Raw genomic sequence first — 71,619 nt, forward strand, 5'->3', positions numbered from 1 at the left:
CGCCTCTAATCGGTTTATGTAAAATTTTATTTTACGTGGCTTCTAAGGTTTTGACTTAAACCGCAACTACAAAGGTTTTATCATCAAGTATGATTATTCAAGTTGCTATATTAACATCTCGGGGTGTATGAAACACGAGATAATTAAATCTCGAGCCCCATACTAAACTTCGTCATACGCATGACCCCCATGCAGATCATATCTGCAATGCCCTTTCATCTGCGAATTTCATCTTTCTTTTGACTATGGCAGAACCCAAAGAACTGATAGCACTTCCATGATCAATCAGGATCATGGATTGCCAGAACTTTGTCAAATTCCACCATGCTATCTCGAGATTGAGCAAACGCAAATTCTATGGGTATTGCATAAAGTTTTCCGCAATAGATCTCATCTACTACCAATTATATTATGCAATACCCATACATCTCCATGTATTCTAGATCGAAACCTGCATCTACGCATAGCATGGCTCTTGATGCCACTGTAGGGTAACGCAGCAGAAAACAAAAAATTTCCGACCTACACACCAGCCCAGGACCACTATGGAGACTGCATACATGGTTTGATCTTTTTCGTTACCGACTCGTAGCATAGCGGGAAGTAGAGTCGATGACGATCGGCGGTGTAGATCCCCGCAGCTAGGATTTACAACCTCCCAACTGTGAGGATGTATACCCTCATCTGCTCCTCAGACAGCCCTCCGGGAGGCGGTCGAATAGCCCCCCGGACGGTGTCGTGGACAGCCCTTTGGGAGGACCTTCAAAACTCGAACGGTCACTTGGACAGCCCTTCGGGAGGACCTTCGAAACTCGGACGGTCACACGGACAACCCTCCAGGAGGCACTCACGAACTAAGACCGAAATTACGATCTCTCTACAGAGTTGCACACATACGGTGTCATCTATCCGATAGGGCTTCGCCGTCCAGAACTAGTTCCTGCCGGAACCCAAACAGCCTTTTGGCTGTATGAAACTATTTCGTGGGGAGGGAGAGAGAAGCCAGATCATTGCATGGCACTTGTATGTGAGAAGGGATGAGGAGAATGGCAGCCCCTTCTCCTCCTTTTATAGGCCAAGGCAAGGGGTGGGTGGTGGGGGGAATACCAAAACACCCATGCTACATGTCCCACATGAAGGGTGAAATGGTAACTCAAGTGGGGCACCAAGGGGACACCATGGAGGCACCCCTTGGCCAGCGACAACCTTACCCCCTCCCATGGGGGGGGGGGCAACAAGCCACCAATATGTCTCCTAGAAACATGGGTGCTCCCTAGACAAAAAGCCACCAAACATGTAACCCCCGATTTGTGGGATCTTGTCCCCTCGTGCTGAGACAAGATGTTTTTCGCGAAACATTTTTTCTGAAAAATTCCGGAAGGTCCCAGAACATTTCCGGCACCCTCTAAAATTCTTCTGGGCATGATCCGAAACATTTCTGGTGTGGTGATTTTTATCAGCGAAAAGCAACAACGTCGGTTACGGCAGCTCCGGAACATTTTCGGTTTTTCTCTCCGAAAATTCCCAAAAGTTCCCAGACCAATTTTGGGGCCCTCTAAGAATTTCCAGGCGAGTGCCGAAACCATTTTGACCTAATAATATATTCCGAAACAACTTTTTGGTTTTACCGAAACTCTTTCGGTGTTCTCTCTCCGGAACTCTTTCGTTGTCTCCGAAACTTTTCTGGTGACTTTCTCTCAGACTCCCTGTCTAGTATTCAGTAGATAGATGACCCTTAAGCGTGTGACCCTATAGGTTCGGTGAAGTATAGACATGACCTGGAACCCCTTCCGATGAATGATCAACATCGGAGCCGTGGACACCCATATTGACCCCTATACCCACACGAATGAATATTCGAGTGAACCTCCAGTTGCCGTGTGCTATTCCTGTTGCTTCGTGATATGTTACAAATACCTGAGGTGAGATTTACTTGCATCCCCGTGGATCAACGACTTGTCCACTATGCTAGTTACCTCGTTACCGGTTTTGTTCTCTTTTCTCGTTTCCGTGTTGCGGCATCCCTGTGATCAAATCACACTGTGTCTGGCCAGACGATGATGGATACCGTAACACCGAGAGGGCCCGAGAATATCTCTCCATCGTCGGAGGAGCAAATCCCAATATTGAGCTATCAAGTTACTTGACACACTTTTCCATGAACCCGTAAGCCGCCGTAATAGCCACCCATTTACGGATGACGTTTAACAAACCCCAAAGTTCATGAAGCAAGTATGAAGAAACTCAATACTCTCATGGTCTAAGGAATTATGCAAACATTAACCATCTCTGTGTTATGTACCATTAACTTGTGACAAACGAATCTCATAGCATAACATCAATCCGGGTCGATTCAACACAAATGTTCTCTTAATATTGTGCCCTCAAAGTTGCTGGCATAGACATGCCCATAACCAGGAAAACAGAATCATCATGCAACACTTGAGCTAGTCTTAGAGGCAAGACTAGGAATACTTCTTACCGTTTATTATTCCACACGTGCATATGAGTCTTCCTCCGAGCCTCGTGTTATTGCAGACTTGAGAACCATGGCAGTTATAGCATGGAACATAAACATAATTATGAACATGGAGATAAGTAATAGCATTTATTATTGCCTCTAAGGCATATCTCCTACATTATACAGACTCCACATGTTTCTTTATATTTTGCCTTTTTATTTTTCGTTTGTGTTTGAGGACTTTGTTTGGCTGTGTGCATCTTAGTTACATAGAGGTCAGGTGTAATGCTTAAATATTTTAAGTTATAAAGCGCCCCCTTTCAAAAAATATAGGTTGCATGTGAATGTATTTAGAGTTTATTTGGCTCTCTGAAGAATCGCTTTAATATAAATTGTGAGCTTATTCATAAAAAAATGTCAAGGTATTTAGAAAGCATCCGCCATCCTTGTATATGTTCTCTACCTTCAGTGCGGAGACCTTCAGAGTTAGGACTTCTTGCACACAAAGCATCAAACTCCACATAAAGATTCCAAACCAATCTATATGGATGGGAAAATACTATCTCCAATAGCTTTTGCTTGAACCGGTCGACTACTAGGAGTGTTGACGATTGTATGATTCCATGACACAAGAAAGTTGCCTTGCTCATGCCATATAACACATATAACCAACTACAAATGGTCTATCACAACCAAATAGTTGCAATGAATACCAAAATATTGCAATATCTAAATAGTGACAAAATTATAAATATTGTGCAATATAATTTAGTTATTGACACAATTACTTATTTCATGGTAGTAATACACTTTTATTGCCACAATGTTTAGCCATGGCGGATTCTGAATTGTTTTCGGCATAAATAGCTCACTATTGCGACATTTCTTACTTTGTGGAAATAATTAGTATATTTCGTGATGATTTGTGCCTATTGCCAAGACTTAAATTTCATTGTACGGTAGTCACCACTCACCATGTTGCAACAGATAAAAGAAGTTGGTAATAGTTATGTCCTTTGCAATGACTTATGATGATTGCAAGGATTTAGTTTCTGTTGTAATAAATTGTACAAATCACAATGAAAACAAAGTAACATTGTGGTAATAGTTGCACCATGTTGCAAAGATAATAGTTGGACTTTTTTTTGCTGGCAAGTAATTGGTGCGGTAACAAAACAGTCACTAGTGTTTCAAGGAAAAATTGCGCTATTGAAATCTGTAAAGCATGATGCAAAAATATTTGAATATCTAAAGATATGTTTTTGTGGGTGTCTATTTTATTAAACCAATCTTCATTATTTTGGATGTTGTGCTCATGGCATAAAGTAATAGGAAAGGGTTTAAAATATCCTTATAGACTTCAAATTTCTACGAGAATAATTCACCAACCATGTATTGCAGTGTATTCTCAATGGATTTTTCTTCGAAAACCTTGTATTGCAGTGTGTTCTCAATCGATTTTTAGGTGATGCATTCTCAAATAAATAAGTCGTGCACTTCTGAAGAAAAAAGTACTTAGAAAGAAAACTGAGTAGTGGGAAAGTGGGTTAGCCTAACTGGCCCATCCAACTACCCACGGAGGGCAGCAGTTTTACCCCTCGAGAAAAAAAAAGGGGGGGGCAGCAGTTTTTTTAAAAAAAATCTTTTAAAAAGCAGTTTTTTTATATGATGGCAGCAGGTTGTTAGGAGAAGGTGTCTAGTGCAAATCTTGGGGTGCATCTGATGTTTCGTGCATGTGACCCGCGTTGAACAATTAGTCCCACATCGCTAGTTTACCAACACAAGCACCTGTTTAAAACTCAGCCCTCTCGGACGCTACATCAGCTTGGCGTGGTCGCGCGCCCCTGTAACTCCAGCGAGACGCCCCCCCCCCCCCCGAGGGACCAATATTACAAATTCTCTTTTTAGTTTGGAAAATTATTCTATTTTTATATGCCAAAATATAGGAATTAACCATTTGGAACGAACGGAACGCCCGGGTCTTTCAACAAAAGAGTATGCCTCCAATAATTTTGCTCAACAACATCAAGAGTGAAGCCATCCTTTGGGTAACCGCCGGGGCGAAGAAATTGGGCAACATCATATCGGGAAAGTAACACTCTTTTGTTTGTTTTCAGTTACGACGTGTATTTCAAACTCTTTTCTTCCTTAATTAATATATGAGGCAAATCTTTTGCCTCGGTTTTGAAAAAAAAAACTTTAGTACCTCGTCACACCAGATCTGCATGCATACGCCGCCACTGTGCTCCCGAATGTCGCCGTGCAGCCAGCGGGGATGAGGTCAAGGGTTGGAGGTGCACTAGGGTTCTCCCGGTCTTTTGCGGACGAAGAGAGGAAAGTTTTCCTCTGGTTAGTTGCATACAAAGTCATAGTCCGGCCATCTGCTGCAGCGTGCGGTTTTGGCTGTAACATTTGCACATGACCTCCTCGGATGAAGATGATCCAAATATCAAAATCGTTCGTTTTGATTATATGAAGACTTTTCATCTTGAAACCTTTTACATTTGATGCTATCTTAATTGCATTTTCTGTCATGTTAAAATATGGTGTCAACAATGTGCTCACCGTTGCCGGGCAGTTCCGGCTGCACCTACAGGCTGCCGATCCTGGGGGAGAACGTGGCCGTCCTGTCGTCTGGCATGGAAGAGGTGAGGACAAACCTCTGGACATTCAGTTTTAAGCTACATGCATTATTCTGGCTAACCCATAAAACCTTGACGCGTGCTAGGAATCATCCGACTTATATGTGTGTAAGATTAGCCGCCTGGACCACCGTTAGATTGATCCGTTGGATCTGTCCGTGGGAATTTACATGCACGTGTCGCTTTCCACCGAGCGTACTGGCCAGTCCTTATTTTCTTTCTTCTGGTCGTGACTGGTCGCAGCAACACTTTACATGCACCTTGCTCTAGTTAATGCTGCCAAGTCTGTAGCCATGTATGTCTCACATCTTGATTGCATTTCACTTTGCAGGGTTTCACTTGATTGCATTTCACGGATTGATGGAAAAAGTAGAAGAAAACAAAAACTTGGTCCTATTTTTGCAATTAAACATAGCAGCTATTGTAACAACAACAAAATACGGGAAAAACAATGAAAAATAATTCAATATTTACTATTAATCACATAGACTGTTGCAAAAGTATCGTTAAACTAAAATACCTTTTTTAACAGTCGCAACAACAAATAGACTAGAAAAGCCATGTTTTCAGATTTCTTCTGTACTAGATGGAACCAGCTTTGCAGCGTCGCACGGCCGACTTTGCAACAAACAGAAACAACGGTGGTTGACCTTGCAACATAGCGTATCTGGTCTGCAGTATCGACTCGTGTGGTCCCATGCTACGAGGGGGCCGCCACGTGATGCGAGGCGTGCCGAAAGCCGGTGTTATAGGAGTGTCTTTGTGTTGCCTCAAGGTTGCCGAAACGTGACGATGTTGCGTCGACATGCTTCGAGGGCCGCGGGGATGGCACGACGGCTCTGTGCTTCGGAAACCGGGACTATGCTGTGACGACAACCCGACTACTTCGATGATGTTACGCCAACAACCCAACTGCTTCAACGATGTTGTGACGACTTGCTTTGACGACCGCGGTGTGCTTTGACGGTTGCGGTGATGCTATGACGACAACCTGGCTACTTTAATGATGTCGCGATGGCGTGCTTCGATGGATGTGGCAGGTGCTTCGATAGCCACGACGATGCTACGATGGCAACCTGGCTGGTTCAATGATGTTGCGACGTCGTGCTTCGACGGCCGCGGGAATGGCACGACGGCTCTGTGCTTCGCCGGCCGCCACAATGCCACAACGACAACCCGACTACTTCGACGATGTTGCCCTAGCAGCCCGACTATTTCGATGATGTTGCGATGGCATGATTTGACGACCGCGGTGTGCTTTGACGGTTGAGGCAAGCTACAACGACAAAAACCTGACTACTTCAATGATGTTGCGATGGCATGATTTGACGACCGTGGTGTGCTTTGACGGTTGCGGCAAGCTACAACGACAACCTGACTACTTCAATGATGTTGTGGTGGCATGATTTGACGACCGCGGTGTGCTTTGACGGTTGCGGCAAGCTACAACGACAACCTGACTACTTCAATGATGTTGCGGTGGCGTGCTTCGACAGCCGTGGCGATGCTACATGGCAACCCGACCGCTTCGACGATGTTGCGACGTCATGCTTCAACGGCCGCAACGGGTCCTTCGACAGCCACGACGATGCAGTAACCAACTGTGACGGTGGCATGCTTCAAATGGTTACGACGATGCTGCGATGGCGTGCTTCAACGACCACGGTGATGCTGCGATGACGTACTTTGATGATGTTGCGATGGCATGCCTACCCGCCATAGCGGTGGTCCGACGATAATGGTCCGACTACTTCGACGATACTACAACGACAATAGCGTACTTCGATGATGTTGCGATGGCATGCTTACCGGCCATGGTGCTGCTCCGACGACAATGGCATGGCTACTTCGACAATACTACAACGGCAACCCAGCTGCTCCATAATTGTTGTGATGGGGATGCTTGAACGGCCACGGCATCAAGGACGCTACTCTAAACATTGCTATATCCAAAGCAACCATGACTCCTTGAACTTGCTAGTACCAAATCCAACAAATATCCATGACCAGTGTCAAGAAAATGGTGTTGGAATCCTTGTTTGGTGCTTGCTAAGTGCTTCATCTTATCTTAAGATTTTTTTTTAAAAAATATATTATTTTGAGATTATTTGCAGCATCATATATGTTGATACCTGGCAAAGCACTACTAAGTGTGATGTAAAAAGAAAAAAAAACGGGACCACGTACCTTTATGCGAGCAGGCTATATGCTACGTATTCCACGGACGGAGGGAGTAGTAACTAGGATGGGTTGGGCACGCTAACTCGCCTGATGGGTAGAGCGCTCCGAGCGCGCTTGGTGCCACATGATTGCGTCCGATCAGACGGCGCGCGAGGCGGCTGACAAACCAGGAAATCATTCGACTGTTTTTAAACCTTTTCCTAAAACCTTTCAGAGAACGGAGCCTGACGATGACGAAACGGTACGTGAAAGGTGGAGCTGTAGTAGAGTCCGCACTGGATAGTGTACTTAGTCCGCGCTGGATACTGTACTTCGTCGGCTCGGGTACTGCAGAAATACAAGCGCGGCTTCGATCGAATTACATCACTGAATGTTGGGCCGCATTACCGCATAGCTGAGTGTTTCTTTCGCACGGACGCCGACGTTTTTGGTACATTATGTTCCTAGCCATCCTGGCGGTGACACTGCTGCAGCTGCTGTACGAGGTGCTGAGCGAACTGCTCGGTATGCCAGCACCGAGGAAGAGGGTAGGAGCCTGGGCTCGTTCTACGACTGTGTCGGCTCCAGCGACGGCGGCTATGCGTGGTGTGCTGCGATGCCCGGACTGCGGCACCCGCGTTCGTTACGTTAGGAACTCTCATCATTACGGCATCATTAGTGCGGTCTACGTCTTCTGCCGTGGAAAAAGTTTGTTTGGCTGTAGGTCATGGTACATTTGTGTGGGAAGCTCAAGAAGGTGAGGAGAATCTTGTGCGTACGAGGGAGACGGTGTCTTGTGGCACTGGCAGGTTTTCTTCATCTCCTGCCAGGAGCTGAGGATGGACATTTCTGACTGTGAGAGACGAAAAAAAAGACACCAATTGTGAACTACAACGAATCGCCCACCGTGGGGCTCCGAGCGCGCTTGGTGCCACATGATTGCGTCCGATCAGACGGCGCGCGAGGCGGCTGACAAACCAGGAAATCATTCGACTGTTTTTAAACCTTTTCCTAAAACCTTTCAGAGAACAGAGCCTGACGATGACGAAACGGTACGTGAAAGGTGGAGCTGTAGTAGAGTCCACGCTGGATACTGTACTTAGTCCGCGCTGGATACTGTACTTCGTCGGCTCAGGTACTGCAGAAATACAAGCGCGGCTTCGATCGAATTACATCACTGAATGTTGGGCCGCATTACCGCATAGCTGAGTGTTTCTTTCGCACGGACGCCGACGTTTTTGGTACATTATGTTCCTAGCCATCCTGGCGGTGACACTGCTGCAGCTGCTGTACGAGGTGCTGAGCGAACTGCTCGGTATGCCAGCACCGAGGAAGAGGGTAGGAGCCTGGGCTCGTTCTACGACTGTGTCGGCTCCAGCGACGGCGGCTATGCGTGGTGTGCTGCGATGCCCGGACTGCGGCACCCGCGTTCGTTACGTTAGGAACTCTCATCATTACGGCATCATTAGTGCGGTCTACGTCTTCTGCCGTGGAAAAAGTTTGTTTGGCTGTAGGTCATGGTACATTTGTGTGGGAAGCTCAAGAAGGTGAGGAGAATCTTGTGCGTACGAGGGAGACGGTGGCTTGTGGCACTGGCAGGTTTTCTCCATCTCCTGCCAGGAGCTGAGGATGGACATTTCTGACTGTGAGAGACGAAAAAAAAGACACCAATTGTGAACTACAACGGATCGCCCACCGTGGGGCTCCGAGCGCGCTTGGTGCCACATGATTGCGTCCGATCAGACGACGCGCGAGGCGGCTGACAAACCAGGAAATCATTCGACTGTTTTTAAACCTTTTCCTAAAACCTTTCAGAGAACGGAGCCTGACGATGACGAAACGGTACGTGAAAGGTGGAGCTGTAGTAGAGTCCGCGCTGGATACTGTACTTAGTCCGCGCTGGATACTGTACTTCGTCGGCTCAGGTACTGCAGAAATACAAGCGCGGCTTCGATCGAATTACATCACTGAATGTTGGGCCGCATTACCGCATAGCTGAGTGTTTCTTTCGCACGGACGCCGACGTTTTTGGTACATTATGTTCCTAGCCATCCTGGCGGTGACACTGCTGCAGCTGCTGTACGAGGTGCTGAGCGAACTGCTCGGTATGCCAGCACCGAGGAAGAGGGTAGGAGCCTGGGCTCGTTCTACGACTGTGTCGGCTCCAGCGACGGCGGCTATGCGTGGTGTGCTGCGATGCCCGGACTGAGGCACCCGCGTTCGTTACGTTAGGAACTCTCATCATTACGGCATCATTAGTGCGGTCTACGTCTTCTGCCGTGGAAAAAGTTTGTTTGGCTGTAGGTCATGGTACATTTGTGTGGGAAGCTCAAGAAGGTGAGGAGAATCTTGTGCGTACGAGGGAGACGGTGGCTTGTGGCACTGACAGGTTTTCTCCATCTCCTGCCAGGAGCTGAGGATGGACATTTCTGACTGTGAGAGACGAAAAAAAAGACACCAATTGTGAACTACAACGGATCGCCCACCGTGGGGCTCCGAGCGCGCTTGGTGCCACATGATTGCGTCCGATCAGACGGCGCGCGAGGCGGCTGACAAACCAGGAAATCATTCGACTGTTTTTAAACCTTTTCCTAAAACCTTTCAGAGAACGGAGCCTGACGATGACGAAACGGTACGTGAAAGGTGGAGCTGTAGTGGAGTCCGCGCTGGATACTGTACTTAGTCCGCGCTGGATACTGTACTTCGTCGGCTCAGGTACTGCAGAAATACAAGCGCGGCTTCGATCGAATTACATCACTGAATGTTGGGCCGCATTACCGCATAGCTGAGTGTTTCTTTCGCACGGACGCCGACGTTTTTGGTACATTATGTTCCTAGCCATCCTGGCGGTGACACTGCTGCAGCTGCTGTACGAGGTGCTGAGCGAACTGCTCGGTATGCCAGCACCGAGGAAGAGGGTAGGAGCCTGGGCTCGTTCTACGACTGTGTCGGCTCCAGCGACGGCGGCTATGCGTGGTGTGCTGCGATGCCCGGACTGCGGCACCCGCGTTCGTTACGTTAGGAACTCTCATCATTACGGCATCATTAGTGCGGTCTACGTCTTCTGCCGTGGAAAAAGTTTGTTTGGCTGTAGGTCATGGTACATTTGTGTGGGAAGCTCAAGAAGGTGAGGAGAATCTTGTGCGTACGAGGGAGACGGTGGCTTGTGGCACTGGCAGGTTTTCTCCATCTCCTGCCAGGAGCTGAGGATGGACATTTCTGACTGTGAGAGACGAAAAAAAAGACACCAATTGTGAACTACAACGGATCGCCCACCGTGGGGCTCCGAGCGCGCTTGGTGCCACATGATTGCGTCCGATCAGACGACGCGCGAGGCGGCTGACAAACCAGGAAATCATTCGACTGTTTTTAAACCTTTTCCTAAAACCTTTCAGAGAACGGAGCCTGACGATGACGAAACGGTACGTGAAAGGTGGAGCTGTAGTAGAGTCCGCGCTGGATACTGTACTTAGTCCGCGCTGGATACTGTACTTAGTCCGCGCTGGATACTGTACTTCGTCGGCTCAGGTACTGCAGAAATACAAGCGCGGCTTCGATCGAATTACATCACTGAATGTTGGGCCGCATTACCACATAGCTGAGTGTTTCTTTCGCACGGACGCCGACGTTTTTGGTACATTATGTTCCTAGCCATCCTGGCGGTGACACTGCTGCAGCTGCTGTACGAGGTGCTGAGCGAACTGCTCGGTATGCCAGCACCGAGGAAGAGGGTAGGAGCCTGGGCTCGTTCTACGACTGTGTCGGCTCCAGCGACGGCGGCTATGCGTGGTGTGCTGCGATGCCCGGACTGAGGCACCCGCGTTCGTTACGTTAGGAACTCTCATCATTACGGCATCATTAGTGCGGTCTACGTCTTCTGCCGTGGAAAAAGTTTGTTTGGCTGTAGGTCATGGTACATTTGTGTGGGAAGCTCAAGAAGGTGAGGAGAATCTTGTGCGTACGAGGGAGACAGTGGCTTGTGGCACTGGCAGGTTTTCTCCATCTCCTGCCAGGAGCTGAGGATGGACATTTCTGACTGTGAGAGACGAAAAAAAAGACACCAATTGTGAACTACAACGGATCGCCCACCGTGGGGCTCCGAGCGCGCTTGGTGCCACATGATTGCGTCCGATCAGACGGCGCGCGAGGCGGCTGACAAACCAGGAAATCATTCGACTGTTTTTAAACCTTTTCCTAAAACCTTTCAGAGAACGGAGCCTGACGATGACGAAACGGTACGTGAAAGGTGGAGCTGTAGTAGAGTCCGCGCTGGATACTGTACTTAGTCCGCGCTGGATACTGTACTTCGTCGGCTCAGGTACTGCAGAAATACAAGCGCGGCTTCGATCGAATTACATCACTGAATGTTGGGCCGCATTACCGCATAGCTGAGTGTTTCTTTCGCACGGACGCCGACGTTTTTGGTACATTATGTTCCTAGCCATCCTGGCGGTGACACTGCTGCAGCTGCTGTACGAGGTGCTGAGCGAACTGCTCGGTATGCCAGCACCGAGGAAGAGGGTAGGAGCCTGGGCTCATTCTACGACTGTGTCGGCTCCAGCGACGGCGGCTATGCGTGGTGTGCTGCGATGCCCGGACTGCGGCACCCGCGTTTGTTACGTTAGGAACTCTCATCATTACGGCATCATTAGTGCGGTCTACGTCTTCTGCCGTGGAAAAAGTTTGTTTGGCTGTAGGTCATGGTACATTTGTGTGGGAAGCTCAAGAAGGTGAGGAGAATCTTGTGCGTACGAGGGAGACGGTGGCTTGTGGCACTGGCAGGTTTTCTCCATCTCCTGCCAGGAGCTGAGGATGGACATTTCTGACTGTGAGAGACGAAAAAAAAGACACCAATTGTGAACTCAACGGATCGCCCACCGTGGGGCTCCGAGCGCGCTTGGTGCCACATGATTGCGTCCGATCAGACGGCGCGCGAGGCGGCTGACAAACCAGGAAATCATTCGACTGTTTTTAAACCTTTTCCTAAAACCTTTCAGAGAACGGAGCCTGACGATGACGAAACGGTACGTGAAAGGTGGAGCTGTAGTAGAGTCCGCGCTGGATACTGTACTTAGTCCGCGCTGGATACTGTACTTCGTCGGCTCAGGTACTGCAGAAATACAAGCGCGGCTTCGATCGAATTACATCACTGAATGTTGGGCCGCATTACCGCATAGCTGAGTGTTTCTTTCGCACGGACGCCGACGTTTTTGGTACATTATGTTCCTAGCCATCCTGGCGGTGACACTGCTGCAGCTGCTGTACGAGGTGCTGAGCGAACTGCTCGGTATGCCAGCACCGAGGAAGAGGGTAGGAGCCTGGGCTCATTCTACGACTGTGTCGGCTCCAGCGACGGCGGCTATGCGTGGTGTGCTGCGATGCCCGGACTGCGGCACCCGCGTTTGTTACGTTAGGAACTCTCATCATTACGGCATCATTAGTGCGGTCTACGTCTTCTGCCGTGGAAAAAGTTTGTTTGGCTGTAGGTCATGGTACATTTGTGTGGGAAGCTCAAGAAGGTGAGGAGAATCTTGTGCGTACGAGGGAGACGGTGGCTTGTGGCACTGGCAGGTTTTCTCCATCTCCTGCCAGGAGCTGAGGATGGACATTTCTGACTGTGAGAGACGAAAAAAAAGACACCAATTGTGAACTACAACGGATCGCCCACCGTGGGGCTCCGAGCGCGCTTGGTGCCACATGATTGCGTCCGATCAGACGGCGCGCGAGGCGGCTGACAAACCAGGAAATCATTCGACTGTTTTTAAACCTTTTCCTAAAACCTTTCAGAGAACGGAGCCTGACGATGACGAAACGGTACGTGAAAGGTGGAGCTGTAGTAGAGTCCGCGCTGGATACTGTACTTAGTCCGCGCTGGATACTGTACTTCGTCGGCTCAGGTACTGCAGAAATACAAGCGCGGCTTCGATCGAATTACATCACTGAATGTTGGGCCGCATTACCGCATAGCTGAGTGTTTCTTTCGCACGGACGCCGACGTTTTTGGTACATTATGTTCCTAGCCATCCTGGCGGTGACACTGCTGCAGCTGCTGTACGAGGTGCTGAGCGAACTGCTCGGTATGCCAGCACCGAGGAAGAGGGTAGGAGCCTGGGCTCGTTCTACGACTGTGTCGGCTCCAGCGACGGCGGCTATGCGTGGTGTGCTGCGATGCCCGGACTGCGGCACCCGCGTTCGTTACGTTAGGAACTCTCATCATTACGGCATCATTAGTGCGGTCTACGTCTTCTGCCGTGGAAAAAGTTTGTTTGGCTGTAGGTCATGGTACATTTGTGTGGGAAGCTCAAGAAGGTGAGGAGAATCTTGTGCGTACGAGGGAGACGGTGGCTTGTGGCACTGGCAGGTTTTCTCCATCTCCTGCCAGGAGCTGAGGATGGACATTTCTGACTGTGAGAGACGAAAAAAAAGACACCAATTGTGAACTACAACGGATCGCCCACCGTGGGGCTCCGAGCGCGCTTGGTGCCACATGATTGCGTCCGATCAGACGGCGCGCGAGGCGGCTGACAAACCAGGAAATCATTCGACTGTTTTTAAACCTTTTCCTAAAACCTTTCAGAGAACGGAGCCTGACGATGACGAAACGGTACGTGAAAGGTGGAGCTGTAGTAGAGTCCGCGCTGGATACTGTACTTAGTCCGCGCTGGATACTGTACTTCGTCGGCTCAGGTACTGCAGAAATACAAGCGCGGCTTCGATCGAATTACATCACTGAATGTTGGGCCGCATTACCGCATAGCTGAGTGTTTCTTTCGCACGGACGCCGACGTTTTTGGTACATTATGTTCCTAGCCATCCTGGCGGTGACACTGCTGCAGCTGCTGTACGAGGTGCTGAGCGAACTGCTCGGTATGCCAGCACCGAGGAAGAGGGTAGGAGCCTGGGCTCGTTCTACGACTGTGTCGGCTCCAGCGACGGCGGCTATGCGTGGTGTGCTGCGATGCCCGGACTGCGGCACCCGCGTTCGTTACGTTAGGAACTCTCATCATTACGGCATCATTAGTGCGGTCTACGTCTTCTGCCGTGGAAAAAGTTTGTTTGGCTGTAGGTCATGGTACATTTGTGTGGGAAGCTCAAGAAGGTGAGGAGAATCTTGTGCGTACGAGGGAGACGGTGGCTTGTGGCACTGGCAGGTTTTCTCCATCTCCTGCCAGGAGCTGAGGATGGACATTTCTGACTGTGAGAGACGAAAAAAAAGACACCAATTGTGAACTACAACGGATCTCCCACCGTGGGGCTCCGAGCGCGCTTGGTGCCACATGATTGCGTCCGATCAGACGGCGCGTGAGGCGGCTGACAAACCAGGAAATCATTCGACTGTTTTTAAACCTTTTCCTAAAACCTTTCAGAGAACGGAGCCTGACGATGACGAAACGGTACGTGAAAGGTGGAGCTGTAGTGGAGTCCGCGCTGGATACTGTACTTAGTCCGCGCTGGATACTGTACTTCGTCGGCTCAGGTACTGCAGAAATACAAGCGCGGCTTCGATCGAATTACATCACTGAATGTTGGGCCGCATTACCGCATAGCTGAGTGTTTCTTTCGCACGGACGCCGACGTTTTTGGTACATTATGTTCCTAGCCATCCTGGCGGTGACACTGCTGCAGCTGCTGTACGAGGTGCTGAGCGAACTGCTCGGTATGCCAGCACCGAGGAAGAGGGTAGGAGCCTGGGCTCGTTCTACGACTGTGTCGGCTCCAGCGACGGCGGCTATGCGTGGTGTGCTGCGATGCCCGGACTGCGGCACCCGCGTTCGTTACGTTAGGAACTCTCATCATTACGGCATCATTAGTGCGGTCTACGTCTTCTGCCGTGGAAAAAGTTTGTTTGGCTGTAGGTCATGGTACATTTGTGTGGGAAGCTCAAGAAGGTGAGGAGAATCTTGTGCGTACGAGGGAGACGGTGGCTTGTGGCACTGGCAGGTTTTCTCCATCTCCTGCCAGGAGCTGAGGATGGACATTTCTGACTGTGAAAGACGAAAAAAAAGACACCAATTGTGAACTACAACGGATCGCCCACCGTGGGGATCCGAGCGCGCTTGGTGCCACATGATTGCGTCCGATCAGACGGCGCGTGAGGCGGCTGAGAAACCAGGAAATCATTCGACTGTTTTTAAACCTTTTCCTAAAACCTTTCAGAGAACGGAGCCTGACGATGACGAAACGGTACGTGAAAGGTGGAGCTGTAGTGGAGTCCGCGCTGGATACTGTACTTAGTCCGCGCTGGATACTGTACTTCGTCGGCTCAGGTACTGCAGAAATACAAGCGCGGCTTCGATCGAATTACATCACTGAATGTTGGGCCGCATTACCGCATAGCTGAGTGTTTCTTTCGCACGGACGCCGACGTTTTTGGTACATTATGTTCCTAGCCATCCTGGCGGTGACACTGCTGCAGCTGCTGTACGAGGTGCTGAGCGAACTGCTCGGTATGCCAGCACCGAGGAAGAGGGTAGGAGCCTGGGCTCGTTCTACGACTGTGTCGGCTCCAGCGACGGCGGCTATGCGTGGTGTGCTGCGATGCCCGGACTGCGGCACCCGCGTTCGTTACGTTAGGAACTCTCATCATTACGGCATCATTAGTGCGGTCTACGTCTTCTGCCATGGAAAAAGTTTGTTTGGCTGTAGGTCATGGTACATTTGTGTGGGAAGCTCAAGAAGGTGAGGAGAATCTTGTGCGTACGAGGGAGACGGTGGCTTGTGGCACTGGCAGGTTTTCTCCATCTCCTGCCAGGAGCTGAGGATGGACATTTCTGACTGTGAGAGACGAAAAAAAAGACACCAATTGTGAACTACAACGGATCGCCCACCGTGGGGCTCGAACCCACTACCACAAGGTTAAGAGCCTTGCGCTCTACCAACTGAGCTAGACGGGCTTGATGAATTGTTTCTAACTATAGCTCTAATGATGAGAGTTCCTAATGTAACGAGCGCGGGATGTGTTGAGCATTTTGCACTAGCATTTTGTGACATGTTTTTCTAACATGGTACTGACGCATACACTCATGCATGAACCCTATGGATGCACGCACGTAACTCCCATGAGCATCTCAGAGAGACTGAACTGATACATCATCTTAAGATTGTCGAAGTTGTCACAGACGATTTTGTAATCGACAGGAATGTCTCCTTCCATTCCCACTAAACGCACATCGCTATAAGACCTGAAATAAACCTAGTAAAATGCAAGCACCAGTGTCAATTGTAGGACTTAAACTTTGATGGGCTGGAGATACCACTGTCCGCCTCACCAACCAACCATTGGTTGGTTCGCGTTATCAGTATTTTTATTATGGGCATTCTCTTGCTCTTTTTCAACTGTGGGCATTATCAGTTTTCTTTCTCCCCTTGAAAACAGGCATCTACGTTTCTTTTCACTTCTCCCACAAGGTTGGTGTTCCCATCCACCTCCGGTCACTGTCCAGAGGCGAATGAGAACTCGGCAGCAGTAACAATACATGATCCCGCAAAAAAAAGACAACACATTGATGGAATAAGTGCCTCCATCCTTCTTCCCTTCCCAATGGTATTTGCTTCAACGTTGGTGGCAATCTTGTAAAGGATGGCCACGTGGATCTGAACAACCAAAGCTATTATGTTATGTATCAGGAGTTTGGTTTCGTGAAACTCTTCACCCAATATGTATGGTGGTAGGCAATGGCGAATCTAGAAAGAAAACGGAGGGGAAGGTGTGCTGAGCTGCGTGTGTTGTGTGAACATGTGTTGGGCTGGGGCTGGCAAGTGGCTAGGTTGGGCCTTGAGAGTATTAGTAAAAAAGAATGCAACGCTGGAGGGGGGGCTTGAGCCTGTTAAAGCCCCCCCCCCCCTCCCGAGTAGTTTCGCCACTGGTGGTTGGGGCGGTACAAGGGATCTCCTTGTAGTGGCTTTATTATTAGGTCAATGATATTTTGTTGGCCGGTGGAGGCTAGATGCAAGTGCTAGAAGCACCAACGACTATGTCAGGTCTAGTTGTGGATGATGATGCACATCTGTTTGCTTGTTTTTATGATGGTTAGATCAGTGTCGTTATCTATATATACTCTTTAGGGGGTGATGACACTACGCCGCCAACAAACTTAGGATGCAGCCATGCCGATGTTCAATCGATGTTGTCTTTGTTATGTCTTCTATGGACTGGATTCAGCCGCGGTTTTCAAAACACATTAGGTGATAGGAGTTTATTAGGTCTTATGGTGATTGTTGGTTGCTTTTATGTTTTGCAACAATGGATGCTCGCATCATTTTTCTCATAGAAGAATGCCGCTCTTTAATGAATATAAAATATCATCACAAAGAGTTTTTCAGATATAATCCGGAGTTACAGATAGAATCGCCAGAGGAAGCACACACATGTGATAATGTATGAGTCACGACATTGTGATTGTTCCTTGACATGAATCATATTTCAAATGCCTCGGGTGCATTCTCTAAACCTAGGGTACCATAAAACTAAACACGTCACTGAGAAAAGATAATAAGAAACATGAACTCCCAACAATGGCTGTCACACCTCTCAACATGTCTTTAATCTTGTACTTCCTCTGTTTTTATTTACTCTGCATATTACAGTTGACCAAAGTCAAACTTCGTAGTATAGCTAATATGCAGAGTAAATAAAAACGGAGGGAGTATGATATTTTCTGGAAGACCCTTTGGGTTGTTGGTATGGACCAAGAAATTCCAAGGGATGTTTAAACACTAGCAGTGGATAGGGACGATTCATGCATTGCAGAACGTACCATATTCATTACCGTATGTTCATATAGATTGTAATAGGTAATGAATACACAAGCGGGGATAGCTCAGTTGGGAGAGCGTCAGACTGAAGATCTGAAGGTCGCGTGTTCGATCCACGCTCACCGCAATGTAACTTTTTATTTTTTCAGTTAAAAAAAACGAAAACTTTGTAGGTCTCAGAGCGGGTCTCTCGGACTACTGTGATTTTCTTTCTTTTTCCATCAACAACTCTCACAGTGGCTCCGTCAAAAAAAAAAAAATCTTGCAGTGGTTCCGTCAAAAATGAAAAACTCTCACAGTGGCAATTCTCTTGTGTAAAGACTGAAGCCTGAATGTAGACTAGAGCCTGAAAAGAGAGAGCAGACCGGTTGTCATAATCATGCACATTGAAACTGAACCAGGAGTGTACCAATAGTGCAATATTTTTTCGTCCTTGATCGTCAGACCGCAAGAGACCACAACATCTAACCCTTGTCGCTGCAGAACAAACACAATGCGAGGATCCTCTGAAGTCTGAACATTGCAAGCATCCTCGTCAGATCATAGCCTTGTTCTCTTGTCAGCAGTTTGTTCCACCTTTCTCGTCTCGTCGAGTAACAGTGAGCATACAAAATACAGACCGAGCAGCTGGAACGTGCTCTACTTCTGCCATCTTTTGGTTGACCTGGCTGACGAAGAGCCTCCCGCCAACTGGTTGGATTGACTCCTTGTATGACCTGGTTTGTCAATATGATCTCATTCCCATTAGTACATAGGAGAATTAACTATTGGTTCTGATTTAAATTTTTTACAAATGTCATGAGAAGATACAAAAAATATATGAACGTCAATGTGAAGTTTTCCAAGTTGTGAAAGTTTATTGAGCCCTAGCACCAAAATTTTGCAGGTTCTACGAAGAAGTCTTGTGCTTACTTGGAGTCTTCAAAATTGCATCCCTTGGTCTTGATCTGAAGATTGCTGGCTGCCTGCTTTTTGTGAGAGTGGATCTGGTTATCCGCGATGAACCTCCATGCCTGAAACTATTGAGCATTACCAAATTAGTAAGCCTACTTCTCGAAAGATGAGAAACTCTCAAGGCGACAAGTATAGACAAAAAGAAATTACTCCTAATGCATAGCCATAGGAATGAAAAAACTCTCAAAAAACAACTGATAATTTTGATGGAAATGATATAGGAAACAGAGAGTACATTGTTGTATCATCGATTATGTCCAAGTTGAAGTTCATAATGTTCCTTCTGCCAATAGAATACTCCATTTCTCTTACCAACAAACCATCTTCAGATACATTGTCTTCATAATCTGCTTATTCCAACCCCATAGCCAAAATTTTAGTGGGTGAAGTCTGACCAGCATGTGCATTCACTTCAGCATAACTCAGAGGATCTGCCAGTTGTCTATTTTGGTTTTATGTGATCAGCTATACCTTTTTGGAATTAAAATTATTTGGCATGGTTGCGCCATGGTTGTCAACAATTCAACTTTGGGATTTGTCTTTGTCTTTCATGAGTTTGAGCTGCTCAATTTCCATATATTTTCGTGAAATAGTGTCTTTCAAGGATGAAACCTAGAAAAACACAAACAACAGCTTATATCCATAATATGAGAGAATCTTTATCAGGAACAGAAGTTAACAGCAACTGCAAACAACGACTTTGGAGTTTTAACTAGTATTATATAAAACCTTGAGTCATATGTATCCAATAGTGATATTGCAAGCCCTCATTTTATCTATGGTCCTATGAAAACTTAGCAATTCATATTTTCTTTTCTTTCCAATTGATCCAAAATTTGTACTGGTATTTCTGAAAAGAAGGAAATAGTAGTGGCATTTATCTGAATCGGCATAATTGGAGTGGCATTTATCTAGTTAACCCCCAGAAGTGAAAGGTAAAAATAGCAGGAGTTCCCAAGCTATTCAAGTCTGAGTTTTTCTGTAGGTTTGTATTAATTATTTGTCAATACTAGCGCACATTCCAGAAATCAACACTATCAAGAATGTCTAGAAATATGTAACTAACCCGGCAGTAAATAAACTCCTCCTATTTTACTGCTAATTTTTCGCAATGTTTTGATACAGGCTATGAATTGTAGTTTTTATGGTTTAACACCTTACCAACCGTAGTTATAAGTAAGTACTCCCTCCGATTAAAACCACGACACTTATTATGGATCAGAGGGAGTATATGAAAATCACTTGAGTCCTAAAATCGATCCCAACCTGAGGCTAGAAGTGATCATAGAATGAAAAAAATTCATCTTGGGTTTTTAGGATAATGTTCACAATTTAATATCACATTCATATGTAAATCTATCTTTTTATTTTACACACTATTCTTTCTTTCCCTAACTAAAGCAGTTTCTTTTTTAGAACGAAGGCTCAAGAAGAGCCTGGTTTTGAATTAACAAAGCCATCAACCGGCCAGGAATACACAAGGCCACCAAGCATGAGCGACCAAAAGATACAAGGGAACTAGCTGAGCGATTAAAACAGTTTCTCATGTGCACAAAAAGGAATCAAACTCCAGTTCAAGACAGGCTAAAGTATAAGAGCCTGTTCCAGCAGCTCTTTGATATCCTTTCCCTCTTTGTACTTCTTGCAGCGCCTAAATCTACTCCAGAAACTCTTTTAGCAAACTTTAAAGTGGTTATTGTTTCTAAATATGACTCAACATTAGGATTTATTTGGACAAACATTAGCGTCTTTGCTTGTCCCCCTGCGATAGAATATTTGAAGAAATAATTATAACATCACATAAAGCCTCCAAATGCATGATTTATCAGAGTATAAACAATCGATTACCAAGAGAGCTTTGTTGTTTCTTTAGGGCACATGGGCATCTTTCTGTGCCAGAGCAAAAATCTCATCATCTAAAGCAGAGTGGTTTGTTAATATGTTGAGCCCCTTTTAATCTATCTCCCGTTGCTTCGAACTGCTCTACTCTTGCACTGCTAGCAAGATCAACGAGCTGTAAACATCCTCTAGAGGTGGATCCAATCTTCACATCCAACCCTGGAAAGTGTACGGTTAGAATGCTACATGTAATAATATATTTTTAACAAATCTATATTATAGAGAATAACAATATATCCGGAAAAAAGAAGAGAATGACGATAAATATAATATAAATCTGGTTCATGGTTCAGTCAACCTGTGGGACCGGCTGCTTCTTTCATATAGAGCTGTTGCAACAACTGCTTTGCTAGTCCAATTTCCATCAAGTCTAAAACATCTGATGTTGATTTAATGGATATAAGCTCACATCCGGTAAAACGAGTCCAAAAGGCTGAGAAGTCTAAAACATCAAGTGTTTATTCATGTTAATGAGTACCATTATTACTTTACAGTTTTAATAATAAGAATACAGTAAAATAAAAAAAGGCATGATTATAAGAAATGTAACGAAAAAAAATCTGTGCAAGAGTATCAAAGGATATTGTTTCTGTGCAATATTGATTGACAGAGATCACGAATGTGTTCGTTGTACATCTCAACCATCTGTACCCCCACCTCGTACGAGAAAATACTTCTCCCACATAGTGAAATATCAAATAGATCATTTATATCCCCATAATTGACACCCCAATTTTTCAATGATGTACTGGGTCCAGTCTCTATAGAAAATAGCGCGCTGATAATTATACAGTGTACGACAAAAATCTCTACTCCTATAAAAAGCTGAGTTGATGATGATGGTGTGCCTGCCATCCTTCATTTACAATCATTCGATTTACATTCAAAGCATCTGAGACAAATTATGTTATTTTTGCAAAAAGACCCCCATACTCCACTCCTTGTTTGTAGATAACCCCCTGCCTCTCACGTTCATTCATCTATCCCTCTCACCTCATCTAGCCATCTCAGGAAAAAATAAAGAAGGATCTGGAGAGGTCGCTGCTTTTGGCACCCGTCTGCCCCCAACTCCTCTCATGCCTTCTCTCAGGCTGCATTGCCGACCACCACCACGACCCCCTCCTCCTCACCATCTCCTCTGCCCCCTTTCAAGTCATCCTGAGTTACATTCATGGTGGTCTAGAAAAAATAAACAAAATCGATACTCAAAAAATAATTCTTAAAGATCATTTTTTGCAAAGCACAATAAGTGTTATTTCTTCGAAAGTTTTGGATGCAGGTTGAACACTTGAACGCTTTTGTTTGCAAAAGATATTCTTTTATCTATTTTGCCTACATTTACTATTCACCCGGATACTTGTGAGCTCTAGAGAAGAAATAATATCCGAAGAAACCTATCGGTATTTGTTACACATGAGATGGCCCCCGCATACTTTGTCAAATAAACAACTCTCGGATCAATGCATTTCATTGTTCCGTGCAACGCACGGGCATCTTACTAGTTTAACCATGATTCTCAGGACTAGAGTTAGTATCACTGTGTAAGTTGTTCCAGAACCAGTTTGACCATATGCAAAAATACACACGTTGAATTCACCGAGAATTGACCGAATCAATGGCCGTGTCATGAAAACATCGGTTGTGAATTGGAAAAATAGCTAATTAGAGAATTATTAATATGAAAAAAGAAAACTATTATTATAATAAAATTGTACCCTGAGAAGCAAATGATCTGTACACTTTGCTAAACTCGACATCTAGTTTACATCTTTTGGCCCTTTGACACTGTACATATTTTCCTTGCTTTAGCGGATTTGAAATCAGAAGCTCACCACTTTCGCTAATGTAGTTAATAGTAGTTGATTTTTTTATCTTGGCCTGGAAGAAATGGTCTTACACAACAATACACTCTTATATTGCCTAGGAAAAGAGAATATTTTCAAAAGTGTTCACATATTTAATAAAAATATTTATATTTTTAAAAATATATTTAAATACACTCTCATATAATTAAGAAAAAAAATCATATTTTAATAAAATATTCATGTAGTATATAAAGTGTTCATGCTTTTCGGAAATGTTATGTAGATTTAGTGTTCACGTGTTTTAATAAAGTTTATGTGTTTGCCATAAGATTAATTTTTTAATAAAATTAAATATAAAAATAGGAATGGAAAAATAACTCGGAGCCTAGTGTCCCCCCAGACTATATTCCTCAAATGGACACTTTTTTAATTATACGTAAAATTTTATAATTCATAAACATTATTACTTAAATGAACAAAAATTTAAAAGTAAGTTATTTTCGTATGCATATTATTTACGACTCAAGTATATTTGAACTTCTTTTTATTGCTACGACTATAATTACATTTTTTTTTACAGAATTCTAAAGAAAACTAACATATGGAATATGGGCCACACAGAATGCGGGTTCGGCTCCTCTGCAGTTGCGTCCCTACTGCACCTATGCTAGCTAGCAAGATCTGCCATCCAGCCAAATCCAAAGGCTCTCATTCCTTCCCCTAAATTCTGCTATTAACTGGAAAAAATTCTGATTTCTGTGTGGGGATTACCCTACGGCCGGAGGCTTGGGGCCAAACAAGACAAGGAGAAGAACCAATTGCGCGCCATGCAGCGATCTGTTCGACATCCTCCCCTTCATCCTCCATATACACCCATCTATTGATCATGTAGATGATCTCTCTTTTGCCTTCCTTCTCCTAGAGAAGAAAGCAATGTCCAGCAGTATTTCACTTGCTACTGCTTGGTCTATACTGTTGTAGTACTCGGCAAGTTCTGCAGTATTTTCTTAGCTTTGTTACTATACTATACTACGGAAGCGGATTAGGAGCACTCGGGTGCTCCACTCCCCTATATCAAAAAATAATTAATAATTCAAAAAAAAGTCAAAAAAATCCTGGATATATTTTTGAACCAAATATGACTAGGTATTGTACTCATATAAAAAGTTCAGCCAAGGAGTAATTCTCGTTGACTTCAGGGCAAAAAAACAAATTTATGACGACAATATAACATGAATAGCGCTTGTATCTAGCATTTTTTAGGAAATCTTTGACCCCGAATACAATAAAAGTCATTTTCTATTTAATCTTTTTATACGAGTGCAATACTTGGTCATGTTTGATTCCATAAAAAGTTCCGGGGTTTTTTGACTTTTTTTGAATTACGAAATTATTTTTGAATATAGGGGGGCGTAGCATCCGAGATAAACCTATGCATTTTTTACTATACTGCCTACTAGCAAAAGGGCTAGTGTGTTACAAACAGGAGAAAAAAATCATAATCTCAAATGGATCAATTTCGTGAAATCATGAACATATTTATAAACTCGTGAACATATTTGAAATCATGAACATTTTTCAAATTCATGACCACCTTTACAAATTTTCGAACATTTTCTAAACTCAAGACCAATTTTTGAATTCATGAACATTTTATACTATTTGCTAACATTTTTTCAAAAGACTGAACATTTAAAAAAATGAATCGGCCAACATTTCTAGAATGGACAAACATTGTTATGGAAATTGGTGGAACAATTTTGAAATTCATGAAGATTTATTTGAGTTAATGGATATTTTCTTGATTTAATGAACATTTTTTGAATCAGCAGACATTTTATGAATGAATAAACTATTTTGTAAGTCACTAACAGTTTTTTAATTTTTAGGATATTTTTTCATTCATGAATATTTTTTGAATTAGCGAAATTTCGTTCAATTTCATTAACATTTTATAATACACAAACTTTTTTAAAAATCATGAACAGTTTCTTATTTCCCGAACATTATTTTTAATAAGCAAACTTTTTTATTAAATCACGGACATTTTTTGAATCCACAAACATTTTATGATTTGTTAAACATTTTATTTCAAAACTATCTTTTTTAAATTTCCAAATATTTTTTAAGTCCTAAATTATTTAAAGTAAAAAAACGGAATTAAGAAAATAAAATAAAAACAAAATTTAGAAAACAGGCCGCCCGGACATGGGCCAGCCCAAACATGTGTGCTGCGTCTTCTCCCAGCACAAAGAGCGCAGTATAGGAGGTCCCTACTGCATGGGCTGGCCCAAGCGAGGGATTCCCTGTGTGAAACATTTTTTTTATCGCTTATAGATGACATTGGTGGGTAATATTTTGCAACTTTGAGAGCAATTTTCATGACGTACCACAAGAATTAATAGTCCCTTTGTTATTACCAGTAAACGGGCCTGTGAGTTGCAACGGGAGGAAAAATACCACATGCTCTTATAGTCTACAGATGGTGGTTTAGAATATGAGAATCTGTAGTTGTAGCTGAAACAAAGATATTCTTAGCCTACAATGCACGGTTCAAGATTCCACGGGCAGGTCTTCTATTTCAACATTACTTGCATGTAGATTTAATATGTACATACAAACGGGCTAGCAACAAATTATTTATTCATGCCATGCGTGGAATGGGGTGTTGTTACGGGTAAAGGAAAACGATAAGAACAAACATGATATATTAGCACACTATGGAGACATACATGCATCGTGGGTGGTTAAACGTCACCAACTTAGGGCATGTCCAACATCATTCCAGTTCTTGGCTTCACTCCACGACCTCAAGCTCATCCTCGCGTCGCTGCCCCGAGCTCGTCCTCGCTTCAGTCTGACGCGAATTATCGCTTTAAAGCTCTTCATACCTCCTCTATCACGTTTATTTTTTTTATGTGCAAATATTTTTGTTGCAACTCTTGAACTTTTTTCACATGCATATTTATTAAAGACACGAGGAGTTTTTCTAAAAGAAATACATAAACAACTTTTATTTTAGTGTCAAACTGTGGGAATCGTATAAATCCCATGTTTATTAGGTGTCTGTCTTTATATTCCATCTTTATTCAGGCATCTCTTCTATTTCCCGTAGTTATGGAATCTCCTTGCCACAAGGTCTCCTCTTTATTCCTGTTATAGCGCAATACATTACATCTTTATTCGGGCATCTCTTTCATTTCTCGCTGACTTATATAAATTGATGTAATTTCGTGTAAAGCAGCGATGTGGTACTTTTAATTAGTACTGCATCCGTTTCTAAATATAAATCTTTTTAGGCATTTTAAATAAGGTACAACATACGGATGTATGTTGACATATTTTAAAGTGTAGATTCACTCATTTTGCTTCATATAAGTCACTTGATGGAATCTTTAGAAAAGACTTGTAGTATTTGGGAACGGAAGTGGTGGCATTGATTCGATTCCCCCGCACGATACATTTGTTTCTTGGCTGAAGGCAGAGATGAAGGTATGCATCCTTGTAAGTCTCCCTCCACCGTGGTATCTTGTCCTCCTTCACACGTCCCGACCGACCGCGCTCCGGGTGGTTTGGAAGGGCGCGGTGGCGGTCGATCAATTAGCTCGGTGCATCAAGGCCGCCATAAATGTCCCACCACCCTCCCAACGGCCATCGCCTTGGTCCTTCCCTTCCCCCATCAAGATGACAACCAAAGCCTGCTCGATCTGCCTCCCCCATCAATGCCCGCACCTCCACCTCCGCCCCTCCTTTATATCACTCACCCGGAGCATCTCTCCCATTCCACGCAGCAGCACAGCGCAGCGCAGCCCGCTGACACCCGCTCGCAGCTTACATCACAGACCGGTTAAACAGCAATGGCCGTGAACAGCGGGGACGCCGCCGCCATGGCCGTCGCGGTCACCGCCACCCGCACGGTGGCGCCGGCCAAGACCAAGGTCACCCTCGCCACCTTCGACCTGCCCTACATCACCTTCTACTACAACCAGAAGCTGCTCCTCTACCGCCTCCCGCAGGGCGCCGCCGACTTCCAGGACGTCACCGCGCGCATGGCCGACGCGCTCGGGGACGCGCTCGCCTACTTCTACCCGCTCGCCGGCCGGATCCGCCAGGAGAAGGGCGACGAAGGTGCGCTGTACGTCGACGGGGAGGAGGGCGCGGAGGTCGTCGAGGCCGCCGCCGAGGGCGTCTCCGTGGACCAGCTCGCCGGCGAGGACTGCGGCGAGGAGGCGGAGAAGCTCATGCAGCAGCTCATACCCTACACCGGCGTCATGAACCTCGAGGGGCTCCACCGCCCGCTGCTCGCGGTCCAGGTATGCGCCGCCGGAGCTCCCTACCTTGATCACTTAGCAACCGTACCTTTGGCATGAATGCGTGATGATACGGGAAAGGGCGTTCATAGCAGCGGTCCGGGGAACGAAATCCTTCGGCGTCCTATTATTTTCGGAGAAATACTGATGGGCGAACGTTCGCTGGGAGAGAGCTCCCAGTGAACGACCTTAGAGCCGTTGGATCGATCGAATGCATGGCATTTTTAAAATAAAAAATACACTGCATCTCTGGCATTTTTCAGCATGGATACCCAGTCTCGAGTGAAAAAGGTACTGTAACTTTTTTATTAAAATCATAGTGCAATAAATCAGCAAAACCTAAAGTCATTTTGCGTCTCCTTCTGACTTACTGGGGTGGATATAATCTCCCCAACACATACATAATGCTTTAACTAATACACGAAAATGCATACCATGATTTTAAGTGAGCTCTCTCTTATACTCCCTTCATTTTTTAAAAAGTGTACTTCCAACTTTGTTGAAGGGTCAAACTATTTTAAAATTTGACAGAGTTTGTGCAAAAATATATCAATGCTTGTAAAACTAAATAGGTATATGACGAAAAAATATTCTATCATAAATCTAACACTACTAATTTGATGGCATAAATGTTGGTCTATTATTGTATAAATACGGTTAAACATAAAAAAATAACTTTCCAACAAAATTGAAAGTACACTCTTTTAAAGACGAAGGGAGTATGTGCATTTTCTATGGGCCTTTTGCTAATAAAATGAAAAGGAAAGAGACGAATTCTAATGTCCGTTATAACATCTATGTGTAGTTTTTGTGACCATTTAATTATATATTTTTAAAGAGTTTGAATTCAATTTTTTGGATGATAAAAAGACACGGATTTGTCAGGAAACCGGTTATTGCGGCTCTCCAAAAAATAATATCAACAAAAAAATGTTGGCATAAACTCACTAATCACTGGGAAAAAAGATAAAAAGCAAGGTCTTGTTGTGAAATTTGGGGTTGTTCACTGATGGTGACCAAGCTATGAGGCATCGAGCGTATGTAGCCCCGCCATACGAGCTAGTGACGAACCCTAGCGGCTAAGCCGGTTAGATCATTTTAGCAGTGGCGCCTGGTAAGCGAAAGTGGTCAACAAGGGGCAGGTGGACTGCAGCGGACAACTTTAGATTTCGCCCTACCTTAAGCATGGTTGCAAGATCTACATATTTGGCGCATTTTAATTGAGTACTACAATGCACTTAAAGCAAGACATGGAGTATAAATTACTAAACTGAGATGAGAATTAGTTCGAATTTATCAGCACAACTATGCAAGGTTCACTATTTTAAAATATCTGAACAGATATTTGTCATTCCTACGAATGGCATTGTCATGCCCATGTCTTGCCGACACGTGCATTCTGGCCTTCTGGGAGCCATATGTTGTTGACAAGGGAATGCCAAACACTCAAATTGCTATACGTACCGTTTAAAATGGCAAATCTGCAAAGACCAGTTCTTTTGAGTGACTTAAAAAAATAAGCTGCCTCTTCCCAGATTAAAAAGTAAGTCACCCTCTAAATTTTCTGAGACTTCTAAATTAGTTATTCCATAACTAACTTAGAAGCCCCAATGAATAAGACATGTGGCTTATGCAGAAAACTGGAAGGAGACGGCTTATTTTTAAGAGAAAAGTATGTTTTTGGTCCCTCAAATTTCTCAAAAGTATAAACTTGGTCCCTCAAGATTTGTTGGTAGATATTAGCCCTTCAAGTCTCAAAATCGAATAAGTTTGCTCCAAAACCATATTTGAGCACATTGACCGGGTTTGACCATGTTGACCAGATTTGACTGATGAACAGTAAATTCAAAAAAAATCAAAGAAACTCAGGAAATCTGAAATCTTATGACAACCAAGATGCTTGGGTGTGCTAGGTGCGTGTAAGTTTTTGTGGTCAAATAACATTCGAGGAGCTCTAGCCAAAAAACAATTTTTGGCTTTTCATTTTGTGAGCTGATTTTTTTTTTTGCCACGAGCTCCTCGAATGTTGAAACACAACACAAATTTTCACGCACGTAGCTCACCCAAGCATCTTGGTTTCCATAAAATTTTAGTTTTTTTTGAATTTGTTTGCTATTTCTTTGAATTTACTATTCATCGGTCAAACCTAGTCAACATGCTCAAAATTTGGTTTTTGACCGAACTTCTCCGGTTTCCAGACTTGAAGGACCAAATGTCTACCATAAAATCTTGAGGGACCAAGTCTATACTTTTAGGAAACTTGAGGGACCAAAAACACATTTTTCTCTATTTTTAAAGCTGTAAAAAAAACTGGCCATGTTGATCCAATTGCTACACTGCTGGCTTAGTTAGGTAGTATAGCCGTATACTTAAAAAAATCAGGATAGTATACTTTTTTTAGGAAGGACGGTATACTTTTAAGATGATTACATCAACAAACTGCAGAGGTTGTGCACCGACACATTTTCCAGCTGCGCGATGTAAATAAGGGGCAGCATTCTGATTCCGACACATGCATGGTCCATGTGTAATAAATACTCTCTGTCTCAAAATAAAGTTGTATTAAATTAAAGACATTTAGTTTAGGACGAAGGAAGTACGTAAATTTATCGACCGACAAGTAGTAGGCCAGCATTATTGATTGCATAGTAGGTCATTGCGCGTACACACACTGCCGTAGAAAAAAAAAACTATAGACGTTCATCTTTCTGCAATTTAATTTTCATACTGAAATTCGCCATATTCTTCTTCATTTTGTTCAAATTTCCTCAAACTGAAAAGTAATATGGACACATACGATGGGGTTGCATTGCAGTTCACTAAGCTCAAGGACGGCCTCGCCGTGGGCTGCGCCTTCAACCACGCCGTGCTGGACGGCACCGCCACGTGGCACTTCATGAGCTCCTGGGCGGAGCTCTGCCGCGGCGCCGCCGCCCCGTCGGCGCTCCCGATCCACAACCGCGCCATGGCGCGCTCCGTGCGCGTCGGCCTCACCCTGCCGGCCTCCGCGGAGGCGCACGAGAAGACGGACCCCAACGGGCCCAAGAAGCCGCTCGTGGCCCGCGTCTTCTCCTTCCCGGAGCCCGTCGTGGCCCGCATCAAGGCCAACGCCAACGCGGCGCTGCCCCCCGGCGCGAAGCCCTTCTCCGCCTTCCAGTCCCTGGGCGCCCACATCTGGCGGTCCGTCTCGCGCGCGCGCGAGCTGGGCCCCGCGGACATCACCGTCTTCGCCGTGTTCGCTGACTGCCGGGCCCGCCTCGACCCGCCCGTGCCGGCGACGTACTTCGGCAACCTCATCCAGGCGGTGTTCACGGGCGTGCCCGCGGGGATGCTCCTGGGCGGGCCGCCGGAGCTGGCGGCCGGGATGCTGCAGAAGGCCATCGGCGAGCACGACGCGGCCGCCGTGACGCGGAGGCTGGACGAGTACGAGGCGGCGCCCAAGCTGTTCCACTACAGCGACGCCGGGCCCAACTGCGTGGCCGTGGGCAGCTCGCCGCGCTTCCGCGTGTACGACGTGGACTTCGGGTTCGGCAGGCCGGAGCGCGTCCGCAGCGGCGGCAACAACAAGTTCGACGGGATGGTGTACCTGTACCCGGGCCGCGGCGGCGACAGCGGCGGCATCGACGTGGAGCTGGCGCTGCAGCCGGAGCCCATGCAGAGGCTCGAGAAGGACGAGGAGTTCCTGCAGATCGCGGCTGCATGATCGCCTGCGCGACGCTGCCTGCGTTATTTAGTGAGCTTAATTAAGCAAAGGTTTGTGATTTAGCCAGCTTCGTTAATTCGATCTTCTTCACTAGTGCATGTGTGTTTGCTTGTTACTGCTGCGGATCTGTTCCGGTTAAATAAGGATCGATCGATTAGTTTGTGTAAGATCACCATCCTATTTGTCGTGTCATGTCACACAAATAGTCATGTAATGTACTAGTAGTATGTGATCCGCCTACAGGATTTGCATATTTGTTTGCACGTACTCGGCTCATCCCTTCTGAATTAAAACTACTGTGTTTCCCTTTTCATATTTCTGAAGAGCGATGCATACATCAAAGATGTTTATGGCACCACGCCAAACATCATCATCACTTTACGTTTTTCATTTCCCCTAGGGTTTTCGCCTAGGGTCTACCTTGTCCTTCGGCCGCGCTACCAAAGTCATCAACCATCGATCGCCGGGGATTCCTCGAGGTTTGGTGGCTCCATCGTCCGTGAGGAGAGACCGCATTCTGCATGGCGGAACCACACACGATTGAGGCTAGCAAGGGGGGAAAGGAAGATGGGCCGGGTAGATGAGTTGCGGGCGTCGAGGGTAGAAGGGAGTCACGGGAAGCAAGGGATCGGGGATTCCCCGTATGATCCGCCAATCATGATGAAAAACTCGGGGAGGAGCGAGCAAGCAACAACAGTGCAGATCAGGAGGATGTTGATGGGGGAGACTGGGATTGCTCCGGCCCCGACCCACATCTCGAGGACGGTTTCGATGGGCTGAACAACTTCATGGTGAGGAAGAAGAGGTTGGGGTTGTTTAGGGTTCATACACAGCGACCCTCCAAGGCTCCAACCATGCCGCGTTGCTTTTTTTAAAAGAACACCGCACTTTATTTCATTCAAATAAGTTTACAGGGATCACTAGTAGAAAAAGGGTCATTTGTCCCGATTCTAGAGGGTTTTTAGTCCCGATTCTGGAATCGAGACTAAAGGGTGATTGTTTGGATATCAAGTATTAGCTATGGATTTGTACCGAACGAGTTTTAAGCCGGTTTTTAGCAAAATCGGTTTTACTAATTATTTTCTGAATAATCAGTTTATAGGGAACTATGTTTGGAGTTAGGAAAGTATAAAATGAGTTGGTCGGGTTCCATGTTTGTATAGTGATTCACGTGGCCTTCTCTTTCTCGTGTGTACTTACGTCAATTTCGCTACTGGAGTCCAACTAAGGTTTCATGGTCTATCTGACACAAACTACTCAATTTACATGATGACACGGACATATATAATGTGTTATGCTTTTTCCTATTATATTACCTAGATGATAAAGAAAAACTTTGGTCAACGCTCTTGATCTTCGACGGATACAAAGGCGGCTCAACAATCCTGCTATTGGACCTGGCCAAACAGGGTTAGTGACAACTGGTACTACGATCATCGGCGATGAGGACGACAAAGACGACAAGCGGAAACATGTGTCATGTGTTATACTAAAATGGATGATGTGGACATGAGGATGAGGTATTAGTCATGTTTATTATGTTATAGTCATGAGGGTGAGGCCTTTAGATATGCTCAGTGGATAATGGCATGTGAGGGTTGTTTTCTCCCGTTGCAACGCATAGGCATATTTGCTAGTGTAAGCCTAATATTCCCGTGCCACCCACGCTGGACCAGACCATCTAAGGGGCGTCTGAGGTGAGGGACTCATTCACCGCGCTGCAAGCGAGGTACAACCGTGGGAGCTATATCTCGTTTATAACGAGATAGAAGCTCCGCTCACCTGAAGGATTTTCATGTAGCTATAGTGTCGGGTCGGCCTAATTCGGGATCAATATATAGCGCATTTTTTATGTGTATTATGTGTTTTTCGTCACTAGTTTCTTCGGATTTTATCCTTTTCACCTTTTCTTTTGTTTTTATTTTTCCTTTGACTTTTTGTTCCTTTCTTAGTTTCGGCCGGTTTCATTAGTTTCTCTTACTTCATTGTGTTCTATAGTTTTCATCGGTTTATTTGGTTTTCTTTGTTTTATTTGGTTTTTCTTTGTTTCTTTTCCGGTATTCTTAGTTTCTTCATTGATTTTTCTTCGGGTTTCTCCTTTTTCTTTTTCTTTCTATTTCTCTGGTTTCTTTTATTTTCTTCTATTTCTTTGGTTTTTACTATTCTTTGTTTTCTCTTTAACACACGTCTACATTTTTCATACACACTAGTACATTTTACGCATGCACCAAAAACATTTGCTTGTACAAGTTTAACATTTTTAAATACATGATTAATATTTTAAAAACAATTTTCTGAACAAATTTTACATTTTTGTTATATATCAGGAACATTTTTAATACATGTTTCACATTTTTTTTCAATATATGATTAACATTTTTATATACATGATTAATATTTTTTAAAAATTTATGTTTTAAAGTTCATTTTTTTAAATTAAGGCCCTATATTTTTCTTACACCTGAAACATTTTATTTTATACGTTTAACATTTTTGGAATAGATGATTAATTATTTTTCCAATATTTTTTTTCATGACTACTTTTTGTACACATGTACATTTTTTGTATACATCAGGAACAATTATATGCACCTCTAACATTTTGGAAATATATGATTAACACTTTTTTTTATACACAATCAACATTTTTAGAAATTTATGTTTTAATATTCAATTTTTTCAATACATGTTCTATATTTTTTGTATATATTAGAAAAAAAGTTACAAGTTTTACATTTTTTAAATAGATGATTAGCATTTGTCAGAAACATATATTTTTGGATTTTTAGTCTTTTCAATACACATTATACAGTTTTTGTATACATGTGAATCTTTTTATATACATGTTTAAATAATTTTAAATAAATGGTTAAAAAATTAGAAACATATTCTTTTGTTTATCTTTTCCCATGTTCGTCATACATTTTTTGTACACATAAAAAATAAAAAAACATTTAAAAAAATTAAATGCATTCTTAATAGTTTTTGTCAAAAATGTATGTAATATATTGTTGTAATATTTACAAATTTGAAAGTATAAACAAAAGTAAAAAAAGAAACCAAAAATGAAAAAAAAGTGAAATGAAAACTGAAAACAAACGAGGCAGTGGACTCCGCACGCCAGGGCTGTCCAGTGTGGCGTTCCCCTCACGCGAGGCTACCATCGAAGTCCCGTACACATGTGTGTGTGGTGTGCGGAGCTGACGATAGCTGGAGGCACTCGTTTTTGGAATGCACAATGTCTAGAAGCGTATGGGCGCTATCGAGCGAGGAGCTAGTGCAACATATGTGCATGAACAAAGACGATGATGCCAAGGGCTGGTATTCGCCATGAGCGATTCGCTGCCGTTGGAGGATTTTACTACACTGATCACTACCCTTTGGGCGATATGGCAATGCTAGACGGAAGATAATTCATGAAGGAGTTTTGCAGACGCCCTACGCAACACAGGCTTTTATTGGAAGGTTTCTTTCAGACCTTCAGTGCTTGTTCAAGCCGGCCCAGGTAGTTCGTGCAGCAGGTTCACCTCGACCAAGCAACTGGATTCCTCCGGCTGGAGATCACTTCAAGATTAACACTGATGATGTGGTGTCAAGATGGGGAGGTAAGGAGGCTGTAGCAGCTATATGTCGCGATGAACAAGGTAACTTTCTTGGAGCCTCTTCGGTTTTGGTCAACAATATAGAAGATCCAGAGACTCTAGAAGTGATGGCGATCAGAGAAGCTATGGCCTTAGCAAATGATCTATATATCCAAGAAATCTCGGCAGCATCGGGCTGTAAGAATGCGGTCAAAGCAGTACGAAAAGGAACCTCTTCATTTTATGAAGCGATTGTGCTGGAAGTCAAAGAGTCATCTAGAGCTTTTATTTCTTGTATTTTCTTACATGAGTTTAGAACCTTGAATATCGAGGCACACGAGCTAGCAAAGCATACATTATCATTGGGGACCGGCCATCATGTTTGATTAGGTCACCCGGCAAATCTCTTTTCGTCCATGTAAATTGTGTGACGGTTGAATAAAAAACTTTGCAAGTTTGCCTAAAAAAACCATCGAAGTCGCGTGGAGTAGCCGCGCCCAGGTACAGCCCCTGCCCGTCCACAACAAACCTATCAAAAAAAAAATCCACAACAAAGCTGAACCGTCTCACCGTTTCGGCAACTGAGACCGGTCGTTCCTCCAGGAGCCTTGGGACCGGTAGGTAGCTGCTGAGCACGCGCGGCCTCGCAGGCTAGCAAAGCAGAGCGCCCTGGCCCTAGTTTCAATGGCCCCACCCTCGCGCCAGGAGTCCGTCCGTTCGGAGTCCATCCATCTCTCGCACGCTTCCTCTCCTCCCGGCCATGGCGGCGGCAGCGACGTCCTGCTTCGTCCTCGTCCTCGCGCTCTGCCTTCTCGGTCCGCTACACACGCGGTTGCTACGGCGCTGTAGTTAACTGACATCGATGTTTCGCCCTGACGCATTAACCGTGCATGTGCAGTGTCCATGGCGCTGATGGCGGGGCACTACTACGGCCGGGCGGAGCTGGTCGCCGGCCCGGGCTGCTCGCGGCTCCTGCGGGCGAACCCGCTTTTCGTGCAGGACATCATGGTGAGGGCTGCGGAGGAGGAAGGGTCGGGAGCCAACGGGCTCGTGCTCTACGGGCTCGCCGAGATACCGGGCCTCCTGGACGACGTGCCCGCGGTGTGGTCGGAGGCTCGCCGCGTCGTCCTGCCGGCCAACTCTCACAAGGTACACTGCCCCGCACTCGTGCTTCCGTCGTGTCAGACGATCGATACTCTACACGCGTGGTTCAGAAGTTCAGACTAAGCTATGTATAAAAATGGTGTGAACTAGAGCTACATGTCTTGTGTATAAACGCGCGCGCGCATGCAGGAATGGGTCTATTTTCTGAACGAAGGTAGTCAGATCGAGGTCAACTACAGCGTCGAGCCTGGAACTGGACTAACCAATCCACTCCGGATCACCATTGCTCAAGGTAATAGAGGGTTCTGATTAATATCCTAAAGCTACTATTAGTACTCATGTGCTGAGATTTGGAGCTTGCACAGCAGCAGGTAAGGTAGGCTTCACGCAGTGGTCAGAGGAGCCATCGGTACACGGTAAGCATGCACCGTCAGAGCCTCTGAACCGCAGCTATGTGGTAACATTACAAGATCCTAACCTTGCCAAATCACAGGAACCGGAGCAGTTAAGCAGATCATCAATTCATCCGACGACTACTACGTCACCGTCAGCAACCTGCGCGACCAAGACACGACGGTAACAAAGTTGTAGAGTGGCATGGCATCCCATCCCATCCCATGTTCGGTCGGTGTGATCGATCAGATCTTGGCCTGTAACAGCAGTTGAGAGGATTGGTTTGGGTTTTGGCATGCAGGCGATGCTGGATTTCAGGATCAGCGCCATGCTCTACAACACCAGCGGAGCAGAGTACGCGTGCTCGCCGTCGCCGGGCAGCTCCGGCTGCACGTACCGGCTCCCGATCCTGGGGGAGAACGTGGCCGTCCTGTCGTCCGGCCTGAAACAGGTGAGGATAAACCCCTGAACCCTCTGAACATTCAGCCACGGTACGGGCACTGCTCTGAGCTTCTGAGACTGGACTCTGACGATGTGCAGGGCGTGAAGGTGGAGCTCTCGTACGGCCCGCGCTGGATCATCTACTTCGTCGGCTCAGGTACGGCGCAAATGCAACCTCAGCTCAGCTCAGCTCGATGAAATCACGCCGCTGAAATGTATGTACTCCAGCTGAATGTTTCTTTCGCACGCATGCAGCCATCCTGGCGGTGTCGCTGCTGCTGCTGTACGAGGTGCTGAGCGTGCTGCTCGGGTTCTGCTGCGCCGTCGCCGCGGCCCAGAGGGAGACGACGACGACGGCCTCGTTGCTGCAGAGCAAGGATGAGGAAGAGGGCGGGAGCCGGGGCTCGTCCTTCGAATCAGTGTCCTCCCACGACGGCGAGGCGGGCGACGAGGAGGAGGGGCGGCGGCTGTGCGTGGTGTGCTGCGACGCCCGGAGGGACTGCTTCTTCATGCCCTGCGGCCACTCCGCCACCTGCCACGCCTGCGGCACCAAGTACGTATCTTACGCGCAGCTTTTCGTATTCTGCCATGGAAGGGTATAAGATCATGGAGGTGATGCTAGTGATGTGTGGCAGGATTGTTGAGGGAGATGCTAGCTGCTGCCCGTTCTGCCGGAGGAAGCTGAAGAAGGTGAGGAGGATCTTCTGCGTATGAGCGACATTCTGATCTCATGAAGGCTGGCTGGCTTGGCCTGTGAGGAACCAAGGATGAACATTTCTGACTGTGAGGGCCAAAAAAAATCATACCGAAAATCGCCCACCGTGGGGCTCGAACCCACGACCACAAGGTTAAGAGCCTTGCGCTCTACCAACTGAGCTAGACGGGCTTGGTGAGCGGTAAATAATTAGTAGTTAGTTACTGTGACTTTCCGATGCGAAGAGCGTAGAATGGTGTTGACTACCTTGTACTAGCACTCTATGACAGCCTGTCAGCGGTTGCTTTGACATCATGGTATTATCAGTTTTTCTTTTATGACGAGCATCGCGTGTTATATTCCAACTAATAGAGTGACTCCAGTCAGAAGAAATACACGTAGTTGCGAAAGAAATTACAAGGGTGGACACCTAAGACAAGAGCCAAACACGAGACGAAAGACAGAAAACGGAGTGGGAAACTGACTGAAGAAGTCAAACCAAAATGGAGCGGCTACACGTCAGTCGATTGAAATTTTTTTAAGGGGTTAGTTGATTTTCATCTTCCAATCTCCATCGTTGGATCTTGATCAAACGCCCAGAACTTTATCTTCAACCTCAAACTTGATCTGTCCTGAGCCGCCGGCCTAACCACCAGTCCCCACCCTCCCCGAAACCACCCCCTACCGTTGGTCTTCCGCCGCCCCTGGCCATCCCTCCCCCTTGCGCCGAGTTTTTTCTCTAGCAAAGCCCCACACCATCACCCCCACCTTAAACCCTAAGATAGATACTGGGGTAGCCTCTCCGGCGAGCCCCCGCTGCGACTTTTTCTTCCTTCCCTCTGGCGCCTCATTTCTTCTAGGGAAAATCGACTGACCCAAATCAGATCTTCAGCCAACTGGAGTTTAGCTAAACTGAACCAATATATCTAACAGCTGACACCTTGAGAGCGATCCACGACAGCACATGCAGAAATGCACATCAAGAACCTTATTAGGGAAATGATATTCCGTTGGTCGGGAGAGGCATGCTGAAAGTGCTAGAATCACTGATGGATATCTTAGATCTAGTTGTGGATTAGAATGCACGTACATTCTGCTTGATGTATAGGATGGTTAGATGAGTGTCGTCGTCCATACTCTTCGTGGTTGATGACACTATGCCACAGTGACAAAAGAACTTGGGATGCGACCCTGTCAATGTTCGATCGACGTTGTCTTTGCTATGTCTCTATTGGCGGGATTCGGTCTTCAAAAACCATTAGGTGATAGGAGTTTATTAGGTGCTTATGGTGTGGCTTTTTCTTTTTCTGTGATGGAGGTGCTTATGGTTGTTGTTGGTCACTTTTATGTTTTGCAATGATGGATGCTCTCTTCATTTGTGATTGTTCCCTTGCATGAATCAGATTTAAAATTCCCTAGGGTGTTTCCTCTAAACATAGACAATGAATCTCATGAGCTCCTCACACTAGCTATTACCCCTCTCAACATATCTTAGTCTTTTTTTCTGCGAAAAGGCGCCTTATGAAAAGCAATGCCTGGGAGGTCATCAACGTAGACTAGAAGGTGCCGACGACTGCGATGTGTGTAGCAAATCGCCGCTCGGAGAAGAAGACGCCAAAAAGAGCCTATAGATACTCCAAAGACCACAAACGCCATCTGAATCCGAATGAATCCACTGGAGACCAAAGCCGAATAGATTCAGGAAGATTAGTTGGAGACGCCAAAAAGTGCACTGACAAAACGGAGATAGGACGAGAAGGACATTAGTCCAAAACTGGAACAACACCGGCGCCTTGGCGCCCCGACCAAGACACAACGACTCCCTAAAACTAGCCTAAACCAAGACACCCATGCCAATGTACGCCAAATCCGGACTTCATTCTTCACTTGATACTTTCCAAGATCTCCGTGAAAGGAACATTTGATTGGTAACTGCGTCTTATTTGATTTTAGGTTGCCCTATTCTACATAGTAAAATATAAAAAATATTGGATTGTTATGTACATTGTTCGTTTCGTCAAACATTATTAACTATCCGTGGCAACGCATGTGTATTATGCTAGTAAATACAAATGAGCAGTGGATAGGGGCGATTCCGGTTCATGCATTACACGGTTGGAAGTAGAACCTGCCATATTAATCAGCAATATGTCTAATATTGATATAAACTATAATGTTGACAAACACACAAGCGGGGATAGCTCAGTTGGGAGAGCGTCAGACTGAAGATCTGAAGGTCGCGTGTTCGATCCACGCTCACCGCAATACGTTTCTTTTTTTTTAGACTACATTTCTCTTTTTAGTTACAAAGAAAAGAAACTGAATTCTCTGCAACTCTTTCTGTTCTTACATCCCTGTAAACTCTAGAAGTAATTTCAGAGCAGTAGTCTTCAGGCTTTTAAAAAAAAAATCATACTATTGATTTCCTTTCTTTTTTATGAGCTCTCAGAGCCATAATTTCTTGTGTAAAGACTGGAACCTGAAAGAGAGAGCAGACTAACTGCCATGATCATGCACATCGAAACTGTAACAGGGGAGTAGCAATAGTCCAATATCCTTTCATTCTTTTCGACCAATAAACGGCGAACCCCAAGAGGCCACAATATCAAACCCTCGTCACCACAGACTAAATACAAAAACTCAAGTCAATTGTCATCAAAGCTATGAGCATGCCATAATCTCTCAACATTGCACCGCCCTCGTCATAACTTTGTTTCACATTTCTCCAGTTACAACCATACATTTATCCTACAGCTACCCCCGACTATTTCCACCTTTCTCGTCTCGTCGAGTTACAGTCAGCATACAAAATACATCCGAGCAACTGGAGAGTGCTCTACTTCTGCCATCTTTTGGTTGCCCTGGCCGAAGAGCCTCCCGCCAACTGGTTGGATGGGGTCCTTGTGTGACCTGGTTTGTCAATATGATCCCATTCTCATTAGTATCTTGAAAGTTAACTATCGGCTCTAGTTTGAAAATCTATGATACTTTCAGGCCTAGATAAACATATTATATGGACCTTAACATGAAATTTCCCAAGTTGTGAAAGTTTATTGAGCACTAGTACCAAAATCTTGGAGGTGCTACAAAGTCGTATGCTTACTTGGAGTCTTCAAAACTGCATCCCTTGGTTTTGATCTGGAGATTGCTGGCTGCGCGCTTTTTGTGAGAGTCGATCTGGCTATTCGTGATGTACCTCTATGCCTGAAATTATCGAGCACTACCAAATTAGTAAGCCTGCTTTTCAAAAGATGAAAAACTCTCATGACAACAAGTATAGACAAAAGAAAGTTACTCCTGATGCATAGTCATAGTAATGAAAGAAACAATTGATGATTTTTGACGGAAACAAAATAGGAAAGAAAGAGTACATTTTGGTATCGTCGATCATGTCTGAGTTAGAGTTCATAATATTCCTCCTGCCAATAGTATACTCCGTTTCTCTTACTAATGAACCATCTTCAGATACATTGTCTTCATAATCTGCTTCATCCAACCCCATAGCCACGATGTTAGTGGGTGAAGTCTGACCAGCATCTGCATTCACCTCAGCATAACTCAGAGGGTCTGATAGTTGCCTCTTTTGGTTTAATGTGATCAGCGATGTCTCATTGGAACTAAAATTATTTGGCATGCTTGAACCATTGTTGTCAACAACTGAACTTGGGGATTTATCTTTGTCTTTCATGACTTGGAGCTGCTCAATTTCCATGTCTTTTCGTGAAATAGTGTCTTTCAAGGACGAAACCTAATAAAGCACAAACAGCAACTTATATCCATAATATGAGAGAATCTTTATCAGGGAAATAAATTAACATCAACTGCAAGCGGCCAGTGTGGGGTTTCAATTAGTAATTTACGCCATCAGTTACATAAAAACTTGAAGCATACGTATCTAACAGTGATATTGTAAGCCCTCATTTTATCTATGGTCCTATGGAAACTTGACAATTCATATTTTTATTTTTATTTTGTATAATTGATTCAAAAATTGCAGTGGCATTTTTCCAAAGAGGGAAATAGTAGTGGCATTTCTCTGAATCGGCATAATTGGAGCGCTATTAATCTAGTTAACCCAAGAAAAAAATAGCAGGAGTTCCCAAGCTATTCATGTCTCAGTTTTCTGTAAATTTTTATCCATTATTTGTTCAATACTAGCACAACAATATCAAGAATGTAGAGAAATATGTAACATAACCCAGCAGTAAATAAACTCCTGCTAATTCTTCGCAATGTTTTGATACAGGCTATGAATTGTAGGGTTTACGGTTTAACACCTTACCAACTGTACTTATAAGTATACAACAATCACTTGAGTCAAAAAATGGGGTTCCAACCTGAGATTAGAAGTGATCATAGAACGGAAATATCTATCTTGAGTTTTTAGGATGATGTTCACAATTTAATATCACCTTTATATGTAAGTCTATTCTTTTATTTTACACACTATTCTTTCTTTCCCTAACTAAAACAGTTTCTTAAGTGCGCAAAAGGAAAACAAACTCCAGCTCAAGACAAGTTAGAGAGAGGCTAAAGTATAAGAACCTGTTCCAGCAGCTCTTTGATATCCTTTCCGTCTTTGTTACTTCTTGCAGCGCCTAACTCTACTCCAGAAACTCTTTCAGCAAACTTTAAAGTGCTTATAGTTTCTGAATATGACTCAACATCAGGATTTATTTGGACAAACATGAGTGTCTTTGCTTGTCCGCCTGCGATAGAATATTTGAAGAAATAACTATAAAGATCACATAAAGCCTCCAAATGCATGATTTATCAACAAGTAAACAATCGATTACCTAAAGAGCTTTGAAGAACTTGTGTGAGCTTGCTGTTTCTGTAGGGCACATGGGCATTTTTCTGTGCCAGGGCAAAAATCACATCACCTAAAGCAGAGAGAGATTTGTTAATATGCTGAGCCTCTTTTAATCTATCTCCCGTTGCTTCAGACCGCTCTACTCTTTCACTGCCAGCAAGATCAACGAGATGCAGGCATCCTCTAGAAATGGATCCAGTCTTCACATCCACCCCTCGAACATGTACAGTTAGAATGCTACATGTAATAATATATTTTTAACAAATCCATAATATACAGAATAAAGATAATATAATATAAATTCGGTTCAAAGTTCAGTCAACCTATGAGACCGGCTGCTTCTTTCATTTAGAGCTGTTGCACCAACTGCTCTATTTGCTAGTCCAATTTCCATCAAATCTAAAACATCTGATGTTGATTTAACTGGATATAAGCTTGCATCAGGTAAAACGAGTCCATTAGGCTGAGAAGTACTCCAAATCCCAAGTGTTTATTTATGTTAAGGAATAGCAGTATTACTTTTACAATTTTAATAACATGAATACCAAAAAATGAATGAAAACATGATTATGAGAAATGTAACGAAAAAAATCCATGCAATATTATCAAAAGGATATCGTTTCTGTGCAATTTTGTTTGACAGAAGATCACGAACTTGTTCATTGTATATCTCAACCATCTGTACTCCCACCTCATACGAGAAAATATTTCTCCTATTTAGTGAAATATCAAATAGATCATTTAAAGCCCGGTAATTGACACCCCAATCTTTCTTTGATGTACTGGGTCCACTCTGAAAAGTAAAAATATATATAGAGAGAGAGAATAAGAGACTAATAATTATATAGTAAACAAAACTACCAGAACAGCACAACAAAAAATAGTACCATTGTGTAAGTTTTTCCAGAACCAGTTTGACCATACGCAAAAATACACACGTTGAATCCATCAAGAACTGACCGAATCAACGGTTGAGTGTCAGAAAAAACATCGGCTGTGAATTAGAAAAAAAGGTAATTAGACAATTATTAATAGGCAAAAAACATAACAAGAAAACTAGTATTATAATAAAAATGTACCCTGAGAAGCAAATGAGTTAAACACTTTGTTAAACTTGAACATCCGTTGTCCATCTTTTCCTTGTTTCAATGGGTTTGAAATCAGAAGGTCGCCACTTTCACCAATGTAATCAATAGTAGTTGATTTTTTATCTTGACCGGGAAGAAATGGTCTTACACGACAATACACTCTTATATTGCCTAAAAAAAGAGCATATGTTGATAAAAATGTTAACATAAAAATTGTATTCTTTTGTTGAAACAATATTTGAGCAATGGAACACCTCTCAATTCTTGCACTTCATTAAACAACTTCTGGTTTTCAGCGAGAACTTTGTGATAGTTGTCAGCAGCATCAACCAAACATTTCAAATTGGAGCCTGGACAAATGTAAATAGAAAAAACATATCAAACATAATTGTGACCGCACAATTTTATACATCAAAAATCAATACAACAAAGCATACCTAAATTAGAAATTTCATCTCTCCACTTCATTTGAAAAGCATACATGTCACTTTTTATCGACCTTGATGATGTATTTAAGCCCTATCATTACAAATCGATGCAGAAGAGTGAGAAAATAAAAGGATATAATAAACTATAATTTCTAAATTAACATACCTTGACATATAACTGTTGGCTGTTCATGTAATTATGAAAAATATTTTCCTTTTTGTTCCATAACTGTGATTTCTGTTGATAAGTAGTCTCAACCTCTTCGATTTTCATGTTTGATTGTAGTACATGAAGCTCAAATTCTTTAACTTTGGTGGCTAGTTGTTCTTCCATTTGCTTTGTCTTTATTTCAAACCGATTAAGCTGTTGCTCATGCAGCTTATTCATTTCTTCTAGTTCTTCCTTAAGACTTGATATCATATTCTGGCCATCCTCTTTTTCTTTTATTAACCGGCGAGCATTTTGCTCGTGCAGCCTATTCATTTCTTTCATTTCTTCCTTAAGGCTTGATATCATGTTCTGGCCATCCTCTTTTTCTTTCATTAACCGGCCAACATTTTGCTCATGCAGGCTATTCATTTCTTCCATCTTTTCCTTAACGCTTGATATCATGTTCTTATCACTCTCTTTTTCTTTTATTAACTTAACAACATTTTTCTCACGCAGCCTATTCCTTTCTTCCATCACATCCATTTCTTCCTTAAGACTTGCTATCATGTTCTCAGCATTCTCCTTTTCTTTTATTAACTGGACAACATTTTGCTCACTGAGTTTTTGTCTCTCTTCAATTTTTGACTTCTCTTCCTGTAAAAACCAAAAACAAAACAGTGCAAAATGTTATCCAGTGGCTAACTATTAGCATAATTTCTCCTAATAGTACAAATGATAAACCAAATTAACATACATTTTCATTCTTCTTCTTTTTCTACACAGATAATTACATTTCATAAAAATAACATATATAGAACACTATAGAAGCAAACAAAATGTATTAATTGAAGATTAAGGGAACACATAAAAGATATAAAAAAGGAAATTAGAATATTCACACATGAGTCATACCTTCACTACTTGGAGCAGATTTACCGTCATCTGGTCAACAAAAAGTACATAATATCAGCACAGAGAAAAAATGTCTATAATTTTATGATTTCTCTGACCATCGAGTAAATAATGTGTACCTGATTTTCTTCGTTTGTGCCATTTACTAATACTTGGAGTGCTTTGATTTTTGAAAGGTACTTTTCTTCCCTTGTCTTGATGATAGTATTTTGCTGAAAAGCAAGGGATCGTCTGATTCAAATGTTGTATTTATAAAACAAAGAAAACCATAACTATCAAGAAACTTTCCTCTTACATTTCTTATGTGCTCTGCTTGAACACAGAGACGACGCTCGATTTCCTGCACTACTTTCCTCAATAGAAAAACTACACGCTGGTGTGATGAGATTCAAGTCAGATGTAGAATTTAGGAATAAAAATAAGAGGATCGTTTGGATTAAAAAAAACATACGTGTGGAATTTCTCCCTTTTTTCTCTCAATGCTTTCGTCCAGAATGCCATTAATAACGGTAAGCAGAGATTGAGTTGGTGCATTCTGTGAGAATATAACTTGCATTAGGGAAGGGTTATCAATCACAATATATAGCAATTAAACGAATTTAGGCAATAAGAAGTTACATCTAAACTGTTTGAATGCATCATCTCTGAAATCTTGGCAGCCGGAAGATCAGCATAGGACCCGCGTTTTAGCTGGAAAATCTCACGAAGCTTTTTTCCTGCAGGGTAAATAACAAGATGATACATGCTAAAGTGTATAAAGTAGAAATCTCAAAAATATACATGGTATTTGTAGTCAGCAACTAGAATTGCAACAAAGCATAAATACTAAACAATATTGTGCATATGAAGCATCGGAAGTCAGAAGCATGTTAAAGCCCCGCTAAGGCACTCGATCTGATCGGATCATGCTTTGTCATTATGTTTATGACATGTTAAAAGTACAACATGAATACATATATGATGTATCATATATGTTAATCTGACAATATGATAGTCAGGTGGCAACTAAACCATTGTTACATAATTCCAGAGCGGAAGGCTAACTCTCTAGAGACTTCTTTTACAGCTCATATACAAAGCAGTGTGCAAACAAGAATACATGCGTACCATTGAAGGCAGGAGTTTTCTGCTGAGACTTGGGGTATGGAACCCCATTTCCCCTGTTCTCTCCTGAGGGTGTTTTCCCTTGTGGTGCAGCAGCAACTAGAGACTCGTCAGTTTCCGGAACTCTCCATTTTTTTCTCGAAGGAATCTTTGAAACATCCTGTGAATTATCATCAACCACTCCAGGATTCAGATTGTCCCTCAGAACCAAAAGGCAATCCACCACTGATGACATTGATCCCTGTAACCATCAAGTCCATGGGAGTTAGCATAATGAACCTGTCAGCAATGCAAACCATGACCAACAATTCTAAGTTTCTAACCATCTTAGTACACAATATTAGTTTCAACAATTACAGGAATTAAGAGCTCGAGCATGCATACCAACTGCTGGACATGATAAGAACGAACTCACCTCCTCGAGATCCATCACACTGAAGCCTGGCAGCCCCATGTCAGCAACCACCGAGAGGAACTTCTTCACATTGTCCGACCGCTGCTCTGAAGATGTATAACCAGCACCTGACCCCTGAACAAAGAACAGCCATAATCAAAACACCGACATCGAAATCTCCGCAGCTCACGAAACCCAGAAGTTTCAGAAGCACAGCAGGCACACCTCAAGGACACCAGGGATGGGTGTGTTCAGGATGCGGCACAGGACTGTGCCGTCGCTGAGGAGCTCACGGAGCTCTTCATCAGATGAATCCAGTGGCAAGCCGTACTCCGGGATTAAGGCACTGATCCATTTGATCACCTCTGCGCGCCCAGCATCTACACAGGTTTTCGCAGCACCATGTAAAGCACATATAGCAAGCATGCAGAAACCACAGGTACATGATCAACAACAGATGAAAAAGGACATTCCAGAGGGTCCCTTGAGAAAACAGAATGAGACGCGACAAAAAGTAATAAAAAATTTGGACTCTGACGGCATAGCGAACTGAATCTTAACAGCAGCGAGTTACAGTAATACTTAATACAGATGCTAACAAATATCTTCAGCGAAATAGGAATCGAATTATAGAACACCGAGAAGCAGAAAAAAAATCAACTCCACAGCACATAATTGAGCTCAGGAAAATCTGGGTTCCATAATCTCACCAACCAAAATTCGAGCACCTATTCAAGAATATAACAACTCGATAAAGTACTAGAAGCCGGGTTGCATATAGCTGATGAACTCGCCGGAAATCACGAGAATAATCGCGCTGGCCAAAATTTGAGCTCCTATTCTCGAATATAAAAAATCGATAAAATACTAGGGGAAAAAGGTAATCAGCTTCAAAGTCCAGAGCACATTAGAGCTTAAGAATAGTCGGGTTCCATATAGCTGACAAACTCGCCGCCCAAAAAATCTGGAGAGCACGCTCGCCGACCAGGAATCGAGCTCGCGGGCTCCAATTCCGCAACTCGGTACGCAATCGGAGTTCAGCCGCCTCACCTGCCTGGAGCCCCTCGCCGTCGCCGTCCACGCTCCCCATTCCCCACCTCCCGAGCCGGCGCGCGACGGTCCCGGCCCAGATCGAGGCCGCCGCCAGCGAGGCGCGGGCGGATTCGGCCTCGAAGCGGACGGCAATCGAGGGTCTCGGGGGGCGACGCGGGGGCTGGGGTTTTGCTTGCCGGCCGCCGTCTCCTCTCCTCTCCTCCCCGTGCGCCGGCCGGTGCGCGTGCTTTTGTTCCGGGTTGGTTTGCTCTTTCCTCGCTCGCGAATGTCGCGGCGTTTTTGGTTTTTGTTTTGCTTTGATGTCGCCAGCTCGTCTCCTCCGTTAACGCCGTCAGTTGTTGTGGGTGAGTGAGGGAGGCTCGGGACGGGAGTACTATGTTTACCCACCCCGTTTCAAATCAAAATATAAAACGTACTACCTCTATATATAAAGAAATATATAAAAAATTAGATCACTAATACAAGATCTTTTCGATCACTACTTATATAAGATTCAGGCAAGTCTAAAAGATCTTATATTTCTTTTTTTTTGCGGGGGAGATCCTATATTTCTTTATAAGTTTTATCATAAGGAAAACTCTTCACGTCAACTGGCGGATTTAACATTCGCGTCCGCCGCCGGCTCCGATTGACACGTGCCTTTTTGACCCCACTTCACGTGTCCGTGATCGTACGTACTAGAACCAAACCGTCAGTCCGTCGCGTCTTCTCCAGAACGCTCTTTCCATACCCCTCATCCCTCTCACACACACAAACGCAACCAGCATCCATCACGGATGTCCGCTGCTGTAGATGGGACCATCTCGCTGTTGGAAGCACCTCCCCTCCCCCCTCCTTCTTGTTGCGCTGCAAGCACGCCCCACGCCTCTCACCCTAGTTTTCCCTTTCTATCTCTCTCCTCATGTTTTCTGCAACATGATCTTTGTTCCAATTTTTTTGAGACAAAAGTCTTATTGCAGGAATAAAGAGAAGACGCTGGAAACATTGTTGCAAACTTTGCAGAAAGGATTTTGTTGCAAGAATATAGAGAAGAGATTGGAGATGCCAATATTGCATAAAAAATATGCAACACGACCCATGTTGCAATTTATTTTTCTGCAACACAACCTACGTTGCAAAAAAATACGGCAACACAACCTATGTTACAAAAAACCCGCAACATAATCTGTTTGCAAATATTTTCCGCAACAAGGCCTTTGTTGCAAAGTAGAGAAAGATGTCGGGTTGATCGATTGTTTTAGATCTGACGGCTCGCGAGGCGGCAGATGTTGTCAAAAGATTCGTCGGTGGACACATAGCAGGCCCCTTATTATAAATCAAAGTTTTTATAAGTTTGACTAAGCTCATTGATAGCATATGTCAATACTACAATATCCAATAAATACGATAATATGAAAGATATAGGGAGTAGGGATCTCTATATTTTGAAATTTAAAAATTATATCTCACAAAATCTTCTCATTAAGTAATGCATGGATAACGATTTAATATGCAATCAAAACTTAAGAAAGGATCTCTATAAAAATATGTATATATCAACAAGGACTTACATCCTTGCCTTTTCAAAACTATATTAGGCAAATTCGATCAACCACGTGGAGATTTTCAGAAATGTAATATAGAAAGTTTACCCCTTTTAATACTTGGCAACACAAACAGTTGTTAGAAGATGAAGTTGAAAAAGCTGACGTGAAAATTATCAACAGGCGGCTTCGACCCGAGGATGATGAGTAGCAACATGGGTTGAAAAGGCACAGTCAACCTCGGACAAGAATTTTTTTTGCAAACACGAAGAGCATGTGGTAGACTTCTTTTTCAACGCATGAGCTCCCTACTTTCACTAATCCAACTCGTGGTACATATTAGCAAACTTGGATCGAAAACTCCCAACCGCAAATGTAATCCCAACAAAGAACAACTAGATTTACAAATTACTCCACATGGGACACATAGATGGACCACCGTCAAAGACGGCAGCACGTGTTGCTAGTCTTCGGAAATAGTTGTATCCATAAGCTTCAAGCAAGATGAGGAAGCCACCGGATCGCTTTTGCTAATCGAATTTTGTGACAAGAGATCCGACATCCACTATCAAGGAGGCACACAGGCAGTAAAACTCCATGTCACCTGATACATTTTCAACGTATCTATAATTTTTGATTGTTTCATGCTATTATATTATCTGTTTTGGATGTTAATGAGCTTTATTTTACATTTTTATATTATTTTTGTGACTAACCTATTAACCCGAGGCCCAGTGCAAATTGCTGTTTTTTGCCTATTTCGGTGTTTCGCAGAAAAGTAATATTAAACGGAGTCCAAACGGAATAAAACCTTCGGGAGTGTGATTTTTGAAACAAACGTGATCCAGAGGACTTGGAGTGGACGTCAAGAAATAGACGAGGTGTCCACGAGGCAGGGGGCGCACCTACCCCCCTGGGCGCGCTCTCCCCCTCGTGGCTCAACCGACCTACTTCTTCCTCCTATATATGTTCACATACCCCGAAAACATCCAGGAGCACCACGGAAACATATTTCCACCGCCGCAACCTTTTGTACCCGAGAGATCCCATCTTGGGGCCTTTTCCGAAGCTCCGCCGGAGGGGGCATTGATCACGGAGGGCCTCTACATCAACTCCATGGCCCTCCGATGATGTGTGAGTAGTTTACTTCAGACCTTCGGGTCCATAGTTATTAGCTAGATGGCTTCTTTTCTCTCTTCGGATCTCAATACAAAGTTCTCCTTGATCTTTTTGGAGATCTATTCGATGTAACTCTTTTTGCGGTGTGTTTGTCGAGATCCGATGAATTGTGAGTCTATGATCAAGTCTATCTATGAACAATATTTGATTCTTCTCTGAAATCTTTTATGCATGATTGGTTATCTTTGCAAGTCTCTTCGAATTATCAATTTGGTTTGGCCTACTAGATTGATCTTTCTTGCAATGGGAGAAGTGCTTAGCTTTGGGTTCAATCTTGCGGTGCTCGATCCCAGTGACAGAAAGGGAAACGACACGTATTGTATTGTTGCCATTGAGGATAAAAAGATGGGGTTTATATCATATTGCTTGAGTTTATCCCTCTACATCATGTCATCTTACCTAAGGCGTTACTCTGTTCTTATAAACTTAATACTCTAGATGCATGCTGGATAGCGGTCGATGTGTGGAGTAATACTAGTAGATGCAGGCAGGAGTCGGTCTACTTGTCACGGACGTGATGCCTATATACATGATCATGCCTAGATATTCTCATGATTATTCGCTTTTCTATCAATTGCTCGACAGTAATTCGTTCACCCATCGTAATACTTATGCTATCTTGAGAGAAGCCACTAGTGAAACCTATGGCCCCCGGGTCTATTTTCCATCATATAAGTTTCCAATCTATTTTACTTTGCAATCTTTACTTTCAATCTATATCATAAAAATACCAAAAATATTTATCTTATCATTATTATCTCTATCAGATCTCACTCTCGTAAGTGACCGTGAAGGGATTGATAACCCCTTTATCGCGTTGGTTGCGAGGTTCTTATTTGTTTGTGTAGGTACGAGGGACTTGCGTGTGGCCTCCTACTAGATTGATACATTGGTTCTCAAAAACCGAAGGAAATACTTACGCTACTTTGTTGTATCACCCTTTCCTCTTCAAGGGAAAACCAACGCAGTGCTCAAGAGGTAGCAAGAAGGATTTTTGGCGCCGTTGTCGGGGAGGCTTACACCAAGTCAAGTCAAGATTTGATCTCCCGTCAACGAGCCATTTCTGGCGCCGTTGCCAGGGAGTCTACGCACAAGCCAAGACATACCAAGTACTCATCACAAACACTTATCCCTCGCATTACATTATTTGCCATTTACCTTTTCTTTTTCTCTCCCCCACTTCACCCTTGTCGTTTTATTCGCCCTCTTTTTCATCCGCCTTTTCTTTCGCTTGCTTCGTCATTATGACTAGTCCTTTATCTATTCCTTTATCTCCCCAGAATGAGGTCCTTAATTTTAAACAAAGAGAGGGAGAAAATCTAAAAGATGCTTGGTTCAGAATTTGTAATGCGCAAAATAGATCTACTAGGAAGCAATCTACTTCCGTTATTCTTCGCAATTTTTATGTAGGCATCATTCCTTAGAATAGATATATTCTTGATACCATTACCGGAGGAAATTTCTTGGGTAGCCACACTTTTGATTCTTACAATGCTATGATAGATTTGTTTGGCACACCACCTCTCTTGGTTAATGGAACTATGTTAACTTTGGAACATGTTATGCAAAGGCTCGATATTATTGAAAATAAAGTTTCCACTGTTGAATTGATTGAGAATTTGGACAAAAAGATGCATAACCAAATTACCCAATATGGATCTAAGGTAGGAGTTGATAACCCACAAGTATAGGGGATCAATTGTAGTCTCTTTCGATAAGTAAGAGTGTCGAACCCAACGAGGAGCTAAAGGTAGAAAAAATATTCCCTCAAGTTCTATCGACCACCGATACAACTCTACGCACGCTTAACGTTCGTTTTACCTAGAACAAGTATGAAACTAGAAATACTTTGTAGGTGTTTTTGGATAGGTCTGCAAGATAATAAAGAGCGCGTAAATAAAAAGTAGGGGTTGTTTAGATAAAGAAACAATAAAGTTAGCATAGCGAGTGTGGAAAAGTGGTGGTAGGAGTTGCGAAATTGTCCCTAAGCAATTGACTACGTTACTAGACCGATAGCAAGTTTTATGTGGGAGAGGCCACTGCTAGCATGTCATCCCTGACTTGGAATTCTATGCACTTATGATTGGAACTATTAGCAAGCATCTGCAACTACTAACGTTCATTAAGGTAAAACCCAACTAAGCATTAAGATATATTGGTCCCCCTTCAATCCCGTATGCATCAATTTCTATGCTAGGTTGAAGCTTCTGTCACTCTTGCCCTCCAATACATAGTCCTATCAACATACAACTAACCCTATGGTGTGATCTACGCGCGCGCTCATATGATGGGCACCAAAGGACAGCAACATAACTACAAGCAAATTAAATCAATCATAGTAATTCACCCAATCACCTATAGGACAACGAAAATCTACTCAGACATCATAGGATGGCAACACATCATTGGATAATAATATGAAGCATAAAGACCATGTTCAAGTAGAGGGTACAACGGTTTGCGGGAGAGTGGACCGCTGTAGATATAGGAGGGAAGGTGATGGAGATGTTGGTGAAGATGGCGGAGGTGTTGGTGAAGATTGCGGTGATGATGATGATGGCCACGGCAGCGTTCCGGTGCCCCGGAAGAGAAGGGGAGAGGGGGCCCCTTCTTCTTCTTCTTCTTCTTATTCCTTGACCTCCTCCCTAGATGGGAGAAGGGTTTCCCCTCTGGTCCTTAGCCTCCATGGCATGGGAGGGGCGAGAGCCCCTCCGAGATTGGATCTGTCTCTCTGTCTCTCTCTATTTCCGCGTTCTTCTGTCTGCCCTTTCACCGTTTCGTATATATATGGAGATCCGTAACTCCGATTGGACTGAAACCTTCGCCGAGATTTTTTTCCTGAAAATTAGCTTTCTTATGGCAAAAGAATAGCAGCAACCGCCTTACGAGGGGCCCGCGAGAGTTAGGGGCGCCCCCTGCCTCGTGGCTCCCTCGGGCACCGTCTCACGTTGATTTTCTTCCCATATTTCACATATATTCAAAAAATAAACTCTGTCCGTTTTTATCCCGTTTGGACTCCGTTTGATATGGATTTTCTGCGAAACAAAAAACATGCAACAAACAGGAACTGGCACTGGGCACTGGATGAATATGTTAGTCCCCAAAAATAGTATAAAAAGTTGCCAAAAGTATATGAAAGTTGTAGAATATTGGCATGGAACAATCAAAAATTATAGATACGACGGAGACGTATTAGCATCCCCAAGCTTAATTCCTGCTCGTCCTCGAGTAGGTAAATGATAAAAAAGATAATTTTTGATGTGGAATGCTACCTAGCATAATCTTGATCATGTAATCTAATCATGGCATGAATATTAAGACACGAGTGATTCAAAGCAATATTCTATCATTTGACATAAAAACAATAATACTTCAAGCCTACTAATAAAGCAATCATGTCTTTTCAAAATAACATGGCCAAAGAAAGTTATCCCTACAAAATCATATAGTCTGGCTATGCTCCATCTTCACCACACAAAATATTCACATCATGCACAACCCTGATGACAAGCCGAGCAATTGGTTCATAATTTTTAACGCGCCTCAGCTTTTTCAACCCTCACGCAATACATGAGCGCAAGCCATGGATATAGCACTATAGGTGGAATAGAATATGATGATGGGGGTTATGTGGAGAATACAAAAAGGGAGAAAGTCTCACATCGACGCGGCTAATCAATGGGCTATGGAGATGCCCATCAATTGATGTCAATGTGAGGAGTAGGGATTGCCATGCAACAGATGCACTAGAGCTATAAGTGTATGAAATCTCAAACTGAAACTAAGTGGGTGTGCATCCAACTTGCTTGCTCATGAAGACCTCGGGCATTTGAGGAAGCCCATCATCGGAATATACAAGCCAAGTTCTATAATGAAAATTCCCACTAGTATATGAAAATGATAACTCAAGAGACTCTCTATATGAAGAACATGGTGCTACTTTGAAGCACAAGTGTGGTAAAAGGATAGTAACATTGCCCCCTTTTCTCTTTTTTGCGGGCTTCTTTGGCCCCCCTTTTTTATTTAGGCTTCTTTGGCCTCTCTCTTTTTTTGGATGGGGCAATGCTCTAATAATGATGATCATCACACTTTTATTTACTTACAACTCAATATTACAACTCGATACTAGAACAAAGATATGACTCTATATGAATGCCTCCAACGGTGTGCCGGGATGTGCAATGATCTAGCATAGCAATGACATCAAAAAACGGACAAGCCATGAAAACATCATGCTAGCTATCTTATGATCATGCAAAGCAATATGGAAATAAATGCTCAAGTCATGTATATGATGATGATGGAAGTTGCATGGCAATATATCTCAGAATGGCTATGGAAATGCCATTATAGGTAGGTATGGTGGCTGTTTTGAGGAAGATATAATGAGGCTTATGTGTGATAGATCGTATCGTATCACGGGGTTTGGATGCACCGGCGAAGTTTGCACCAACTCTCGAGGTGAGAAAGGGAAATGCACGGTACCGAAGAGGCTAGCAATGATGGAAGGGTGAGAGTGCGTATAATCCATGGACTCAACATTAGTTATAAAGAACTCACATACTTATTGCAAAAGTTTATTAGCCCTCGAATCAAAGTACTACTACGCATGCCCCTAGGGGGATAGATTGGTAGGAAAAGACCATCGCTCGTCCCCAACCGCCACTCATAAGACAATCAATAAATACATCATGCTCCGACTTCGTTACATAACGGTTCACCATACGTGCATGCTACGGGAATCACAAACTTCAACACACGTATTTCTACAATCCACAACTACCCATTAGCATGACTCTAATATCACCATCTTTATATCGCAAAACTATTGCAAGGAATCAAACATATCATATTCAGTGATCTACAAGTTTTATGTAGGATTTTATGACTAACCATGTGAATGACCAGTTCCTGTCATCTCTCTAAATAGATATACGTGAAGCAAGAGAGTTTAATTCTTTCTAAAAAAGATATGCCCACGCTCTAACAAATATAAGTGAAGAAAAAGAGCATTCTACAAATGGCGGTTTTCTATGTAAAGAGAAACAGGCAATCCAAACTTCAAATGATATAAGTGAAGCACATGAAGCATTCTATAAAGCCATACTCAAAAGATATAAGTGAAGTGCAATGGGCATTCTATAAATCAACCATGGACTATCTCATACCAGCATGGTGCATAAAATAAAAATGAAAACTAAATGCAAAAGACGCTCCAAGATTTGCACATATCGCATGAACGAAACGAATCCGAAAACATACCGATACGTGTTGAAGAAAGGGGGGATGCCTTCCGGGGCATCCCCAAGCTTAGACGCTTGAGTCTCCTTGAATATTTACTTGGGGTGCCTCGGGCATCCCCAAGATTGAGCTCTTGACTCTCTTCCTTCTTCTCACATCGAGACCTTCTCGATCATCGAACACTTCATCCACACAGAACTTCAATAGAAAACTCGGTAAGATCCGTTAGTATAATAAAGCAAAATCACTACTCTAAGTACTGTTTCCAACCAATTCATATTTTGTTTTGGCATTGTAGCTACTGTAATATAACTTTTCCATGGCTTAATCCACTGATATAAATCGATAGTTTCATCAAAACAAGCAAACTATGCATCAAAAACAGAATCTGTCTAAAACAGAACAGTCTGTAATAATCTGAACATTCACCGTACTTCTGATACTTGAAACATTCTGCCAAAATTAGGAAAAATAAACAATTTGTATAGAAATACAATGCAAAAATAACCAGAACCATTTGATGTTCCAGTAAAAAATCTAAAATCGAGCACTACAGCCAAAGTTTCTGTCCTGCACCGCACAAACCAACAAGCAAAGTAAACATCCTAAAGGCAAATCTTGGCACATTATTTTTATTTTTAAACTTTATAAAAGAACATAATAGAAATAAATGACTCTCTAAAAATTCCGGGTTGTCTCCCTGGAAGCGCTTTCTTTAAAGCCATTAAGCTAGGCATATAGTGTTCAAGTAATGGATCCACCTGGATCCCAAGGTATATCAAAGCCAATTAGAATCAACAATGATTTGTAATTTAGTAGTGAGAACAAAGTAACATATATCATGTAATGACGAAGTCTAACTCTCTTCCTATGCATCGGCATGCCATAAAATAAGAATTCATGCACACATAGTAAAGGCCAATGCATAGTATAAACAGTTTCTTGCAATTTTTTCGTGTTGGAAACATAGAGAGGTGGAGATATAGTTCCTCTCTCATAATAATTGCAAGTAGGAGCAGCAAGCACATGCATATTATATTCATCAAAATCATCATGTGTAATAGTAAAACCCAACCCATCAATATAATCCTTAATAAGTGCAAACTTCTCCAATATAGTGTAGTCGGGAGAATTCAAAAAGATAATAGGACTATCATGCGTGGGTGCAATAGCAACAATTTCATGTTTAACATAAGGAACTATAGCAATTTCATCTCCATAAGCATAATTCATATTGGCATCTTGGCCACAGGCATAGCAAGCATCATCAAAAAGGGATATTTCAAGAGAATCAACGGGATCATAACAATCATCATAGCAATCATCCTTCGGTAAGCATGAAGGAAAATTAAACAATGTATGATTTGAAGAGTTACTCTCATTAGAAGGTGGGCACGGGTAGCTAATCCGCTCTTTCTCCTTTTGTCTTCACTCTCATCATCCTGTTTTTCATCCAATGAGCTCATAGTTTCATCAATTTCCTCTTCCATAGACTCCTGCAAAATATTAGTCTCTTCTTGGACAGCGGAGACTTTCTCAATAAACGCATCAATATTGACATTGAATTAATAATTCTCATAGCAATATTTAAGGATAGCTAAATTTTCAGGTCTATAAACTGAATCATCAAAATTTTCACACTCTTTAAACAAAGATTCAATTTCATAAGCACCCATAAAAGCAACAAATTCTTCTATTTGTTCCACATCATAGTAATCATATATACCATTAGCATAAGAAGCCAAGGTTTTATCATCATTAAATTTGCATGAAAAGGGAAGGTGTGGAGCCTTCATCCTAGAGCAACAAGTATAGTCATATCTCAAGCAAACTTGCCGAGCATACCAATGCAACATATGAATTTGATCCCATAATAGTTTCCCTTTTTGTGTCAAGCGATAATCCCTAAAGTATTCACGTTGATCCAATGTGTCTCCCATTATATAATTGAATGGGGTTTTCTCAGGATTATCAAAGTAGTACATGATATCTTTCACATAATGAGCATCAGGGGTTTTAGGAGGTTCCCCATCTCCATGAGTAGCAAGTAAACCTAATTTTTTTGGTATTTCATGTTCCATATCCATAACTAAAGATAGAGAAAGACTAAGAACAGAAAATAAAAATTACTTAGTGATAAAGCAAACAAGCACACACGAGAATATTCACCCCACGCTATGGCTCCCAGGCAACGGCGCCAGAAAAAGGTCTTGATAACCCACAAGTATAGGGGATCAATTGTAGCCTCTTTCGATAAGTAAGAGTGTCGAATCCAACGAGGAGCTAAAGTTAGAACAAATATTCCCTCAAGTTCTATCGACCACCGATACAACTCTACGCACGCTTAATGTTCGCCTTACCTAGAACAAGTATGAAACTAGAAGTACTTTGTAGGTGTTTTTGGATAGGTTTGCAAGATAATAAAGAGCGCGTAAATAAAAAGTAGGGGCTGTTTAGATAAAGAAACAATGAAGTTAGTATAGCGAGTGTGGAAAAGTGGTGGTAGGAGTTGCGAATTGTCCCTAAGCAATTGACTACGTTACTAGACCGACAGCAAGTTTTATGTGGGAGAGGCCACTGCTAGCATGTCATCCCTGACTTGGAATTCTATGCACTTATGATTGGAACTATTAGCAAGCATCCGCAACTACTAACGTTCATTAAGGTAAAACCCAACCATAGCATTAAGATATATTGGTCCCCATTCAATCCCGTATGCATCAATTTCTATGCTAGGTTGAAGCTTTTGTCACTCTTGCCCTCCAATACATAGTCCTATCAACATACAACTAACCCTATGGTGTGATCCACACGCACGCTCATATGATGGGCACCAAAGGACAGCAACATAACCACAAGCAAATTAAATCAATCATAGTAACTCACCAATCACCAATAGGGACAGCGAAAATCTACTCAGACATCATAGGATGGCAACACATCATTGGATAATAATATGAAGCATAAAGAACCATGTCCAAGTAGAGGGTACAACGGGTTGCGGGAGAATGGACCAATGTAGATAGATGGGGGAAGGTGATGGAGATGTTGGTGAAGATGGCGGAGGTGTTGGTGAAGATCGTGATGATGATGATGATGGCCACAGCAGCGTTCCGACGCCACCGGAAGAGAAGGGGGGAGGGGGCCCCTTCTTCTTCTTTTTCCTTGACCTCCTCCCTAGATGGGAGAAGGGTTTCCCCTCTGGTCCTTGGCCTCCATGGCATGGGAGGGGCGAGAGCCCCTCCGAGATTGAATCTTTCTCTCTGTCTCTGTCTCTCTCTCTCTCTCTCTGTTTCTGCGTTCTTCTGTCTGCCCTTTCACTGTTTCGTATATATATGGAGATCCATAACTCCGATTGGACTGAAACCTTCGCCGAGATTTTTTCCTAAAAATTAGCTTTCTTGCGGCAAAAGTATAGCAACAACCGCCTTACGAGGGGCCCACGAGGGTCAGGGGCGCGCCCCCTGCCTCGTGGCTCCCTCGGGCACCGTCTCGCATTGATTTTCTTCCCATATTTCACATATATTCCAAAAATAATCTCCGTCCGTTTTATCCCGTTTAGACTCCGTTTGATATGGATTTTCTGCGAAGCAAAAAACATGCAACAAACAGGAACTGGCACTGGGCACTGGATCAATATGTTAGTCCCCAAAAATAGTATAAAAAGTTGCCAAAAGTATATGAAAGTTGTAGAATATTGGCATGGAACAATCAAAAATTATAGATACGACGAAGACGTATCAGGAGTTGCTCTGAAAAGTTTTAAAGAAAAAGAACATGTAGTTAATGAAAGAATTGACCAAGATTCCACTAGAATTGATAAACTTGAGGGTATTATTACCAACTTGGGGTCCGCTTTTTCTGCCGTAAGGAATACTTCAAATCCTCCTACCAATGTTGCCAAACTAATGTACGTTCCTAAGAATAAGGGTGAAACTTCTAGTAAGGAAAATGCTGATCTCAAATCCATAAGTGTTCACCCCAACTTTCTCACTATCATTAAGGAACCTTTTGCTACAAATGATTTTCTTGATTTCTTGCCTAGGAGCTTAATCATTAATAGAAAGAAGGAAACTCCTAAGGGTTATAAGTGTTCTATTGAAGAACTGCCTACCAAAGATGATAATACCTAGATCTATCCTTGCTTTTATGCCTAGCTAGGGGCGTTAAACGATAGCCTTTGTTGGGAGGCAACCCAATTTTATTTTTGTTTCTTGCTTTTTGATTCTGTTTAGTAATAAATAATTCATCTAGCCTCTGTTTAGATGTGGTTTTATGCTTTTAATTAGGTAGAACCTTTGGGAAGACTTGGGGAAAGTCTTTGCGATCTTGCTGTAAAAAACAGAAACTTTAGCGCTCACGAGATTTGCTGCCATTTTTTTACTAGAGAGTGCTATTTAGTTAATTATTTTTTCAGATGATTAATAGATAAATTACTCACGTCCAGCAATTTATTTTAGAATTTTTGGGGTTCCAGAAGTATTTGAAACCTACAGATTACTACAGACTGTTCTGTTTTTGACAGATTCTGTTTTTCGTGTGGCGTTTGCTTATTTTGATGAATCTATGGCTAGTAATAGAGTTTATGAACCATATAAAAGTTGGAATACAGTAGGTTTAACACCAATATAAATAAATAATGATTTCACTACAGTACCCTGAAGTGGTGGTTTGTTTTCTTTTACTAACGGAGCTCACGAGATTTTCTTTTAAGTTTTGTGTTGTGAAGTTTTCAAGTTTTGGGTAAAGATTTGATGGATTATGGAACAAGGAGTGGCAAGACCCTAAGCTTGGGGATGCCCAAGGCACCCCAAGGTAAAATTCAAGGACAACCAAAATCCTAAGCTTGGGGATGCCCCGGAAGGCATCCCCTCTTTCGTCTTCGTCCATCGGTAACTTTCTTGGAGCTATATTTTTATTCGCCACATGATATGTGTTTTGCTTGGAGAGTCTTGTATGATTTGAGTCTTTGCTTTTTAGATTACCACAACCATCCTTGCTGTACACACCTTTTGGGAGAGACTCACATGAATTGGAATTTATTAGAATACTCTATGTGCTTCACTTATATCTTTTGAGTTGGATATTTTTTGCTCTAGTACTTCGCTTATATCTTTTAGAGCACGGCGGTGGTTCTATTTTATAGAAATAATTTATCTCTCATGCTTCACTTATTTCATTTTGAGAGTCCTTTAGAACAGCATGGTAATTCACTTTGGTTGTAAATTTTAAATGCTAAGAGAAGTTGGATGCTTGATAGTTGTTTTGAGATATAAAGGTGGTAATATTAGAGGTGTGATAGTTGAGTAATTGTGAAATTGATGAATACTTGTGTTGAAGTTGGCAAGTCCCGTAGCATGCACGTATGGTAAAGGTTGTGTGACAAATTTGAAGCATGGGGTGTTCTTTGATTGCTTTCCTTATGAGTGGCGGTCGGGGACGAGCGATGGTCTTTTCCTACCAATCTATCCCCCTAGGAGCATGCGCGTAGTGCTTGGTTTTGATGATTTGTAGATTTTTGCAATAAGTATGTGAGTTCTTTATGACTAATGTTGAGTCCATGGATTATACGCACTCTCACCCTTCCATCATTGCTAGCCTCTTCGGTACCGTGCATTTCCCTTTCTCACCTTGAGAGTTGGTGCAAACTTCGCCGGTGCATCCAACCCCGTGATATGATACGCTCTATCACACATAAGCCGCCTTATATCTTCCTCAAAACAACCACCATACCTACCTATTATGGAATTTCCATAGCCATTCCGAGATATATTGCCATGCAACTTTCCACCGTTCCATTTATTATGACACGCATCATCGTTGTCATATTGCTTTGCATGATCATGTAGTTGACATCGTATTTGTGGCAAAGCCACCATGCTTAATTTTTCATACATGACACTCTTGATTCATCGCAATCCCGGTACACCGCCGGAGGCATTCACATTGAGTCATATTTTGTTCTAAGTATCGAGTTGTAATTCTTGAGTTGTAAGTAAATAAAAGTGTGATGATCATTGAGGGAGTCCTAGATTAGGGGGTCTCCAGACAGCCGGACTATATCCTTTGGTCGGACTGTCGGACTATGAAGATACAAGATTGAAGACTTCGTCCCGTGTCCGGATGGGACTCTAATTGGCATGGAAGGCAAGCTAGGCAATATGGATATGTATATCTCCTCCTTTGTAACCGACCTTGTGTAACCCTAGCCCCCTCCGGTGTCGATATAAACCGGAGGGTTTTAGTCCGTAGAACAACAGACAATCATACCATAGGCTAGCTTCTAGGGTTTAGCCTCTTTGATCTCGTGGTAGATCAACTCTTGTACTACTCATATTATCAAGAACAATCAAGAAGGACTAGGGTATTAGCTCCATCAAGAGGGCCCGAACCTGGGTAAACATCGTGTCCCCTGCCTCCTGTTACCATCCGCCTTAGACGCACAGTTCGGGACCCCCTACCCGAGATCCGCCGGTTTTGACACCGACATTGGTGCTTTCATTGAGAGTTCCACTGTGTCGTCACAATAAGGCTTGATGGCTCCTCCGATCATCGCTAGCGATGCGGTCTAGGGTGAGGCTTTCCTCCCCGGACAGATCTTCGTATTCGGCGGCTTCGCACTGCGAGCCAATTCGCTTGGCCATCTAGAGCAGATCAAAAGCTACACCCCTGGCCATCAGGTCAGATTTGGAAACTTGAACTACGCGGCCGACATCCGCGGAGACTTGATCTTCGACGGATTCGAGCCCATGCCGGATGCGCCACACAGTCGGGACGAGCAAGACGTAACTCTGCCGTTGGACAGTGTTCAGGAGATCGCATCCACAGCTACTCCGGCCGTTAATCCGGAGCAAATCGCGCCATCCGAGAGAGGAGGGATAGACCCCGCCATGGAGGCCGCACTCTCAGTGGTGATAGAGCCAGATACTGACTTCACCCCTTTTGAGAGCCGCATCACCGAACCACTGGATTTATCCCCGGCCACGGACTCCGAGCCGCGCAGATCCGTGCCCGTTGAATTCGACTGGGCGCCAATCATGGAGTTCACCTCCACGGATATCTTTCAGCACTCGCCCTTCGGAAATGTGCTAAATTCATTAAGGTCTCTCTCCCTGTCAGGAGAACCTTGGCCGAACTATGTCCGGCAAGAATGGGATGCGGACGACGAAGAAATTCGCGGCCCACCCACCACCCACTTAGTAGCCACTGTCGATGACTTAACCTACATGCTCGACTTCGACTCCGAAGACATCGACGGTATGGACGACGATGCAGGAGACGAACCGGAACCACCGCCCACAGGGCGCTGGACCGCTACTTCATCACATGACGTATACATGGTGGATACACCCAGAGAGGGAAATGGCGAAGAGACAGCGAAGGATGCACCCTCCAAGAAACCCAAGCGCCGACGTCAGCGGCGCCGCTCTAAGTCCCTCCATAGCACAAACAGCGATAACAGCACAAGAGGAAATACTAATCCACTTGACTCTGGAAGAAACGACAACTGCACCATCCCGGTGGCAGAGCACGATCAAGATGCAAACTGCAAACATAGTACGGATCCAACGTCTGAACACGATGACGCCAAAGATAAGCCTCATCAAACCCCGTCGGGGGAAGAAAACAGTCCGGACGAAGATGCACGCATCATCCCGGAAACACACTTGGAGCAAGAGAACCTCCACAGAAGGCTTATTGCCACAACGAGGAGCCTGAAGAAACAGAAGCAAAGGCTCAAGGTAGCTGAGGGAGTCCTGGATTAGGGGGTCTCCGGACAGCCGGACTATCTCCATTGGCCGGACTGTTAGACTATGAAGATACAAGATTGAAGACTTCGTCTCGTGTCCGGATGAGACTCTACTTGGCGTGGAAGGCAAGCTAGGCAGTACGAATATGGATATCTCCTCCTTTGTAACCGACCTTGTGTAACCCTAACCCTCTTCGGTGTCTATATAAACCGAAGGGTTTTAGTCCGTAGGACAACAACCATAACATACAATCATACCATAGGCTAGCTTCTAGGCTTTAGCCTCTCTGATCTTGTGGTAGATCTACTCTTCTACTACCCATATCAGCAATATTAATCAAGCGGGACGTAGGGTTTTACGTCCATCAAGAGGGCCCGAACCTGGGTAAAACATCGTGTCCCCTGCCTCCTGTTACCATCCGGCCTAGACGCACAGTTCGGGACCCCCTACCCAAGATCCGCCGGTTTTGACACCGACATTGGTGCTTTCATTGAGAGTTCCTTTGTGTCGTCGCCGTTAGGCTTGATGGCTCCTACTATCATCGATAGCGATGCGGTCCAGGGTGAGACTTTTCTCCTCGGACAGATCTTCGTATTCGGCGGCTTTGCACTGCGGGCTAATTCGCTTGGCCATCTAGAGCAGATTGAAAGCTACGCCCCTGGCCATCAGGTCAGATTTGGAAGTTTGAACTACACGGCCGACATCCGCGGAGACTTGATCTTCAACGGATTGCCACAGCCGGGCGCGCCGCACTGTCGCGATGAGTATGACCTAGCTCTGCCGCTGAACAGTACCCCAGAGGCCGCGCCCGCATCAGCTCCGACCCTTAGCTCGGAGCCAACTGCGCCAATTGAGGACGGGTGGCTAGACACCGACTCAGGGGCTTCAGTCTCGATGGCGATCGAGCCAAACACCAGCACAATCCTCTGCGCAGCCCGTGACTCCAAGGTGCCGGACCCTTTTTCGGCCTCTGAACCATCCGCGCCCCTGCCAATCGAATTTGATTGGGCGCCGATCATGGAATTCACCGCCGCGGATATCTTTCAACACTCGCCCTTCAGCGACATTATGAATTCACTAAGGTCTCTCTCTCTTTGTCAGGAGAGCCCTGGCCGGATTATGGCCAACAGGATTGAGATGCGGATGACAATGAAATTCGACGCCCACCCACCACCCACTTAATAGCCACTGTCGATGACTCAACCGACATGCTCGACTTCGACTCCGAAGACATCGACGGTATGGACGACGATGCGAGAGGCGAAGAGGAACCACCGCCCATAGGGCGCTGGACGTCCACTTCATCATATGACGTATACATGGTGGATACATCAAAAGAAGACGACGGCGAGGAACGGAGGGACGCACCGAAGGCTTGTTCCCTCGAGAAGCAGTCAAAGCGGCGGCGCAAGCGCCGCCCCAAATCCCGCCTTGGCAGAAATAATGATCATACAGACCCAGCGTTGGAGCAGGGCGAACCACTGTCGGACCATGGCAATACGAAGAATCAAACCGAACAAACCAATTCTGTCAAAGATAATAGTCCGGACGACATAACGCCGGACAGGCACCCGGAGCAGCAGAATGCCCGTCAAAGGCTTGTTGCCACCACGAGGAGTCTGAAAAAGCAGAAACAAAGGCTCAAGGCTGCGCAGGACACACTCCAAATCATATGGAGTAAAGTACTCAACACAGCAGCGAAGTACGGCGACAATCGCCCCACTAAGAGCTACTCAAAGCGGAAGTTGCTACCTGAATTCGATGAGGAGGCCTCAGACCCCCCACAACCAAAAATGAAAACATCCACCTGGCCGGATAGACGACCTCACGACCAACATAGAGCGGCAAACAATGCCACTCAAAAGACAATACGCGATCCACGCGAGGGCTCGCACCAAAAGGACGGCGCAACCAGATCCATCTATGGACCACGCAAGCGCGCCCTAGCATACGATGTAACACAACAGACATCCGAACAATGTGGTACACCCAGATACAGGGGTGCCACACACCCCCTATGTTTCACCGATGAGGTGCTGAACCATGAATTTCCAGAGGGATTCAAACCTGTAAACATAGAGGCATACAACGGAACAACAGACCCTGGGGGTCTGGATCGAGGACTATATCCTCCACATCCATATGGCGCGAGGAGATGATCTCCACGCCATCAAGTACTTACCCCTCAAGCTCAAAGGGCCAGCTCGTCACTGGCTTAAAGGCCTCCCCGAAAACTCCATTGGAAGCTGGGAAGAGCTCGAAGACGCTTTTCGGGCAAATTTTCAAGGGACTTATGTCCGACCTCCGGACGCGGACGATTTGAGTCACATAACTCAACAGCCCGGAGAGTCAGCCCGAAAACTTTGGAACAGGTTTCTTACTAAAAAGAACCAAATTGTTGATTGTCCGGACGCCGAAGCCTTGGCAGCTTTTAAGCATAGCGTCCGTGATGAATGGCTTGCCAGACACCTCAGCCAAGAAAAGCCGAGAACAATGGCAGCATTAACAAGCCTTATGACCCGCTTTTGCGCGGGTGATGACAGCTGGCTAGCCAGATGTAGCACCAGCGACCCCAGTACATCTGAAGTTAGAGATGGAAACGGGAAATCACGGCGCAACAACAATAACAAACGCCGGGATAAAGAAGACAACACGAAGAGCACATCAGTAAACACCGGATTCAAAAGCTCTTGGCCAGGTCAGCAAAAGCCGCCCTCTAAAAGCGCCAGAGACGAACTGTGCAGCCTAAACAAAATTCTGGACCAAATATGTCAGATCCATAGCACCCCTGGTAAACCCGCTAATCATACCCACAGAGAATGTTGGGTCGTCAAGCAGTCCGGCAAGCTCAACGCCGTACACAAGGGGGAGGATACACCAAGCGAAGACGAGGATGAGCCTCTCAAGCAAGACACTGGGGAACAAAAGAAATTTCCACCAGAAGTCAAAACAGTAAACGTGTTACACGTGATCAAGGGAAGAAACAAAATGGCACTCCCAGAAAAATATGCCCAAGGGCCTATCACCGCGGAGTCCTGCCACTGGTCGTCTCAACCGATCACTTTCGACCATCGTGATTACTCAGCAAATCTCCGGCGTGCAGGATGGGCTGCCCTGGTATTAGACCCAATAATTGACGGATACCACTTCACACAAGTCCTGATGGACGGTGGCAGCAGTCTAAACCTGGTATACCAGGATACAATCCGCGAAATGGGGATAGACCCAACAAAAATTTGCCATAGCAACACTACCTTTAAAGGAGTAACGCCAGGCCCAGGGGCTCATTGTATGGGCTCCCTGCTACTAAAGGTTATATCCGGCTTCCCCGATAACTTCCGCAGCGAACATTTAACCTTCCACATCGCTTCGTTCTAAAGTGGCTATCAAGCACTACTCAGACGCGAAGCTTTCGCTCGCTTTAATGCAATACCGCACTACGCTTCCCTCACACTCAAGATGCCCGGCCCACGTGGCATCATTACAATGAACGGAAGTATTAAGCAATCTTTGCGCGCCGAAGAGCGTGAGGCTGCCTTGGCAGCCGCACACTAAAAACGGCCTCACCAAATAAAGCATTTAACAGGTCTTCAAGACCTCGGACACGGTTAGACGAGTCCGGCGCAGCTATATGTAATTCATACCGGATCAATGGTCACACCCCTATTAGAAATACAAGGGGCTCAACGCTCGCAGACAAGTGGCAATTTTTACTCATCTTGAATTATACATGGTTTCTTTAAAAACTATATTTTTGCACGGCAACCTTTTCACCTAAGTTCCTCTCTTTCACAGATGATCATCGTGCTACACCCATCCAGGATACGGCACAACGGAGACACAGGCGCAGACGTGCAGTAGGGACCTGCTCCAAGGATTCTTTTTAGATTAAGACCCTGCGTAAACCTCTTTTACTGTCTCTTGTTGATACATATCCACCGAATTCTCAGCACAGTTGAGAAGGATGCTGAAGTCTTGGCATGTGGCCACGTCAGAATAATGCATGTACCTGGACACAAGGGGCTTCTTACAAAGGGCACTATTTAGGCCCGGTTTATACCATAAAGACCGAATACCTTAGGGAGTGTTCGGCGTCACGAGTTTGGCCTTATATGCATCAGCCCCGAATCATTGTCTTTGGTCAAATGTTGGGTTTGCCTGGCTCCTGTGTTTTGGTTCCTTACGTTCCGCTTTATCAGCTAAGGTAGCACCAGGAGAACTACTGCGATTGTGCCCTGGTTCATCCGGACGAGCACCTCAGTAGAGAAAACCGAAAACTGACTGTCATGATATAGCGTGAGACTGGTCAACCACTCAATGACCTATCAAAATGTTAGAATTCCTCCGCCTTAACGAAGGGCCGTTTTCCGGCCAGGCATGTACGCACCCCGCGATCGGGAGAGTGCGGAGCCACCAGGGGCTATCTAGTAGCCCCACTGTCAAACTCCTATGGCTAAGTAAAAGTGTTAAAGCATTATAGTCTGGTTGCCTCGCTCGCTACGCTATCACCTCCTTAATAGGACCAAGACGTTGGGTTAAGTGTGAACACGCGTTTTTTGTGAGCACCTCCGCATTATATGCGTGGGGGTTGAAGCCGACGGCTGCAATCTTTCAGGTTATACACATGTATACATAAACGGCCGCACAGGAGGCATCATACTACTTTTAGGCAAAAGTATAAACATAGCCTTATAAAAACTTTATAAAAGCATTGTGTTTACAATGAGAATACATATCACTCAAACATAATATTCTTCGAGCACTAGGTCTCTATCAAACGAGCACCCTCGAGAACCTCCTCGAAATAATGCTCGGCAGCCACTCGGCCTATGGCCGAACCCTGCGCCGCAACAGTGGTAGCGTCCATCTCCGCCCAGTATGCTTTAACTCGGGCAAGGGCCATCCGCAAGCCTTCTATGCACGACGACCTCTTCATCGCATTAATACGCGGCACCGCACTAAGGAACTGCTGCACTAAGCTGAAATAGCTGTTCGGCTTTGGCTTTTCCGGCCATAGCTGATCCACAACAGACCTCATGGCGAGTCCGGACAATCTATTCAGTTCGGCCCATTCGGCTAGTTGGTCAGTCAATGAAAGCGGACACTCTGGAACGTGGAATTGCAACTAGAACAGCTTGTCCACTTCATGATCTGTCTGACCTTGGAAGTACTTGGCCGCATCGGCAGCGCTCGCCGCCAAATCCATATACGCATTTGCCGAACTCCACAGCCGATCCAGAGGGGCATACCGTGGATCTCCGAACTTCCTCCGTAACATGAAGGGTTTCCCAGCCACAATATCCCCGGCTTCCTGCAGCTCCTCCTTCTTTGCTCTCATAGCAGAACGGGTGTCTTTGTCCGCCGTCGTGGCCTTCTCAAGGTCCGTTGCCTTCGCTCGGTTTTCTTCTTCAAGGACCCGGCAACGGTTGGCAGTGTCTTTTAATTCTACGGCCATCTTGGCCATCTTCTCTTGGCTCTCGCAATGTGCGGCCTTCTTGGCTTTCAACTCTTCGGCCGCCTTCAAAGCTGCGACATTAGTAATCCTCGCTTGTTCCTTGGCTCGGGCAAGTTCTGCCCGAAAGGTTTCCACGGTGGCAGCTCCATCTGCAGTCACAACATATTAAAGATACTGGCATCATGCTGCTCTTACTATGTGGCGTTCACCAGATAATAACACTTACCCTGTGCCTCGTCAAGCCTCTTGTTAACAAGCTCGATGTCGGTGTCTGCCGCATCCAATTGCCGTTTTAATTTGGCAAACCCACTAGTCCGGCTAGCCACCGGAGCTTCCACCACCTGCACATCGGGGCAGTCTGGTTATTGCCTGGGAATATGATCCTCTGTTCGCCGCCGTTCTCGACGACAACCAGAGTCTCAGGGGCTACTATCTACACAGGGCACACCTAACATGTGCAGTACTATCACATATTATCTCACGTACCTCAAAGCCTGCCAGTAGACTCATAAAGGCTTCATGTAATCCGCTTTCGGCGGACGAGATTCTCTCCATCACTGTACCCATCAGCATACGGTGTTCTTCTGAGATGGCCGCTCGCCCCACCAACTCCCTTAGAATGTCCGACCGCACACCAAACGCTACCGGATTCTTTTGTCTGCTCTCTTCGGGAGCCGGACGCTGGGGACTTCGGGGGTCTATGGGATTATCTTCTGGCCTCATCGGATCCGGAGAGGCCCTCCGTGACGACACTTCGGGGTCACCCGCTTCTTCAACGGAGGAGTTCGGGGAGGCGTTTCGCTCTCCATCATCTCTGGAAGAAGATCCCCCGAAGACGAGCTCATCTGAGAGGGGCTAAGGCCCGAACTGCAAGATATATGCGGTGGTTATTTTCTTAGAAAAAAAGATAACATACCTTTACTATTAAAGTATTTTGGATCACTTACGACTCGTTGGAGGGCTGATCCCCCCGCGGACTTTGTGCGGCAAAAGCACCCCCCGAGGCAGGACCCTCTGTGGGAGACTTCTTCTCCCGTTTGGAGGCTTCGGCTTCCGGATCCTCGGAAGCAGTCCTTTTCCTCCCCCGGTTGTCCTCCTTCATGGAGACGCTCATTCCCTCGGTTGGAACAGGCAGCGATGGGGGGCCGCGTCCGCCCATATTATCCCGCCGGTATCTTCCTTCGAGGGCTCCGGGCAAGGTGCGACCTCGAGCATCTTTTCCAATACCGGATTTTCCAAACCCTCAGGGAGGGGGGCCAAACACCGAATCATCTTCGCCTTTGTTAGCCAGTCCTGGTCAAAAAGCAAACTCTCAGAAATAACTTCGTGACGAATAAAAGATAGTGTGTTCGGCCAGAGGATTTCTTACTTGTTCGGCGGCGCGGTTACTGCTCAGGCCCACGTCCTCGGTAATATCCGGACACTCCACTTGAGGTCTGAAGAATGACTTGTACATCTCCTCGTGCGTCAGGCCGAGGAAACTTTGAATGGCACGCGGTCCCTCTGGGTTGAACTCCCACAAGTGAAGGGGCCGACGTCTGCAAGGCTGGACTTGACGAACCAGCATAACTTGTATTAGCACAACCAAATTAAAATCTCCCTCGAAGAGATCTCGGATGCGGCTTTGCAGTATAGGAACGTCCTTGGCTGGACCCCAGCTCAGACCTCTGCTAATCCATGACATCAGTTGTGGTGGGGGGCCCGAGCAGAAAGCGGGGGTAGCCGCCCACTTGGCACTTCTGGGAGCCGTGACGTAAAACCACTCCCGTTGCCATAATTCGGACACCTCTGGAAAGGAACCTTTCGGCCATGGAGCTCCTGCCATCTTGCCTATTGATGCACCTCCGCACGCTGCATGTTGCCCCTCGATCATCTTTGGCTTTACTTCAAAGGTCTTGAGCCACAGGCCGAAGTGAGGGGTAACGCGGAGGAAGGCCTCACACACGACAATACATGTCGAGATGTGGAGAAAGGAGTCCGGAACTAGATCATGGAAATCTAGCCCGCAATAGAACATCAAACCCCTGACGGAAGGATCCAGAGTGAGGCCTAGACCTCGGAGGAAGTGGGAGACGAACACAACGTTCTCGTTGGGTTTGGGAGTAGGGACAATCTTCTCTCGAGCAGGCAGCCGATGCGAAACCTCGGCGGTCAGGTATCTGGCCTCCCTCAACTTCTTGATGTCCTCTTCCGTAATGGAGGAGGGCATCCATCGGCCTTGAAGGCTGGATCCGGACATGATTGAAGATCCGGAGCACCTAACCTGGGCTTTGGGTGTTAGAACTCGAGGCGGGGGAAGGGTTCGATTGAGCATGAGAGGGAAAAAGCGAAAACCTTGTCCCTTTATAAAGAGGGTGAATATCAAGCGTCCTCTCCGTAGCCGTTTAGGACTTGCCTATAATCTAGGAGTCCTAGACACGGTTGGTTTACCCACAACCGCATTAATGAGAATCCCGTAATTGGGGGGAACACGATCTCCGCTTTGGCAAGACGTGTCAAGAAACCGCCTCGCGTTATGTGTGGAGCTGGTTAAAAGAAACGGTTCGAATAATCACCGGGTCATGACGTAACGTCGTGCTGCCAAAACAAGCTAGCAAATTAGATCTGCGAAAATATTATTCTCTCTGCGGTGGAATGTGGAACTTATTTTGCAGGGTCGGACACTATCCTCGTATTCAAATTCTTCTGTGATGTATTCGGAGAAGGAACCCGCCTTGCAATGCCGAAGACAATACTGCGCGCCGGACTCATCGTCATTGAAGCCTGGTTCAGGGGCTACTGAGGGAGTCCTGGATTAGGGGGTCTCCGGACAGCCGGACTATCTCCATTGGCCGGACTGTTAGACTATGAAGATACAAGATTGAAGACTTCGTCTCGTGTCCAGATGGGACTCTACTTGGTGTGGAAGGCAAGCTAGGCAGTACGGATATGGATATCTCCTCCTTTGTAACCGACCTTGTGTAACCCTAACCCTCTTCCGTGTCTATATAAACCGAAGGGTTTTAGTCCGTAGGACAACAACCATAACATACAATCATACCATAGGCTAGCTTCTAGGGTTTAGCCTCTCTGATCTCGTGGTAGATCTACTCTTGTACTACCCATATCATCAATATTAATCAAGCAGGACGTAGGGATTTACCTCCATCAAGAGGGCCCGAACCTGGGTAAAACATCGTGTCCCCTGCCTCCTGTTACCATCCGGCCTAGACGCACAGTACGGGACCCCCTACCCGAGATCCGCCGGTTTTGACACCGACAGTAGCACAAGATACGCTCAACAGCAGGTGGAACAAAGTAACAAAGTATGGTGGAAGCTACCATAAAAATAGCTATCCAAAGCGCAAGCTATTACCGGAATTCGACGATGAGGCCTTAGAGCCCACACAGCCCAAGAATGATATGGCCAACCGGCTGGATCCACCACCTTGTGAGCGTGATAGAGCGGCTAACAAGGTCGCGCATAAGTCAACACACGATCTACGTGAGAACTTGCGCCAAAAATTCGGCGCGACCAGATCCATCTACGGATCTAGGAAGCGCGCTCCGGTACAAAACCAAAACCGAATACTACAACCGTCCGAACACCATGGCACATCCCAATACAAGGGTGCCGCACACCCCC

The 71,619-nt window shown here is 44.6% G+C and overlaps 3 protein-coding genes, 4 non-coding genes and 1 pseudogene across 9 annotated transcripts; 4 read left to right on the forward strand and 4 right to left on the reverse strand.

Moving 5' to 3' along the window:
* Positions 1-16,084: 16,084 nt before the first annotated feature.
* TRNAK-CUU (transfer RNA lysine (anticodon CUU)) lies at positions 16,085-16,157 on the reverse strand. Its single transcript has one exon. It is a non-coding gene; the product is annotated as a tRNA-Lys (tRNA).
* A 140-nt stretch (positions 16,158-16,297) lies between these two features.
* On the reverse strand, positions 16,298-21,726 carry LOC125528683 (kinesin-like protein KIN-14K; annotated as a pseudogene).
* On the forward strand, positions 18,073-18,145 carry TRNAF-GAA (transfer RNA phenylalanine (anticodon GAA)). Its single transcript has one exon. It is a non-coding gene; the product is annotated as a tRNA-Phe (tRNA).
* Positions 21,727-26,423: 4,697 nt separating the features above from the next.
* PEL3 (HXXXD-type acyl-transferase family protein) lies at positions 26,424-31,002 on the forward strand. The gene is made up of 2 exons (XM_087528490.1): positions 26,424-26,989; positions 29,802-31,002. Exons 1-2 carry the CDS (start codon positions 26,534-26,536, stop codon positions 30,687-30,689), a joined length of 1,344 nt encoding a protein of 447 aa, XP_087384616.1. The 5' UTR covers positions 26,424-26,533; the 3' UTR covers positions 30,690-31,002.
* Positions 31,003-34,937: 3,935 nt separating this feature from the next.
* On the forward strand, positions 34,938-37,243 carry LOC125528679 (E3 ubiquitin-protein ligase APD2). Of its 3 annotated transcripts, none has more exons than XM_048693122.2 (9): positions 34,938-35,085; positions 35,169-35,419; positions 35,564-35,666; positions 35,740-35,790; positions 35,868-35,950; positions 36,069-36,218; positions 36,308-36,365; positions 36,464-36,761; positions 36,844-37,243. In XM_048693122.2, the coding sequence occupies exons 1-9, from the start codon at positions 35,031-35,033 to the stop codon at positions 36,920-36,922; spliced, it is 1,128 nt and encodes a 375-aa protein (XP_048549079.1). In that variant the 5' UTR covers positions 34,938-35,030; the 3' UTR covers positions 36,923-37,243. The 3 variants fall into 3 exon arrangements, with proteins under 3 accessions (XP_048549079.1, XP_048549080.1, XP_087384628.1); XM_048693123.2 differs by having other exon boundaries at positions 35,743-35,790; XM_087528502.1 differs by having other exon boundaries at positions 35,746-35,790.
* Positions 37,022-37,094, reverse strand: TRNAK-CUU (transfer RNA lysine (anticodon CUU)). The gene has a single exon. It is a non-coding gene; the product is annotated as a tRNA-Lys (tRNA).
* A 1,850-nt stretch (positions 37,244-39,093) lies between the features above and the next one.
* On the forward strand, positions 39,094-39,166 carry TRNAF-GAA (transfer RNA phenylalanine (anticodon GAA)). The gene has a single exon. It is a non-coding gene; the product is annotated as a tRNA-Phe (tRNA).
* A 274-nt stretch (positions 39,167-39,440) lies between these two features.
* Positions 39,441-47,136, reverse strand: LOC125528678 (kinesin-like protein KIN-14K). Its single transcript, XM_087528497.1, has 21 exons — positions 46,843-47,136; positions 46,018-46,172; positions 45,814-45,927; positions 45,402-45,639; positions 44,913-45,010; positions 44,746-44,829; positions 44,590-44,667; positions 44,414-44,506; positions 44,295-44,324; positions 43,398-44,036; positions 43,241-43,322; positions 43,058-43,153; positions 42,795-42,974; positions 42,603-42,709; positions 42,332-42,508; positions 42,039-42,202; positions 41,699-41,952; positions 41,448-41,611; positions 40,274-40,650; positions 40,006-40,106; positions 39,441-39,812 (listed from the first exon to the last, which is right to left on the reverse strand). The coding sequence occupies exons 1-21, from the start codon at positions 46,880-46,882 to the stop codon at positions 39,739-39,741; spliced, it is 3,345 nt and encodes a 1,114-aa protein (XP_087384623.1). The 5' UTR covers positions 46,883-47,136; the 3' UTR covers positions 39,441-39,738.
* Between the last annotated feature and the right edge of the window lie 24,483 nt (positions 47,137-71,619).

This window comes from Triticum urartu, chromosome 1A (assembly GCF_056163025.1).
Source record: "Triticum urartu cultivar PI428250 chromosome 1A, HENAU_Tu73, whole genome shotgun sequence".
Lineage (NCBI taxonomy): Eukaryota > Viridiplantae > Streptophyta > Magnoliopsida > Poales > Poaceae > Triticum > Triticum urartu.

Bases quoted from the DNA above. Each gene is read 5' to 3' on its own strand.
- LOC125528678 (XM_087528497.1), bottom strand. From the start codon at position 46,882: ATGGGGAGCGTGGACGGCGACGGCGAGGGGCTCCAGGCAG. The intron at 42,975-43,057 runs GTGTTCCATTGC...CTCTTTTTTTAG, and splicing joins TGAAGTGCAAGAATTGAGAG to GCAATATAAGAGTGTATTGT. The intron at 39,813-40,005 runs GTAAGCATACGA...TTGACAAACCAG, and splicing joins TGCAGTTTTGAAGACTCCAA to GTCACACAAGGACCCCATCC.
- PEL3 (XM_087528490.1), top strand. From the start codon at position 26,534: ATGGCCGTGAACAGCGGGGACGCCGCCGCCATGGCCGTCGCGGTCACC. The intron at 26,990-29,801 runs GTATGCGCCGCC...GTTGCATTGCAG, and splicing joins GCCCGCTGCTCGCGGTCCAG to TTCACTAAGCTCAAGGACGG.
- LOC125528679 (XM_048693122.2), top strand. From the start codon at position 35,031: ATGGCGGCGGCAGCGACGTCCTGCTTCGTCCTCGTCCTCGCGCTCTGC. The intron at 35,420-35,563 runs GTACACTGCCCC...GCGCGCATGCAG, and splicing joins TGCCGGCCAACTCTCACAAG to GAATGGGTCTATTTTCTGAA. The intron at 36,762-36,843 runs GTACGTATCTTA...GATGTGTGGCAG, and splicing joins TGCCACGCCTGCGGCACCAA to GATTGTTGAGGGAGATGCTA.